The 71,802-nt window shown below is 37.8% G+C and overlaps 5 protein-coding genes across 10 annotated transcripts; 1 reads left to right on the plus strand and 4 right to left on the minus strand.

Moving 5' to 3' along the window:
• Positions 1–1,728: 1,728 nt before the first annotated feature.
• LOC117402644 (BTB/POZ domain-containing protein 19-like) lies at positions 1,729–39,077 on the minus strand. Of its 5 annotated transcripts, XM_059031662.1 has the most exons (9): positions 38,777–39,076; positions 36,757–36,985; positions 34,867–34,920; positions 18,936–18,995; positions 10,992–11,060; positions 7,516–7,647; positions 6,804–6,929; positions 5,968–6,096; positions 5,086–5,208 (listed from the first exon to the last, which is right to left on the minus strand). In XM_059031662.1, the coding sequence occupies exons 1-8, from the start codon at positions 38,875–38,877 to the stop codon at positions 6,004–6,006; spliced, it is 864 nt and encodes a 287-aa protein (XP_058887645.1). In that variant the 5' UTR covers positions 38,878–39,076; the 3' UTR covers positions 5,086–5,208; positions 5,968–6,003. The 5 variants fall into 5 exon arrangements, with proteins under 5 accessions (XP_033859887.1, XP_033859903.1, XP_058887646.1 ...); XM_034003996.3 differs by lacking the exon at positions 5,968–6,096 and having other exon boundaries at positions 1,729–5,208; positions 38,777–39,072; XM_034004004.2 differs by lacking the exons at positions 5,086–5,208; positions 5,968–6,096 and adding an exon at positions 6,121–6,302 and having other exon boundaries at positions 38,777–39,077.
• Positions 39,078–39,479: 402 nt separating this feature from the next.
• On the plus strand, positions 39,480–44,950 carry LOC131738126 (dynein light chain Tctex-type 5-B-like). 2 transcript variants are annotated; one of them, XM_059031665.1, is made up of 3 exons: positions 39,480–40,313; positions 40,662–40,864; positions 41,739–44,950. In XM_059031665.1, the coding sequence occupies exon 3, from the start codon at positions 41,757–41,759 to the stop codon at positions 42,459–42,461; it is 705 nt and encodes a 234-aa protein (XP_058887648.1). In that variant the 5' UTR covers positions 39,480–40,313; positions 40,662–40,864; positions 41,739–41,756; the 3' UTR covers positions 42,462–44,950. The 2 variants fall into 2 exon arrangements, with proteins under 2 accessions (XP_058887648.1, XP_058887647.1); XM_059031664.1 differs by lacking the exon at positions 40,662–40,864 and having other exon boundaries at positions 39,481–40,313.
• Positions 44,951–45,194: 244 nt separating this feature from the next.
• LOC131738125 (serine/threonine-protein kinase PLK3-like) lies at positions 45,195–52,093 on the minus strand. The gene is made up of 15 exons (XM_059031660.1): positions 51,783–52,093; positions 50,392–50,499; positions 49,885–50,001; positions 49,662–49,791; positions 49,344–49,431; positions 49,148–49,243; positions 48,646–48,844; positions 48,355–48,481; positions 47,976–48,085; positions 47,750–47,873; positions 47,335–47,418; positions 47,038–47,200; positions 46,813–46,942; positions 46,479–46,589; positions 45,195–46,247 (listed from the first exon to the last, which is right to left on the minus strand). Exons 1-15 carry the CDS (start codon positions 51,990–51,992, stop codon positions 46,053–46,055), a joined length of 1,992 nt encoding a protein of 663 aa, XP_058887643.1. The 5' UTR covers positions 51,993–52,093; the 3' UTR covers positions 45,195–46,052.
• A 2,965-nt stretch (positions 52,094–55,058) lies between these two features.
• Positions 55,059–59,215, minus strand: LOC117411193 (calcyclin-binding protein-like). Its single transcript, XM_034018472.3, has 6 exons — positions 59,207–59,215; positions 58,706–58,940; positions 58,407–58,503; positions 57,059–57,158; positions 56,699–56,797; positions 55,059–55,496 (listed from the first exon to the last, which is right to left on the minus strand). Exons 1-6 carry the CDS (start codon positions 59,213–59,215, stop codon positions 55,341–55,343), a joined length of 696 nt encoding a protein of 231 aa, XP_033874363.2. The 3' UTR covers positions 55,059–55,340.
• Positions 59,216–60,671: 1,456 nt separating this feature from the next.
• Positions 60,672–62,008, minus strand: mrps14 (mitochondrial ribosomal protein S14). Its single transcript, XM_034000561.3, has 3 exons — positions 61,892–62,008; positions 61,256–61,405; positions 60,672–61,013 (listed from the first exon to the last, which is right to left on the minus strand). The coding sequence occupies exons 1-3, from the start codon at positions 61,967–61,969 to the stop codon at positions 60,831–60,833; spliced, it is 411 nt and encodes a 136-aa protein (XP_033856452.1). The 5' UTR covers positions 61,970–62,008; the 3' UTR covers positions 60,672–60,830.
• Positions 62,009–71,802: the final 9,794 nt, after the last annotated feature.

Consider the following 71,802-nt stretch of genomic DNA (forward strand, 5'->3'; position numbering starts at 1 on the left):
CTTTTGATATAAATAGTAAAGAATAAAATATTATCAAATGTTATTATTTATCAAGACAAAGGGGTGCAGTTGCTTCATTAAAGTACAATGTCTTTACAGAACGTATTGCCAGCTTTCAAAACTTTACACATAAATGCAACTTCATTATGAATTATATTAGAATACTTGTAATTTTCTGTAAATCCATGGGACACAGTACTGTATATATTTCAGAATAGTGTAACAGTTCACCAATGCAATTAATAACATTTAATAAAAATTCCAGACACCTAAAATAACTATTAAACAGTAAATAGTATATTACAGTCAAGTGTATGTATATATATACATAGTGAACACTACTGGTAGCTTATGTAATTGGCTGTTACCTTAGCTTGTCTGTCTGTTGATCATCTTATTATAACCATTGCAGCCATTTTAAACTTTCATTTCCTAATTTAAGAAACTTAGTTCATGCTGCTTTTATTGACCTGGAGCCTTGCCTGCCATGTCAGCTGGAGTCTAAATGTGAGCATCTTTGCTCCGAGAATCTATTGGAACAGTCTGTTGTTTGATTACAATTACAGGACCAGTCCCCACAGAGGTCAGATGAATTCAATTTACTATGCTTTAATATTAACTGGTTAAACATTTAATATGTAACGAGGAACACAAAACTACTAGCACGTGTTTCTGGTGTTGATATTTATAGTCCACAAACAATGCCATTAAAGGCAAGAGGTAGAGCCGTCTTGTATCCCCTGTGAACTGAAAGTTATTATGTAAAGAAAGTAACATTAAAAAAAATTAAAAATCAGTCTGGAGACCAGAATAAAGCATTAGAGTTTAGTTGCCTAGAAAAGTGCTCAGTTCTCACTGACAAATGGAGTGCAATTCCATTTGTCAATAACAAATTTGAGACTCATCAAGGTAGGCAAGTGGTTAAACCCACATGGAAATTCCTTTTATTAGTTTTAAAACAATAGCATCGCAACAACTCATGACTACATATCAGGTGTAAATTAATTAATAATAAGAATATTGAGATAAGGATGCTTCTTTTTGTAAAAAGTGGCTTTTAAATCATGATATTTGAGATGCCAACACTTAAAACTAAGACTCACAGTTTTTTTCACGGTTTTTAAATAGGCTTTCCAGGCCTAGCAAATCCAATATTATTTTTAGCTATCCAATCATGTTAAGTCGGTGTTATATACAGGATCAGTTCTAAAGCTAGAAGATGATGTAGGAATTTGGAATTTGAATGAAGGCGACAGTCTCAATATATTAATGTTTTTCAGATTTTTTTTTCCAGCTCAGACAGTGCACTGAGAGCCACTGCTAAAATTATGAGTCTGGGTTTTTCTGTCTGGAGTCAGTGACATTGAAAATACAGTATAGGAATCCATGTTAGTGCCAACACTGAGAGATACTACTGGAAGCCTAAGGTTACAGGATACTGGCAGCTGATATTGAAGTGTTACAGTAAATAAGTGTGCTAATGGATTGTCATGATACACTAAATACTGTTACAATTTTTAAACAAGTTTGAGTGGGATTAATCCCAGAGTTTGTCCAGCAGGGGTTCAGAGGCCCTGAGAGAATTATTATATAATGTATCTTTGTAGACAGTCATTAAAAAAATGTCACTAAAGTAGTATGATCCATTTTAAATAGTTAGGGATATCAACACATAAACCTTTAAAAAATGTGTTTCAATAAAGGAAGAATGCACAAGTTATGACAAAATAGAAAATAATTTGCATTTATTGAGGATCAGGAATTGTAAACACCTCAATCATGTTCCCAGTTAGTGAGAAATGCATTACAATGTAACCTAACTACAGAAAAACAGCTCTTCTGAATCAGCTGTCTGAAATGAGAGCCCTCAGCCACAGCTTTGGTGAAATATTCCCTTTGGGTGGGTTAGTTTAAAAAAGCACAGGAATGGAGTACGGCAAAAGAAGCAAAACCAAAAAAAAAACACACATTTAAACAAAAGATAAATAAAAGAAAAACAAATACAATGGCGATTGGACACTTAAAATCACTGGGCACACAATTTTAAAGTCAACAAACTGTAAAAAGAGGTATTCAAGTTTGCAGGCTTGTTCTCTACTGAGGTTAACCATTATTGAACACTTACTGAACTTATCATATGTCTACTTAGCATCCCACAGCATGTTTAACAAAGTGTCCAGTTAAAACATACAACAAATTAGCTTCTTCAGTAACCGCACACCAAAAAAACATTTTTGTTCTTAACATGTTTTTCTTATTAAAATAAACCTGTTTTCTCCCCATCAGATCAGTTCTTTCACCCTAAGCAATGGTTCTGGACACCTGAAAACAATCCACAATGACAATGGGCAATCTCCTGTTCAACCTGCAGGTTAGAGTCAACCAAACATAACATAAACACAGTTCAGGCAAACTAAATAGATCACAGAAATTGGAAATTGCTCTTTTTTCTTTCTGGATTAATCTCTGGCTGTAATATACAGTATGTTTCACAAGGCACCATATGCAGAACTGTTCATTCAAGTGTTGGAAGTGTCCACCATTTACAGCAATACAGTTTGATGCACACAAGAGATTTCACAGAAAAGCCCTGCAACATTCAAAGTGTGACGGTTGCAATTTGGTCTATGAACACGCCAACCATTGTTCTTTACACCTGTAAGTGTACAACCATGACTATTAATATATGCAGGTGGTGCATCCTTTTTGAATCAGACTGTATATACAATACTTCACCCTCGTATTAGCACAGGAAAAAGACTGAACCAGACTATTCCAGGAAACAAAGCACCCAGATTTATGTTGCTTGGCTGAACCGCTTGTGTCCTAATTTGTTCACTCTTTCTACAAAAAAGTCTGCAAAGGCAGCTTTCAACATTGTTTTTCTGTCATGTCAGCTATATAAAAACAAAACAAATGCGAAGGGGTAAGGTGTTCTTTTTGCTGAAGCCAGAAAAGCCAAAAGGCTAAAAACACATTTTTCAACACTGCTAGACACTGCTTTGCCTATTGTCTTACAAAATAATGAACACTTGTGTTTGTTTAAAGAAACATACAGTTGGCAAGAGCTTGCCATTACTGGCCTTTGTCACATAAAAAAAACAAAACCATAAATAGAATGTAAATATAGACCCTGTCTAGCTCCATTATGCAGTAGAGAAGGCCATGCCTCACAGATTAAAAAATAAACAACCACAATGCTAGTCGCTGAGTCGGAAACAACATAACATTGTTGCTTGTTTTCCTCTTTGTGCATGCCAAAGGTCCATGGCTTTTGTCAGTGAAACCAGAAAAATGTATAATTTAGGCAACGATAAATCATTAATCCATTGCATGTACCAATAACACAGAAACCTTCTCAGTCTATAACAGCAGATCCTTTGAATCATTTGTCTTGAATATTATAAAAGCTCCTTGAATTCAGGGGTCCACAACAAAACCCCACTGTTTCACTTTAGCTAGAAGTGCAGACCATTTTGGCCTTTGTCAGCAAGTGTAGAATTATTTTTACTTCTATATCCTATATACAATGTTCATAAGCATACCATACATAATCATCATTATTATCATGACATATAATGGAACAAAAATATCCAAATATGTTAGCATAACAAATAATTTACCTTTACATTTTGGAATGTATCACCATAGTCTCTCTTCCCCTGGAGACCAGTGGTTCTTTCTACCTGAGTAATAATAAATATACCTTTCTCTTTGCCATACCAGTGATGGGATGACTAAAGAAAGGAGAAGTTAGCCTCTTTTCAGTAAGACATTTTAAAAGCTAAAAAGGAAAATAAGTTGGAGAATCTATCTCAGAATTGTACAAATGTGAGTTAACTGGTATTAATTCAACTAATTCTATTAACTTAATGGACGAATAACATCCTTGCATTTGGTAAAGAATTCTTAAAGTACACCAAATGTGCTGCATTTTTATTTCAGCCCAATTATTATTTTTGTTTCGAATTATAAACACAATGCATGTTTTGAAGATTGTGGATGCAAGCATGACAGCCTTCCCTTTACGTTATTCTATTTCAATAGGACACTGTCTGGAGCTGTCATGTGTGACTGCACAGCATACATGGCTTTGTCTGACCGACTGTTGGTCACACATGGCATCCCCGTGAAAAAGTTCTAAAAACAAAACATCTATCACCGATTTATTTCTTTTATGGGATGTATTTGAACTTCTTTGAACAAAAGCTTTACACTGAAGTTTTGACTAGACTGGGGGACAGAATTTATCTAATGCAGAAACTTCTTAATTTAACTTAAGGCAAAGCCAAACTCTATCTTTTTTATTCTAGGTCAAATTCAACTTTTTTATTCCATTACAAATAAAGGGATGTATATGCTGTGTAGTCCCTTTAGATGTTAGAGTATTCTTTGTGCCACACAACTATTATACAAACCAAAGATATACACAGGCCATTAGATCACTCACAACCATTTTAAATACTGTACAGTGATATGTTTGTAAACTAGCAATGGATCACATGGTAGTTAACAAATTCAACACGCTTGTATAAATCTGATAGAGTGTACAATAAAGTGGAAGTAGAGCAACACTTTTGCCCAGCAGTGAACCTGACAATAACGGAAGATTAAAGGGACACTCCAATGATAATGCTTTTCTCCAAGAATGCTATTGTGATTATAAACTGTAGTATAAAACCCCCAAAACAATTAATAAAATAGAGGATTTCAGATTACAAAAGCATTCCTTTTTTGGCAAGTTCCACAGGATGATTCCTGCTCAAAATGGGATTGTTTAGCTTTATCCTATTAGCATTCCTCTTCTTAGAAGTTAATGTAAACATGGATTCAGTGCTGTAGCAAATCGATCGACAGGTGCACGCAGCCGCTGTTTGGATAATGGGATTCAGTCTATAGAAAAACAGTGTCAGGGGCCTGAGCGGAAGCCTACTTCTTTGCATATTCCAGTTGGACAGACAAGCAGCAGCTCCCTTTTGTGTCATCAGGACCTGTCACCTCCTTTGTCAGAGCAGAAGGAATGAACGGGGGTGTAGGGGCTGACCTTATGGACCCCTCCAACCCCCTCTTTTACTTGTGCGGCAGGTTTAAGTAGCGGTGGTGGTCTCGTGGTCGGGTGCCCTTGCGTCTCTGCAGCAGATGGGCTTGAGCCCCCAGGCTCCCTTTCTTCAGAGCGTGAAACTTCCAGGCCTCTGCAATCCGCTCCACCTGCCAGACAAACAGGAGAGACACCGCATGTCGGCTAATCTGTTAAACTCTTTCTCTCACTAAACTAAATGAGCTTGGGGTGCTCCCTAACCCAGACATGAGGGGATCTTTTCATCCTCCGTTCACTGTTTGGAAGACAATGACGAATGCTAATCCTAACTGAAGTGTGCCTTCCAACAGCACTGCTTTTGCATATTCCTTTTCCCCTTTGTTTGCCTTAATATGCACTTTATTGTACACACCAGAAAAGAGAGAGCCTTTATTGTATTGCTGTTTTACACACTGACAATCCCCTTGGAGATTTTTGATTAGAATAAAAAAAAATTATACTGTAGTCTCTTATTTGAATTTTATTTGCTCTTATCTGTAATGTGATATTCTGAAATGTGATACTTTACAATGTGATACGGGCGTCTGCTAAGAAATATATTATATATATATATATCTATATCTATATATATATATATATATATATATATATATATATATATATATATATATATATATACTGTATACTCAATGCATTTTTAATCTTTCTTTTAAACATGGAATTTAGCTGAAGGAAACAAACAGGCAGTACATCTCAAAAGAAAATGTCAGACTACATCACTAAAAGTGATTACTGTACTGTCTTTCAATGCAATTTCATATCACTAGCAAACAGCTATTTTTATTTGTTTATTTAGCAGACGCCTTTATCCAAGGCAACTTACAGAGACTAGGGTGTGTGAACTATGCATCAGCTGCAGAGTCACTTACAATTACGTCTCACCCGAAAGACGGAGCACAAGGAGGTTAAGTGACTTGATCAGTGTCACACAATGAGTCAGTGGCTGAGGTGGGATTTGAACCGGGGACCTCCTGGTTACAAGCCCTTTTCTTTAACCACTGCAACATAAGAACGTGTTTCAGCACTACCAAAGATTATTCCATCAAGACTTTAGACCAAGCCTTTTGCAATCCGAAAAGGCAATAATGAACAATTTAGCATGTCATCACCTCTCATCCCAGCAGAGCGGGGGAGCAGCTCCATGATAATGAGCCAGGTCTCTGCTAGTGGCAGCCAGCCGATGGAACCTTCTACGTTTAGCTGTCTGCAGAGGCACGAGACTAAACTGTCACATGACAGTTCCCTTATATCTCTGTCACAGCATCTGCATCCCATTTACACAAGGACACTGCTGTGATTTTGAGCATTGATATATCCACTACATTAATCCTGCTACCTCCTGCTGGGGAGACAGAATAACTGGCCTTTGTAGAGAGCATTTGGCCAACCATTAAGAACTTAGGTCTGCCAGTTGTCAATTATAATCTGTCTCTGGCTTTTTAAATCTCAATTGCACAAAATTAATCAGGGATTTCAATTTGTATTTTATGCCTATAATTCAATAAAAGCTTAGTGAAATATTAGCAAGCATAGAAATTGTTTCTTATTGTTGTAGAGTATATTACTCTGCTGGTGATAATTGCCATGGTAACATTTTGGTCAGACGGTAGCTAAAGTGATATCTAGGCCAACTGTGCAGTAATGGTAACCCTGTCATAAGAAGTCATACGTTTGAGGGTGGGATAAAAAAAAAAAAAATACTTACAGGAATGAGGTTATCTTTGTGATTCACATTCTCTAGCCTGGTGAGTTCCTCTGGGGATAGCAGGAAAAGTCGCAGCTCCCTCACAATGTCTTTGGCTACATCAGGAACCGGACGCTCCAAAACCACCTTTCAAAATTTAAAGTACCGCAATGGTTAGCCAAGAAAGAGTGTTACTGTCTGCCATAACACCCTGCAATTTCAAAGGAGAGTGAGATTTCAGCTATTTTCAATCTTTGGTTGTTTGGCAATGAGCTCAGGACCAGATGACTGAAAGTCCTAGACTGATTCTGAAAAAGCTGATGATAGCTTATCACTTATGTGAATCATTGGCAATAAAATAAAATAGTTTTATACTCATGAATGACACTGTTCAAACCCTGACAATCATTGTAAAGATAACGGGGCAAACAACTTCTGACTTTCATCACAGAGCATGTTTGCCAAAGCTCAGGGTGTGTCTACATTCCAATCACTGAAGGTTTCAAGCATACGTTACCGTAGAAACCACTAGATCTATCAATACAAACAAAGGCAACTCTAACTAGATTCAGACCGAAATCTAATCCTCAACCATAGCTTTTCGAATCGATAATCATGTGTGATGTTACAATGTTTATGAAAGTTTGATTTGCTGTACTGTCTACACAGTTAAATGTTTGGTGTTTGTGCCCTATAGGGTGTCTACTACTCCAGCAATTCATACTGTGCTTACTGAGTTGACGTTGGCCCACTCACGGACAGCAGACAGCAGCTCCAGCTCATCTATCAGTAGCAAGCTGCTCTGCAGGATGGACACCAAGGCCAGGTCAGACAGCTCATGGAACCCCCGGGTCTTCACAATCTCCTGCAAGTTCCACATGTGAAGAAAAATTCAGAAAAGTAAACTTGTAAAATAATAATAAAAAATAGTATTGCAAGTAGATGGTTTAAATGGTAAGCATAAATTGAAGTTTCATTTGTGAAGATATCAAACCCCTCCAAGAACTATTAATGGTACCTACTGCAACCATGAGGCCTCTGCAGTATGCTCCCCTTGCAGACCAGCAAGAGATTTTTTGAAATAGTTTAAGGAGTCGAAGGACCACTGCCTTTCCATTAATAACGGTCATACTTCCACCACAGTGCAAATCAATAAAACCGAAAGTGAGCTCATTCATTTAAATGCAGACCCCAGACTTGTTTGCTACTTTCTTAAAGTGCACATTTTCACACAGAAAGGGTCACAGAGAGGTGATAAAGGTCATACGTTAATTCTCTGAGAGCAGGAGATGTCATGTCTGGTTTAAATTCCTCCCATAAACATAAAAGGACTTATCTGCTGCTACACTTGAAAAGGTGCTAAAAAAATGTGCCCTTACAAATTGCATAGCAAAATATATGCCCAGCAAGTGTTAACAAGTAGTTTCCCATGACATTGGAAGAATGCAAGATGAGAGAATCATAGAACACAGTTTAGCATAAAGTTATCTGCCAATATCTGAAAGCACTCTGTGACCCCAAAAGGTCACATAACCATAAACTTATTTTGTTATTGGTTAACACTGCTGCAGAATGGTACTGTATGATTCTGTATGTTAATTGATAATTCTACAGACTGTGTGGCACAAGAACTAGAAAGAGAATATAAATCAGAAGACTTTGTTTCATCACTGGTATAGTGGATTCTGCACTTAAAATTACTGTATAAAAAGAAAAAAAAATCAACAGCATGTTAACACCACATGACTCATAGGAACTAGTGACACAATTTTCCTTCTTCCTGCTAAAAGTCCCACTTTGTGAGCGCAGGCAGCTTTTAGCTCCAGTTTGCAGTAATCGCTTTGAAGGTGTGTTGATTAAGGAATAAATATGCATGAAATGAAATGACTCTTACAGTACAAGACAGGATGCGAAAACAGTGCCTTAACATGGTTTACACAGCAACTGGGGCCTGTAACTGACGCCAATCCCCTTTAAGGTGTGGGTAGATGTTAATTAAAATCCAAACGGCTGATACTGGTGACTCTTCATATGGATGCACACCATTAGTGGTTATTTCTTTGAGCCTGTAAACTTTTAGGTAAATGTATCCATATTTAAAATTGACTTAAATAGACAATAGATGTTTTGGTAATCATTCCTGTTGTTGAAACAAACAAAAATAGTACAATACTAAAGAAAAAAAAAAGTCGATTGCAGCTTTTCTTGGGGTAAGGGTGAATCAACTCTATTTTATTGGAGGATCAATAAAGCATGAATATTGGACGCAGTAATCATCACCTCCTGTATTACTGACTGAGGCGACAGTTACAGTGCCTTGCGAAAGAATTCGGCCCCCTTGAACTTTGCGACCTTTTGCCACATTTCAGGCTTCAAACATAAAGATATGAAACTGTAATTTTTTGTGAAGAATCAACAACAAGTGGGACACAATCATGAAGTGGAACGAAATTTATTGGATATTTCAAACTTTTTTAACAAATAAAAAACTGAAAAATTTGGCGTGCAAAATTATTCAGCCCCCTTAAGTTAATACTTTGTAGCGCCACCTTTTGCTGCGATTACAGCTGTAAGTCGCTTGGGGTATGTCTCTATCAGTTTTGCACATCGAGAGACTGAAATTTTTGCCCATTCCTCCTTGCAAAACAGCTCGAGCTCAGTGAGGTTGGATGGAGAGCATTTGTGAACAGCAGTTTTCAGTTCTTTCCACAGATTCTCGATTGGATTCAGGTCTGGACTTTGACTTGGCCATTCTAACACCTGGATATGTTTATTTGTGAACCATTCCATTGTAGATTTTGCTTTATGTTTTGGATCATTGTCTTGTTGGAAGACAAATCTCCGTCCCAGTCTCAGGTCTTTTGCAGACTCCATCAGGTTTTCTTCCAGAATGGTCCTGTATTTGGCTCCATCCATCTTCCCATCAATTTTAACCATCTTCCCTGTCCCTGCTGAAGAAAAGCAGGCCCAAACCATGATGCTGCCACCACCATGTTTGACAGTGGGGATGGTGTGTTCAGGGTGATGAGCTGTGTTGCTTTTACGCCAAACATAACGTTTTGCATTGTTGCCAAAAAGTTCGATTTTGGTTTCATCTGACCAGAGCACCTTCTTCCACATGTTTGGTGTGTCTCCCAGGTGGCTTGTGGCAAACTGTAAACGACACTTTTTATGGATATCTTTAAGAAATGGCTTTCTTCTTGCCACTCTTCCATAAAGGCCAGATTTGTGCAGTATACGACTGATTGTTGTCCTATGGACAGAGTCTCCCACCTCAGCTGTAGATCTCTGCAGTTCATCCAGAGTGATCATGGGCCTCTTGGCTGCATCTCTGATCAGTCTTCTCCTTGTATGAGCTGAAAGTTTAGAGGGACGGCCAGGTCTTGGTAGATTTGCAGTGGTCTGATACTCCTTCCATTTCAATATTATCGCTTGCACAGTGCTCCTTGGGATGTTTAAAGCTTGGGAAATCTTTTTGTATCCAAATCCGGCTTTAAACTTCTCCACAACAGTATCTCGGACCTGCCTGGTGTGTTCCTTGTTCTTCATGATGCTCTCTGCGCTTTAAACGGACCTCTGAGACTATCACAGTGCAGGTGCATTTATACGGAGACTTGATTACACACAGGTGGATTCTATTTATCATCATTAGTCATTTAGGTCAACATTGGATCATTCAGAGATCCTCACTGAACTTCTGGAGAGAGTTTGCTGCACTGAAAGTAAAGGGGCTGAATAATTTTGCACGGCCAATTTTTCAGTTTTTTATTTGTTAAAAAAGTTTGAAATATCCAATAAATTTCGTTCCACTTCATGATTGTGTCCCACTTGTTGTTGATTCTTCACAAAAAATTACAGTTTCATATCTTTATGTTTGAAGCCTGAAATGTGGCAAAAGGTTGCAAAGTTCAAGGGGGCCGAATACTTTCGCAAGGCACTGTACATGTAACCAGTTGATGGCAAGGGCATTTAACGAAAGACAGGGTCAGTTTGAGGCTTACTATCCTTAACAAGTTGTTTTACATCATATTTGTGTCTGCTTCCAGTTACAGAACATTATCAAGAAACACAGGATGGAACTTCCCTTGACCCAGTCATAATGGATATCCCTACACATGATAAACCACATAAACCAGCTTGCTATAACTGTGATGTAATCGATAACTATCTCCTGCTCCACCCCAATCGCTCAGCAAGTTCAGTACCTACCCGTGTGTAGTTTTCGATAAACCCCAGGCATTTCTCCTTCATATCAATCTGACCATATGTTACTGCAGCCTGAAAAACAACATTAGAAACAATAGTCAATACTAAAGTACCTACTACTGTGTCTTGGCTTATCTGACTGTCCAGCAACACTAGGGAGGATATCCATGTTCTAGCAACTGCCAAAGAAAACCAGAATACGTCACGACTGAGTGGCTCAAGTTGAGGCAATATTTGGAATTCAAACTCCAAGCATTCTAATGCAAAAGGAGGCAATACACAAGTCTAATGCATGCTTAATGTAATTATTGTGAAAGTGCTTTTCTGGGGTCCAGGATACAGAAAATGACAGTGGCCTTTACTTTTCTTAACACAACTGCCTTACACACCTACAATTATGTGCACATTCACAACTAATTTAAGCAGAGGCTGACAGCTACAACCTTCTGAACTGCTAAAAGTTGGTGCTGGTGGAAGAGAAGAGGGCCATTGCATTCACACACTTTAAACCCAGATACTGATCTATGCATATCACAATGAATGGGTTGATGCAGTTTCTGGGCGTGTAGATTAATATTTGCACAATGTAGTTATTTATATATTTCAGTTTTGTTTTGTTCTGTGGTTTTGTGGCTTTGCGTTAAGACTGCGAGCAGACCACTGGTTCTTAATTTAACTGTGCATCTTCTCTTAACTGTATGATTCTTACAAAAACAGGAAACGCTACTTGGGGTTAAGAGACACAAACAATGTACCGTACCCTCAATAAGGCACATCATTAGCTAGACATGGTTCTGACGTAAGAAAATCTGAATTCTAAAAATAGCGAGACCCCCTACAACACACAGTGACGTCTAAGTGCCCAAAGAAGAGAACATTTAGATGCTGTAGACAAATAAATGATCAGCAGTAATGGAAAAATATATATATTTCTAATCTATAAATCAGTTATACAGACTCTATGGCATTTATCTTAAAAATCTGGTATGCTACTACATTCCTTCCCAATTGCATTCTTTGTTAAGCTTTCATTATGAGATTTCCCCTTTTTATTCCCATGTCATGCTTTCATATTTATATTTCCCCATATCCCCTCGTGTATTACTCCTCTCCGAGTTGCAACATATTTTACTTATTTATTTATATGTATGTTATATATAAAAAAAGCTAGCCTGTCAGACACAAATAAAATTTGATTTGATCACAGATTGAGCAGCACAATTGTATTATTCTTTTAAGCAAGGCAGAGACTAAAATATACTTAACACTTTTTCCCTCCAATGGTAATGGCTGTTGTGTGTATTGAAAGAGCACAAGTCTGTGGTTGTAGGCATTGTTAACATCAAACTTAAACAAACAAACAAAAAAAAAACCCAAAGAAAAAAGGTTATATCTTTGAACTTTTAATATGTATGTTACAAAAGGATGAGTGGGAGTTGGGCAATTTAAGCAGTACCGCAAAACCCCAGAGCATTTCGTCTTGCACATAAAATAAAACACATTGTTTTCCTGCCCGCCCCAACACTGACGGTGAGCAGTCCTCATTACCCAATGGTACAGTCCCTTTCCAGTTCCATTACTGTAATATTCTAATCTGCACTTAAAAGGTCACGCTGATAAATGTACCTATTATAGTCAAAGAAGGAGGCACCTCCCACTAAAGTAAACATCGACACAGTGTTCATAAAAACTCTATGGTGCAGTGAGGAGCGAGTACAGGGGAAATAACAGATGCTGTAGTTTCCTCAGTTGTGCTCTGGATGGCAGAAGTCTGGCAGAATCATTCAATGCAGAGTACACATAAAACGAAGTTACTAAATGTGCAAATATAGAAGTTATTTGTGGTATCAAATTGTAATGAACAGAAACAGTACATGAAATTACTATATGTGCAAATATGAAAGTTATTTGTCATATTAAATTGGTTAAAGAAAACAGCTTGTAACCAGGAGGTCCCCGGTTCAAATCCCAGCTCAGCCACTGACTCATTGTGTGATCCTGAGCAAGTCAATTAACCTCCTTGTGCTCCATCTTTCGGGTGAGACGTAGTTGTAAGTGACTCTGTAGCTGATGCATAGTTCACACACCCTAGTCTCTGTAAGTCGCCTTGGATAAAGGCGTCTGCTAAATAAACTAATAATAAAGTAGGCTTTCCATCCTCCCTACTGTCTGGCTGCTGCATCAATACACCCTTCTGTACAGGGCTTACAGAAAGGTCAAACCTATATATATATATATATATATATCCCCTGTCCCACTAATATTTGCTGCTGGGTGTACTCTCTCCAGCCAGCTAAGGAAACTCAGCCACCCCGGCAAAGCTGCACAGCACAAAACAAACATTGTGCCTTTGTTATGAAACTGACTTTCTGCCAGACGACAGCATTAATTTTACAAGACAGCACTGCAGTCCTAAAAGCGCTTTCAGTACCAGGGGAGGTTGTTTGAACTGTTTGAACTGTTAGCGATACTGAAAGTAAACTATAGTGAAGCCACGTCTATTTGTTTTGGGTATTTTTGATGACTCATGGCAAAGACAGATCAAAAGGTAAGAGTTATTTGACTTTGCAATTACAAAAAAAACGGTACAATACAAGATGCTGTACTGTATACCTAAATCAATACATCTGAGAATTCAGTGTGGCATCCCCACTTGTGGTGTTTATCATGTGTCAGGGTTCCCGTTTACTGCAGAGGTGTTGAGTGGGTGGGGGGGGGGATGGGGGCGGGGACAGAAAAGCAGGGTGCAGACAGTGTATGAATACAGCCGTTTACATACAACTTTTAGAATAAACAAATACAAGCACAAACTATGTTTTAACAATTATTCTTTATGTACCATAAAGACTTCAGCTACAGAAACTAAACACAAACTCAAGATTCTTAAAAAAAAAGTTAAGAAAATGTCTAACAGAGTAGAGAATACTGTGGTTTTTATGCTGAATAAAAGGAAACTGTTTGTTTTCCTCCTACAGACTCACCTTCTCACAATGAGTCTTACCTTTCATGATTTTTATTTTGCCTAGAACCTTGCTAACTGTAAAACTCCCTGTCAAATTCCCCCTAGACAGGTCTCGGAGACTGCTAATATGCTAACACAAAGATAAATGGTTAAAAACATAGATTTGCACTTTGTTTTTCAGCTTTAGTTATATAAATGTGTAGACACTGCTACTGTATACTGATTTCATGGAAGGGTGAAAGGAAGACCATCAAATGTAAATGTTGTAAAACAATCAAACATAAATAATTTATAAAGCAGAAACCTAAAGAGTCACATGACCTCAATATATTAGCTATATTAAATAGTCAAATGAGATACTGTATATAAAGCTTTATATAATACCCGCAATCACAGAATGCAGGTGTGTATCGAGTTTTAAGCCTATATCTCAAAGTGTTAGTTCCACAACATGGCAGTAATATCAGATCATATTTGAAGGTTAAGTGTTCCATTAGAGTCCTGTAACATTGTAAAAGGCTTATGAGATATTAACAGTTTCCTAATTCCTTGGATGGCTGATCTAGCTGTTCTATATAAGGCACTGCAGCAACGCTCACACACTCCGTCTCCCTCTGGTCCTGGTACGCTTGTTTTAGCATCCATCTTCCAACCTTGCTCTATATCAGAAGACTCGTACCTTCATCTGCATAGCAGCAACTGGTTACAATTTATATTGCTTCTAAACACTATTTCTCTATAGATTAAAATAAACAAATGCATCAAGATGCACGAGGCAGCCCTGAGATAGGATGAAACCGACAGTAAATATAATTAGGGCTTCTGATTTTCGGTTTTAACCGATTAAAAAAACAATACAAAAAAAATAAAATAATGAAAATCGGGGTATATCCAATAAACCGGAAAAACACTGGAAATGGTTACTCAATTCATGTTGACTTGATCCCTTTCCCAGTGAAAAAAATAAATAAAATAGCAATGTCCCTCCTTTCTGACTTGTATATTGCATTGATTCGTTCTGAACACTGAGTGGCATCAAATTCCTATACAGTAATCCGTTTTGTATCTGCCCGTCACATATCCGCATTGATCAAGCTCTTCAGCAACATTAGTTTATTATTGAACAGAGATAAGTTCAGAGATTGTAGATCCTACCAAAATTTTCATACACTGTGTTGTATGTGCTCGGTGCGCTATCGTTGCAGGTAGTGTCATGTGAGCTGTTCAGTGTGTTGACTTGATATGTAAATAAATCCTATTCACCTGTGGGGCGTATCAACTTCAGCCTCCACCTCAATCTCAATTGAAGCATGCAAGTGCTGTCGAGTTACTATACATAGTGTGACAGAAAAAAAAACGCACAAGAATTTTGGAGAGTAACTGAAAAATAATTATGTCATAAAGTATATTAAAAGCAAAAGTCACAAAAAAAAAAAAAAAGATTTTCATGAAACTCATAAATAGCGAAAAGTAAGCACTGAAAAATGAAATTAATAAAAACCAAACAGAAGCCCTAAATATAATGTATTAATCATTCAAGAACCACTTAGCACACTACAGTACAAGTAAGCTGCACAGTGTTTCTGATATTAATATTCATCATTTGAATACTTTGAACGGAACAAAATAATGATGTGTTAGGCAAGTCTAGTCTAGTCACAGGGTTCCATATTTTGCTTGATTAAACACTAAACTGCTCTGGCTGTCACAGGAAGAAGGACACTGCATGCTGACAGCTTGATGATTGGCTCCATTTTTTAAATGCATTAGTTAAATTATATTTAAAACACAGAACAACTCTATGCAATGAATCAGCTAAACACACCAGTTTAAAAGCAAAAAGGAAGAAGTAGCTGTCATGGACTAAACATAAAGAGTGACGCAACCTTAAAAATATTTACAACTAATATTGTGTTTTTTGTTTCCACTTTTACAAAAATAAATCTGCTTATCTCTAAATAATATGGTGATGTTCGAGGAAATTCACAGTTTCTATTATAAAAAGAGGAAAAACTTTCTTCCTCCTACTCTGCTCTCCCTGAATTAGTTATCATTTTCTGCCGTCTACTGTAACATTAGTGTTTTGGGTGTTATCAGTTTGCTTCAGGAGAGAACATGTTATAAAACTTCCCCTGGTTTTAAAAGGGACCCACGCCTTCACACTGCACCCAGAATGTGTAGTCTTTTAAGTGGCACAGAATTAGTGCTGTTTCGCTACTGCATGGTTTCTCAGAATTGCTACTTTATCAACCCATGAATTTACACTGTATGCCAGTTACTATGGAGAAAAAGTACAACTTAAATCAAGCAAACCCATCTTCAGTAGCTGTGTTTACAGTAACCTTTTTGATGTTCAAATTAATTTCTATGACAATGAGCCAATTTCCCAAGATAATTTTATAAGTATTCCACTACACACACAAACCTACCCACTGGAAACTTCTCATACAGTTTTCGCTGACTGATACTAACTTTCCAAGTGTAGGAATAAGTGCAACTGAAAAACAAGCTTCAAGTTCAAACAAGAGAATCAAGGGCCTTGTTTCTCTGTAAATGTTAATGATCAACCCAATGAGGAAAACCCCCCACACTCTAAACACTGAGAAACTCTTTTATGGTTAGCAGTAGTGTCTTCCTCTTTCTGATGTATGATTTTAAATGATCCATGGTTCTTTTTCTACTGGAAAGAACACAAAGTATTTTATAAATAATTCGGTGACTAAAAGAATCCCCTTATATTATATTAATGAGAAAGAAACTACCTGTTATTCTAGTGCGTTTTTCTTTTTTTTTTTGGTCATGAGTCTTTCACGCTAATATTAAGCTTTTCCATTTCTAGATTTCTGATCAGAAGATTAGGGGCTGGCAGAATTTACAGGATTAAAATTCACAAAACCAAATAGCATTCAACATAAAGGGCACTCGCTATAGCCGATCACAAAAAGTGGTTTTGTATTCATTGGAGAGCAGTTCATTTTTGACATGGACATACAGCAGATGGCATTGTTTAAACAGTGGAGAGCAGCAAAGACTTAATAATCAGCATATGAATTAGAAATGTTGAATTTTACTTATATATTGTAGACAAAGAGAAGGAGATGCAATACCTTTTTTGGACTAACTGGAGAACACAGACGGAATTGCGGAATTCAGAGAAAAAAATGGAATTAGGCACCCGAGGACATTACCACAAAATCAGTTTAAACAAACAAAATATATATGTATATTTTTTAAAAATTACATTGAAATAGCACAGTGTTTGTATGACAAGAGGCTTCAAGAAACACACGTCATGGGAAAGCATGAAAAACATTTTTGCACCTCTCAGCCACCGTACACGACTGTGATTTTAACTGTAAACAAGCGCTGCCTCTCGTACCACTTCACTTGCTAGCTACCGTTATCGCTTGGGGGAAAACGACTACCTATAAGTTATTCTGAGCAGATACTACTTTAATGACTACTGCAGAAGGTCTAGTTGCTGCATTTGTTCTCCAAAGTTCTCAGGGAGATATTACTAAGTGTCTTTTTATTAAATTAGAACACATCAAAATATATAGGCTTTTATTTACATTGTTTGTCATAATTATTAATGAAAACATTAAATCTATTTTGAAATGTTCAGCTTGTGTTGAAAAGAAAAAATACTAAATTTACAATGCTCCTAGTTTGTTTGTTTGTTTCGATTACATTGTGCCAATTTGTACCATTTCTTCTGAAAGCCCTTTGATTAAAACCCTTTAGAAAGGTATGTTTTTGTAATTTTTTCATGCATTTCTAGTTTCATCATTGCTGTCAATGTATCAAACACTTGGGTTATAAAAAACAAACTAACAAATTACAGATTTTTAAAAACGAAAAAAACGAAAATCAGGAAAAAATAAATCTGAAAATTCTAAATAATAAAATGGATTTCATAGGGCCCTACACAAGCTACCATTTCACCTATCAACAACTTATAGATTTAAATGCTGTTTAAAAGGTGTGTGCATGTCCACATCACAAAAGCACTAGCAAAATGAGAGGTATTTACATTTGATATGATATCTGAAATGCCCACGTTTATCTAGAGCCCCACATCAAATCCACTTTAAACCTGTGTGGTCCTGAGACCGATGGTGTGAAACAGGGGTCCAAAACTACTATTTCTGTTTCAACAATTTCAACCAAAGAAGATAACCAATGGCCTGTCCAGTGGTGGCAACATCTGATCTGTCGCACAATCATGTCATCTAAAATCTTAAGAATTTTCTGACCACAGCTTTGCTAAGCTTTTTTGCAAAAAAACAAAAAAAACTGCTCCTCGAACTGTGTCCTATGTCTTACAACATGTAGGTTCACTGTTCTTTTCTCAAGAGAACCAAAACTGGCTAAATTGCATCCATTTTTGTAATGGGGCAAGCCCAATCACAGTCTTCCAAGATAAAGTTTTGAGACTAGGGCTGATAACCTTGATGTAATAGTTATTAGCTAGTGTAGCAGTAAACAGGCTTCAGATTTATCACTATAGGGGGTCTGTTATAAATACATTAGACACTAGTGTGTTCTCAACAGTAGATAAACTGACATTTTACAGGAGGTAGAACTGATTGCAAATTATGTGGATCATTAATATTTTCAACCACTGCATCTGACAAGGTCGCTGGCTGGTCTGGTTAAAGTTAAAAGTCATATTTAGAAATCCCAGGCCGATAACATTATTGTGTGCTTGCCTTTTTGTGTTTCAATAAGCCACTGAATTGGTTTTGGTTTTAGGTTTGAATATTAGACTGTTTTGGAGTAACTGTTTTTTAAATTGTATTTCTTGACACGAAACAGGGAGCAGTTTTTAAATAGGAGACTAAAATGCTTTTGAATCAAAGTCTGCCTGGAGGGGGTGGGATTTATATAGGAAGGAGACAATAATAATTTTAAACTGTGAATAAGAAACTAAAAATCATACTTTCTAGTGTTAACCTTTTCACAACAGGAAGCAGTTCACTTACCTGCATAGCTTCACAGACCGTCTCCACTGTCAGACTGTCAGTGATAAATTCCACACAAAGCTAGAAAGACATCAGAGAGAAAGGAACCATTATTAAGAATGGAATTTAATATATTACATAAAATAAGCTCCCTTGATAAGCAGATGAACCTCCACTGGTTAATGGTTTTACACAATGACATTTAATGACTTAATATCGTAATGTCAAAGTAAACAAACCCATATGACATTATTTGAATATTTAAAATAACATTTTTATTACTTGACCTGACATGTCAAAGTCATTATTTATTAAACTAATATTCTCACAAGTCAATTTTTGCTTTGTTCTTGTATTTTTGTTTTCTAGACTTTTAATGAGGATTATTATTAAGTGTAGGGCATTGGGAAACAAATAGGAAATACCATTATGTTTATAAAGGGCTGAGTCAAAATGTATGTATGTGTGTGTATATATGTATGCAATAAGGCCCGACAGGCTGTCCGTATATGTCGAATATATGGATGCCTCGGGGTGTTATGAGGCACGAAACGAAGTCGAGTGCCTCCAACCCCCGAGAAGGGCCTTATTGAATGCCTTATTGCATTTATAATACAGTGGATTTGAAGGAAAAAAAGCATAAATCATGTTGAGGGCAAAAAATTATTTGTTTTTTTTATTAAATATCCTTCCGCCAATAAAGTGGTCCCATGTATAACTCTGAACTACACACTAAGTTAAGCTGAGTAAATTAATTTTATTGGAACACGCAAAAGAAAGTACAGGTAGTGGACAAAAAAAATGGAAACACCTGGGTAAATGAGGGACACCAAGTACATTGAAAGCAAGGGCTTCCACACAGGTGTGGCTCATGCGTTAATTAAGCAAATAACATCCCAGCATGCTTAGGGTCATGTATAAAAATGCTGGACAGGCCTGGTTGCCTATAATTATGGCTAGCATGGCTACAAGAGGAGACCTCAGTGACTTTGAAAGAGGGGTGATTGTTGGGGCGTGTTTGGCAAGAGCTTCAGTGACCAAGACAGCTCAACTTGCTGATGTTTCACAAGCAACGGTGTCTAAGGTGATGTCGGCATGGAACTCCGAGGGAAAGACATCATCAGCAAAGGGCAACAGTGGGCAGAAGCGCATACTCAAAGATACACCAGGGGGTGGAGTTGAGACGGCTCTGAGTTATTTTCTTTCCGTCACTGACAGTGCAGACACACTGAGCAGAACAGACGGGAGGAATAAAAATAAATACAACATCTCAGACTTCAGTAATTATTTCAAGGTATGTGTCTGAGATGGATGGATAATGTGCAGAAGTGTCTGTGTTTTTCAGTAGCATTTACAAACTGCTCAAAATACATTATTTTAATTGACAAAGTCGGGGTGACTGAGTATAAAGACGGCTATCTTCCAGTTCATTTAATTGTTCTTCATGCAAATCGGCATGTCTACATACTACTTTAGGATTTTTTGCAGGTAATTAATTGGCCACTCAGTCTAATAGTTACAGCTCTGCATCTGTAACTGTAAAAGCAAGATGGTTACCGTCCGATACTTTTAAATTCTGTGAGGCAGCGCAGTGATTTATAATATGTGTCAAGGCTCCAACTGTCCGTATCCATCCACTATACGGACAGCTGGAACCTTGCTCGACCAGTCACATTGCTTGTTTCACGTTCCATTGCCAGCCCTGGATTATAAACAGGCTTGGTACTTTTCAACATTAATCGGTAAAGCTCATTAAACGTCGAATTCCCCAAAAAAATGAATTCAACTAAAATAAATTTATATACGATAAACTTCGGTAAAAACACTCGCTATTTTTTATTTTCTTACCAAAAATAATCATTTAGAAATCCTCTCTAGTTTGTGTAGTTTATACTTGCTATCTGTCCTGTTTCCGTTCCACTCTGAATGGCTGGGGGTCGCTGTCAGTCATCTCAGTGGTCCGTTAGTATTGTAGTTTCACCCTGTTCTGACAGATCTCGTTGACTAAAGCAGTGTCAGAATGCTCTCATTTGTTTAAATGACTGTCAATCATCAAGACCTGCACCGACTGTACACTTTCATTTGCCAGCTACAACGCCTGTCATTCAAAGCGCCTACTTTGAAATTAGCGGTTTAAGGTGTACGTAACCTTTAACTGGCATAAAAAGTTTTAAAATTTTTTTTTTTTTTTTTTTTTTTTTAAAGCATAAAGGTCGATTTCACCCATTCTCTGCTTGAAATGAAAAGATAAAAAAAGAAAATGGTAAATATTAATCCTCGATTTGGCCACAAAAAAGAAAAAAAATGAATAGTAGCAATCCTATACACATATATATATATATATATAAACGATAGGGCAGCAAAAACAAAACAATAAGGGACTATTGACCAAAAAACTGGCTCCTCTGTACATGAAAACATTATTTTTCACACTTAAGTTAGCAGTCTAGTGAGATTTTTGCCATGTGATTGAAAAAACAAACTGTCATCTAAGTGTTAGGTGTTATTCAAATGCCATTAAATCATTGTAACATTCTGAGAAAGAAAAAGCCTGTGTGAAAAACCTGAACTGTGGGAGGCTGTCATCTTGGTGTGAGCCAACCTGTGGATGTTTTCAGAGTTTCATTGCACCTCAGGCCTCAGCACTCCCACATGAGCTCACAGCAAGAATAAACAGAAACCCACTGCAGGCACTGTGCAGTATGTGTTGCTTAAGTGTGAGCCTATCAGTAGGAGGGTTTATTTCTGTCTTGGTTTAAGACCTGTTCTGGAGATCGACTCCTTTACGTGTTTTACCAGCTCACACACAACTCAAACTTTCAGCAAACAGGGGTTAAAAACCTCACAAAGTATTAACAAGGGTTTGAAGTGTATTGAGTGGTATACCTATTTATTCACTCAGAGATGTATTTGCTTATTTTACCAGTATACAAAATATTGTCAGTATTACACCACGTCTAACTACATTACTGGTCACAAACCAAGTTTGTCACGCTGGTTAGAAAGAGTTAAACACAAAAAAGAAAGTCTACTGCAGATGTTGGAAATCAAATATGGACATTCCTTATTAGTACATATTTATTAAATACGAGGCCTAGATCCAACTACAGCACTAAAAATGACCTTAGACTTGGATGCAGAGAGAGCATTAAAACGATGTGAGAAAGCACATGCTATTAAATCAAGTCATAACTTTCATAAGGATAGTGGGTTTTTTCATGGACTACTTATAAGGATGTCAATATAATGCAAATTATATATAAAGTAAAGTGTTTTATAATCAGAAATGCAATTAATAAAAGCTCAGCCAATCAGATAAAGGTCACAGTGACCTACAGTACTGTGCATTCACAAAATGTAGTATCACAGCACTGCAGTTTGGATCGGTAGAAATGCTATGGTTACAGAAAGATTATGACAATATCTGTTTATGGTTTCCCGGACACAGCAAATTCTGAATCCCTTGTTGTTCTCTCTTCTCCTTTTAAAAGTTGCTGTTCTATTCATTAAGCCTTGCTGTTTAGCATTTCATAGAAAGTGTGGGCAGCCATCAGTAACTGAATTATAGAACATGATTTCTGTACAAACGCTAATGATCTGAAAGACAGCTACCAGGCTTCTGTACATTTACAGTGAAAATGATGCATTTAACCTTACATTCCTTGCATAGCATAATTCCCAAAGGAAGAAGAAAAGAGCATTAGAATATCAGTACGCGTTATGATGACAATAAGGCTATGGGTTTGTGCAGGGCAGGTGGGTATAGGAGACACACTGAAGGAAAAATAGCCAATATCACAAATTAATTCTGTCTCTCTGCCAAGCACATAGTAAACAATCTCATATTCAAACACATATAACACACACACACATATATATATATATATATATATATATATATATATATATATATATACATATATACACATATATATATACATATATACACACACACACACACACATACACACAATCCCATATACTGAATCAAAATATTTTGCTATATCATTTTGTTTAGTTCTTTTTGTCTCTCAGCTAAAATCTGAAGACTTTTGTTTCTTATAACTTATCAGAAATGTTAATCAACAGTATTCTCAGCATCTTTGGGTTTTTGTAAGTTCAGTTATATGGTATTATGTGTAAACTTACTTAAAAAACAAACATAACTGTTGTGCTGTAAGTAAACTGTACATTACATTTGGAAAATTAAAATAAAAAAATTAAATTAAATTAAATCAATTTGCAGACTTTTGCAATTCAATCCTTGAGTTTTATTCGATCACAGAACGCTAAATCCTCTACAGGGTGGTGAACCAGCTCCTGAGGATTAAGCTCATTTTATTTAATAGGTATTAAAATCTGATGTGATTGGTGGCTTCAGGAGAATCTGTCAGATTGTCACTTTGCTACTTGGTGGCCTGGGGACCCAATAGCAATTTCTATTCTCATTTTCTATAAAGCTTATACTGCTGTCTTTTCACTTCATTATGAGAGGTAGTGTGCCAGTTACGATTTGGTTTATGTTCCTTTGCATTCCAGTATTAAAACTACAACCAAGTATAAGGCTTAGTAATACTGCTAAAGAGTGTTTGCCTGCTGTTGAGGAATTAAAGGGCATTGAGGCTAAAATATAGTCTTGGTTCCACAAGACCATTGGGATATAATGGACCACCCAGTAGCTGGAGACACAAAAAGATGTGGGAAAACATGTCCACAGACATCTGTAACTTGCATTCATTCCAATTAGTATTGGCTGGTTCTTTTGATGTTGAGATGTTTCTCACGAAAGGGTCCTTAGACATGTATTCACACAGCAGCTGCTTAAAAGACAATACTGTCTTTGAAAATAGATACTGTACTTCTTTTTGAAGTCCTTGCTCATAATGACAGGTGAATGGTTAAAATGATTTATATTTTACAGCACTGTCTATATCGCTATTTACCAGGCCAGGACATTGCACGTTAAACCACGATCTAAATAGAAAAAAACTAAAGAGAATGCTGACAAACTCATAAAATAGGATATATAACAAATAAGAAATAAACACTAAAAGTACATATAGCTAAATAAATAATCCCAGTAAATCATATCTAATATGTATTACCATCTGTGACAGGGTAGCATCACGGCCTAAGCAGTTACCGGCAGGAAGAGAGACTTGGAGACAAGAAAGCTGCAGTGAAGCGCTACTGCGCACATTTAATTAACACAGTACAGTAAACGAAAACTCACGCACAGGGGCCAAAACAAAAGGTCTATACAAAAACTCACAGACATAAACAGGATAGCAAAAAAGCACCTTCACCAACACCGACATTAACCTCTCCAACACCCGTGATTCCCCTTCTTATACACCTGTGGCTGGAGCCTCATTACCCATTAATCATTCAATTATGGCCCCAGCCACATTTCCGCCCCCCTCCCCCACCTTATATCAGCAGGGCTATCGCCCTGTCACACCATCCCTACATAGATCACAAATTTTCCTATATGAAAGAACAAACAACAAAAAAATTAAGCATGATGTACATTAGGAAAAGTTTATCAAATTTATAGCACAATTTTCTCCATTGCATGCCAATGCTGGTAAATCATTATATGAACGCTTTAGACAAAATCCATAAATTGACCTTAACTGTGAAATGATCCCCTTATTCTGCTGCTTTAATGTGGGGGAGGTAGAGACTTAATTGTTATAGTTTATTTTGACTGTTTAAAAAAAAAAAAAAAAAAAAATGCTGAAATTCCTGCAAGACCATGCATGAGTCACAGTGTTCTCACAAGCTCAGGGAGACAACTCTATTTTATCAAATCCAACACTGCCCCAGTCGACTGCCTCTAACACAATCCTGAGCACTGTCATGGGAAATACTTCTGCATGCTGTCCAATCCCTGACCAAGGGAAAGTTCCCAAGCTGAGGAAATATGAGTCTTTAAATAGAAATAATACTGTAATACAACAGGGCTGGAAATTCCTAAGCAGATGTTAGATTATTAACCCACTCAAGACACAACTGTTTTGAGTTTTATAAACCTTTGATCTTTCCCAAGTATTTCCTCTTAATTTTAACCATATGTTTCCTTGAATCTACCATACTGGGTATTTAATAAAATAATTCCAGATACATCTATTATTTTTAATTCAGGTGAATGAAAAAAAATTACAATTTATTGATCCACTTTTTCTTTTGCTGAAGATTCTTCTGTTTTTTGGACCTGTGCCAGGGTAACCCCTGCCCCTGGGTGTATTTGGTTTATTTTGTATTTTTTGGGTTATGTAGCATGGGTGAGTTAAAAGTGTATATTGGTATGTGGGCATGGGGTGTCACAATTTGTTCACATGCAGACTGTGCCAGGGCCACATTGAATGATTAGCAATTAAGTCCTGGCACAGCTGTATTTAAGGAGCACAAATTTCTCACTCGAGGTTGGGTACAGTGAGGCGGTACGGGAGAGAGAGGAGGAGAGAAATAAATAACAATTGCTACTTGTGCTGAAAAAGCTCAGCACGATACTTGCTTGTTTAGTGTTCGCTGTGGTTTATAACTGTCTGTCTGTTTTGGTCATTGTGCCGTTTTGTTTTGTTAAGTGTTTTATTTGGTCTAAATCTTTGTATTTGTTTATTAAATCTGCGCACCAGTGCCGTTTGCTTACAGTACTTGTGTCCGGTCTTCTTCCTGGTCAGACGTCACCACCAGCCATCCTGGTCACAGGACCACAGAAGAGCCTTTTGAAATACAACTCGATAAGACCAACCAAAAGTAGAAATATTATTAGTTGTTTTGAAATCTCCATAATCACTTTCACAAAAATATGAACCGTTAAATGTATCAAGTGTGATTTAACTACAGTATACAGTTTAGTTTAAAAGTAATTTATGTAAGCAGATTGCAGCACACTATGTAAGCGATTGCACCAAACTGCGGGTACATTGCCTGGTTTACAGCACAGTATCCCTACCACAGTTGGCATGGAAACAGAAAAATCTAACATGCCCAAATAAAGATGACAAACAGCCACGTGTTGAATAAAAGGCAGTTTGCAAAGAAGGTTAGGTATATATTTTGAAACATTCAACTTTTCAACCCTGGAATTCACCTGTGCATCACTGTGTACCACAAAAAATTCTCATCCACTAATAAAGCTAACAATTTATCGCATCGCATATACCGGTAGTCACATGTGGATTTTTAAAACAAAAAATGTTAATTTCACATCACAAGCTGGGAAGCCGACTTTACCATGGGAGACACATTTCCTATCAACCTCTGCCTGACATTTCTTACATTAATGATTCACTCGTTAGAGATCATTGGCATAATTACCGGCCAAGAAATTACATCAGTGATTCACTTTCAGAACTGTAATAACCTCCAGCATGTTACAGGGTTCAGTATTTTTTTTTTCTTTTTCTTAAATGAGGCATAACTGTTATATATCGTCAGTATGCAGATGATTTATAAAAAAATATCTTATTTAAAGAAACTTACAGGAAGTGAAACCAACAGTGGCATCAGTAGTTCTGCACAACTGACACCTCAAACAGATCTTTAACATGCATGAAGTATAGCAAAGACAACTGGCAAAACTCAAATATACTTTCCCCATGATTAATAAATAGAAAAAAAACAGTACCTAATTTCTTCAAAGTGAGTAATATATATTTTTTCTTATTCTGAAAATCTCTCAATTTATTCTAAAGGAAACTAAATGGTTTCAACTAAACAGTTTCTCGAGCATGTATCTTGACATCTTATTTTACCATACTTCAACTGGCATAGTTGAGCAATGAGCTCATGCAGTGGCTACACAGTTTAATAATATCCAATTTTTCTATATAATTAAAATCCCAAAAGCAAAAGGTATAGTGCAGTGAAAAAGTAGGTCACCCTGAACATGTATTGTATGTAAAATAAATCAGTTTAACTACAGTATACTACACTATTTTCCACCTAATTGAATGCACTCTCATTAAATTAAAACTGAAGCTTTTTCATATAGGGTGAAACAACTGTCCGCTCACCAGCACTGTGATGTCACTGCATTCACAGCTGGTGTCTGCAATTCTCATAATAACCATTTATAACAGTCAATGACTTTCTCTGCATCAGTTGAGGTGGATGTGTTGTATGAATCATATGTCTGCTGTAAGAAAACACCTGGTTCATGCTCCATTGAATATCATTTTGTCATCGGCAGCAACAACAGTAACAATTTCCTTTAAGAGAATACTTTATGCAAAAGGGTTTTACATCACTAGACAGGAAACCTCCTTTCCCCTTGGCTTTCTTCCACCAGGATCTTTCCAGTAAGCTCTATTCAACAAGCTGGGGCTTCAAAGTCAGTAAATATAATATCAAACACGCCCAGTTATTCAGTTTTTAACAAAGGAATGTCATCAAATAAATCCATTAATATTACTGAATTACTCTGGTTCAGGCTGAAGTTCAAGATCCACATTAGTCACTGCTGCAAACATATTGAAAGACAACAATTCACTGGCAAATCAGCTGAACAAATAGATTGTTTGACATGCTAAGATATTTGATATTGTATTTTTTTTTTCTACAATGTCTTAATTCAATACACATGGTCTTACAACAAACTCCATTCACATATCTATTTGAGGTTTTTTTTTAATGAAAATCTTAGAAGTTGTGACAAGCATTTGTAATAAGCATCAAAGTAAAAAAATGTACTGTAATTATTCCTCCTAATGTATATGTGTTCACAGTTCCACCAGTCATAGATCTGTATATACGAACATGCCTTACAGTAAATACAAGTAAAGGCATGGGCTTTTGTTTGAAATCTACCCAACTTTTAAAACCTACCACATTTATAGGAGACTGAAGTGCCCTAACAAAGACCACATTAAAGTTAAGGGGCGGAGAGCTGATCACAGGCTTTTACAAAGAATGTTGGTGATGTCTTAAAATTGACACTGACATGATTATGACGGCCCTGGATTCCAAAGAATATTAGAACCTTTGTGCTACGTCTGGTCACCTAGTTTTAACGTGAATGGCTTCTTCTTACATTGTAATGATGTGTTAAATGTCTGCCACAATCTGGGCAAGTGGCAGACTGAAACCAGTTTTATGGTTTGTTCCTCATAACCCATTACCTCTAAATTGCCACTAGTCTCTTAAACAAACACCAATAAAACTCAACTCTCTCCTTCCTAAATTATGCAAAATCTGAGAAAAAAATTATCCGATGATTGTTTCTATTTAGATTTGCCATTAGTATAGAAATGCGTATTTTTACGTAAAACAATTACATTTAAATAGTTTTAGAATCCCAATATATAAAAAGCTGATTTAAAATTATGCATAAGTAGTTATACAACGTGAACAACAATTCAGTTTTCAAAATATGGATGTTCAGGAAAAATGCAAGGTTAAGGGTTAATTATAGGTCCCTGTTACACAAAGAAATCACTTGAAATGTCTTTGTCGTTGGATAAGCAAATAACAAAAATTATTTTTTTCTTTCATTTTTAAAAGAACATAATTTCCAGGCTCGCCACTATTAATTATTGCCAAAAAAAAACAAAACACATTTTCTATGTTTCCTCAAACATGCATAAAACAACTGATTATAGTTGCAAAATACATTGGAAATGCCTGCTTTGTACATTATACTATTCATAACATACCCCCTTTAAAAGTTTACTCTGGTAAAAAAAAAAACTGATCACGGTAATGGTGCAGTTCTCCATGCAATCCCACACATACTTCTGCTTACCATGTTTATAATATGCTTTACTAAAGTTTGCTATGCAGTTACCATGGTCTACTGAACTTATTGATTGTCATGAATTGAGATTGTGTGAGATTGAAAATTAATTAGAGACACGACACGACTATCCTCAGTGTTTTCTGTTTCTATTAAAAAAAAAAATAATAATAATAATTATGAACTTGGTCTTACCTTGATCTCATGCAGCCCTGACCATGGCCCACTAGCCATGAATCTCAGCAGGGGAACAGGAAACTCTCCATGACCCCTGGGAGAGAAGTGCTCATCTCCAAATAGCTTAGTGTGAAACTTTGCAGGGGTCACTTACAGCCTCCTACCCTCCTTACCTAGTGCATCAGCAAGTGTATGGGTAAAAGGCAAATAAATTCCTTGTAAAGTCTCAGATATTGAATGCTGTGTTAAATGGGTAATTAATAACCATGTCCTTAAAGTCTGTTTTGATGTAGATGACATCATTTTTACTGTGACTGATGTGAATCCCATTTATCCTTCCACTGCACAATAAATTCACTTCCTGTGGATTACGTATAAGAGCCCCACCTGAACACATATATATGTGCGAGGCTCACGTGGGGTCAGGAAGTAAATTTGTACAGTTTTGGCAGGGTAAATGGGTTTCACTAAAGTCTGGTTAACTTTTAGAAAAATTGTAATGATCTTGTGAAAATGTTGTTATGGAAATTCCTTATTTAAAAAATATTTTTTGACTCCTTTGTGTGTAGTATTGGCAACACAGAGTGACAATGTAAATAGATTATTCTAGAAATATAGGGATTAATGGTTTCTGGCATGAAGTTGAATAAGACTGTACTGTACACAAAGCAATAAATTCCCACTATTGGTGTCAGTGTCACTAAAATCAGATTCAAGTTGCAAAGGAACAGGATATGATCACATTGCATGCAAATGTTCATTGCTCACCACCAAAAGCTGAAAAGCAAGATGGTCTAGTTACATCTCCTGCAGCCTTCATACTTAAATCAACTCAGCCTGTCTTTGTCAGCATATACAAGATGCTGCTGAGATGATATTTCATGACTTAATTTAAGTTCAGGTGCTGGGAAAAGGAGTATTTTTAAATGGCCCCTTCCTGCTGAAGAAAATTCAGTGAGGCAAAGGCATTTTTTGCTTTTATAAGATTTGAAAACATACTGCTCAAATATATGTTTACAGGGTAAATACAGCTTATTTATAAAGGTTTACAATACATTAGATATATCAATTATTCATAGTAAACAGGCTACTTGACATTACCTATTACAATAACTACATAAAAGCAAACACCTTCTTGAGCATGTATCATTGATCATTAACTGAAACATTCAGAACAAAAATATACTACTATAAATTAACAAACAAACAAACAAACCCTCTCCTCTTCAGACAATAGCACTCACCCATTTAAAAGCCCAGGTGTCAAGACTAAGCTTTGGAGGGTGAAAGAATGGTTAAGGCCTGGTCACAAGGGAGGCGACAAATGTTTCTCTTTTGACCACCCTGGGCAACACACCGGCAACATGTCTCCCACTTAGGATGATATACTATGCAGTATGCCTGTCATTCCTACATTAACCCCCAATAATAACATCTTTTGTTTTAACAGTAAACTAAGTGATGTTTTTTTTTTTTAAATCTCAGGTCTGCCTTCTTGTTCTCGAAAGCCTAGAATTAAAAGTACTGTATTGTTTAAGATAATGAATACCAACATATTTATTATGTTTAGCATATTAAATATGTAGACCTACTAACTAAATAATTCTGCTAATGTACACCTTTTTATTTAATCAAGAAGGAACTACAGGTTTGTTTATGTAATTAGTACATTTTTATATCGTAATCTTCGCTGCATGTTTATGTCTCATGACAAAAACGTGCATTATGATTGGGTTGCATTACATTGTTGCCTGTGTGTTGCCAGCTTGTTGATTAAATTATCATCTCTGGGGTGACCACCGCAAACTTGAAAGCAACATGCAGGAAACAAATGTGTTCCTCTTGTTGCAGTCGACAAAAGTCGCCCCATGTGACCAGGCCTTAAAGGTCATCCATCCAAACAATGTGACAGTATAAGTGATACTATGTCAAGCCAAGGACAAAAGCATAACTGTACCTTAACAGTGTGCTGATTAGATCTGTAACAAGAGCCTGCACGTGAAGTGCACATAACAAAGCAAGCTCAGCACAGAGCAACACATGAAAGGAAGCAGCAGCAATTCAAGTAATCACTGCGGATGTCCGGCGACAGGTTGGGATCTATTTCTATATGGAGCACCAGTCCTAAAGGACAGATGACACTATTAAAGAAAGAAAGGTAAGAAAGAATGGAAAAAAAACTGCTCTCTGATGGACTGAGGACCCACATCTTGGCAGAACTTTACTGTATTCTTTATTTTTTTTATTTCCAATATATTTTCAATTACCTTCTTTTGATGCAAGATCCAACTACGTCAGATGACAACTGAAAAATCAGCCCTATGCAAAACTGTAAATGTGGCATACAGACAACCTCCATTAACCTCCATTTATCTAATATCACCTGGTCCAGTTCAAAACAATGCTTAGCACATACACATAGTACAGTCTCTCACTAAACCCTGCAATAGACTAAAAGCAGATATGAACTGCGGTATTTGTCATAAAATAATGGGATTCTGGTTTAAGGGAATCACTAAACTCCACACTGCAAACTAATAAAATGTCAAATATCAAAATGACTCTCACCAGAATGTTTTTCTTTATATCAGCACGAAACAGCTTGCATTTCATTGGCTTAATCAATATCATATTATAAAACTAACCACTGAGGCCATACAGGGTCTTTATAAAGGGTTGCCAAATTAATTTGATCAGCCTAAACTGGGTTAAATATACATGTCTGTTGCTTTGGACACTTTGCTTACCTATCTGACGTAAAGTGCTGAATTTTGGTACGGACACAGTACGAGCCAAGATGAACACAATGATGCAATAAAAAAAAGTCCATATCTCATTATTAATGAATTATGTGTGAACGTCGCAGAGTGATGGGATGCTGAATAGGAGTCCTCACACACAGATTTTTTTTATTGCAGTATTGTGTTACCCCAAGCCAAAGCGACTTTATACCAGCCCTGTATTATACCCCTTTATTCTTTAGATATCCACGATTACATTAAAATCTACCTTTGCAGTAGTACTTTACATTTTATACATTATCAAAATAGTTGATTCACATATTGGAGAACACAGGGCAATATTTTTTATTCTTGTACAAGCCCATTACTATTCAAGTTCAGAAGCAATAAGGTTTTCCATGCTGATAATGCCATTTGTACTTCTGGATACCATGTAAACATATTAATTAACAATGCTAGCTAACACCAGCTGTCTGAAAAACAAATCAGGCTATATAGCCTGATTAATAAACTGCAGACTAAATGTCATATGGTATGCTGTCACCCCATTCCCAGCTCATGCATTATCCCACTGCCTCAGCAAACTGGATGACTTCCTGATATTCAGCAATGTCCATGCATCTTACAGCACGCTTAAATCTTACAATTTTACAAAGGGAAGCAGGGTTTGCATGAATCCTAGCATATCCTTACTTTCCATTGAGAATATTGGGGGTACAAGGCTTTAAAAATCAATTCCTTGCATGTTACTAGTGTTGGAATTCAAATACCACCCTAGGTCTTAAAAGGTTAAACTGCTGCCTCATGATACCTTATCACTTCCTGTGCTGTGGGCCCAATGGTTTTCTTTTACCTTGATTTCAGTAGTGATTTTTAAAAAAATGAAAACCAAAAACTTTCATATGCAGGTATTTTTCAGAAAAATAAAAAACGTTAATCATTTTTTGTTTCTGCGCATTTCAACATAATATATTGACCAACTATTTTCTGAATAGGTTCTAATCTTGTTAATGGACTATTGTGTAAATAGGTTCCTTGTTGTGGCTTGGCTTCTTACAAATTTCTTTTTTCAAGGTCGGCTAATCATACAAATAAAAAAGGAAGTACACAAAGTTGTAGTGCTAATATCCATGTTCAAAATATTATCACAGCAAGGTCCTTAACAACCTACAGAAACAAACATGTCAATGTTTGAAAATGCTGTATTTGTGCTTTTACTGTGGTGCAACACGGAGAAATGTTTGTAGCTATTCAACAGCTACTGTGTGAACAGTACATTTTAAGGTGTCAACCACCTGTCTGGTGTAGAAATTATAAATTTGAACGGAAAAGTGTTGGGTTTTACTTGCACATTATTAGTTAAAACAAAGTGTTACAATAGCTTACTTTTTATTTTGTGTAAACCCTTTGAATCTCTTTTTATACTTAACTTTTGTTTTTGCACAACTTCCACTGAGCTCTACTTTATGACACTTTAGAAACATTCTCCAGGCAAGAAAAATAAATCTATATGCTTAAACTAATCTCCAACCAAACTCTTTGTATGGAAAAGCACCCTCATCTCTAGGCAGTATAAAAATCATTTATATTTATAACAAATTCTCCTTCAAAAGCAGCACACTATGTTCTGTCTGCTGTTTGTTTTCCAGCTCAAGAAAATCCCTGCCTTCCTCCAGACCTCACTGCTTCAAGGGCTGTAACTCCTAATAACATAGCATTGATTTATATCAGCCCCTACAGACATGCCCAGGCCTGCACAAGCTAAAGGTTATACTGCAAAAAAATCCTCCCTGCTCATTTTTCAATGCACAAGGTCAAGCAAGTGTTTCAAATTTCAAAACATTTTTGACTGTCATGTGGCCAACCGGTGTGGTACAAACTGAACACATTCAAGGACTATAAATGAGAAACATGATTATTAAAAAGGGCATGAGATGAGTTATAAAACACCTTGGATAAATTACTACAGGTTACATCTATTTATACACATTGTTTTGTTTGATGCAACTACTGCCAGGGTAAACAGAGCATACCCAGCCATGGTGATGGACTGGACAGATGTCACTTCATGTGGATAGGTCTCATGTTGAACATTCAATCTAAAGCCCCTTTCACACTATCATTTCTGGCTACCTGGGTCACAATCCTGCGTAGTGTGAAACCACGTACCTGGGTCGTATCCGGGTTAACCCGGGTCCCAGCGACCCACCTCAGGATGTGGGTCAACACGCTTTGACATGGTTGAGCGAGACAAAATACATTACAGCGGACGAAATAGCAAACAGTCACACCTGCGTGAAGGTTTCACTTCCGAAAGGAACATTTTTGTTCATTCCGTTTAGCCATATTTGTGTTGCTTGAGACACACCATGAGCCAGATTGCAGCAGGGATGAAGAAACGTTTGCTCTAATCAACATTTGGGCCACCGGTTCAATCCAGAGAAGCTCGGATGGAAGCGTCTGTAACAAGCTGCTTCCAGGGCATCGATATTCGCATTGTTCACTTGTGCCTGTCTCCGAAGTAAACCCTGCTTATCAAAAGCATTGTGAAATCATGTATCTGACCCCCAAGCCACAGGGTCCTAAGGGGCTTTATTAAGCTCTATTCCTTTTGTTCATTTTTTTTTCTTTAAATAGTTTTTTGTTTAATTCTAATGCATTCTGTATTTTTGCTGATAAAAAGTAGTCATCAATGCCAAATGCTCACAGTGATTTTGTGACTTGACCACTAAGAACAACACTAAGAGCTGAGACCCATTGGATATACTTAATGCAGTAGTAACCCCAAACAGGTGGCACACAGAAGTATGTCGCAGTCAGTCAATACCAACATGTAACATAGCCATTTAGAGGTCAAGTTTGATAAAAACTGGTTTTAGAATTTTTGTTTTGACGGTTTCAATGCCTTTTTCTGTGTTTCTACAAAAACTGAACTTTAATGTGCAACTGTCTTATCCTGCTCTTAACACTGCCTGGCATAGCCATCACTGAAATATCCAGTGTGTTGCAAAACAATTAACGCTACAGGTTTAACCACAAACTCCTTCACACCTGTGCAAAACATAATGATAAAAGGTAAACAATTACAAATACTATGCCCCCAGCAGCTTATCGCCACTGTATTTTCCAAATTAAATCATTTACCACCGAATGCTGCAAGACACTATAAATACACAGACAAGGAATTGCTTGCTTCTGAACTCAAGCTTCATCATTACCAAAATCGGCAACCGATTACATTAACAAAGGTGAGCTAATGGTAAGAATCATGCACCCAGAATTAGAGACACACCTTTCGAAGATCATCCAGTCCGTATTCCACAGCTGAAGTTAAAACCTCCAGAGCCTAGGGGTAGAACAGAAGGTAGTATACAGGTTAAAAAAAAAGGTACATTATTGTTAGTGTCACACGATACAATATTTAAATGAAAACCGTGACAGTCAATTTCTTGAAACTGATGTACTGTTTCATGAAGAAATTCCTAATAAATACAGTAGCCTCATCAGATCAACCACTAGAAAGTTTCTCATTGCAAGAAACCATTTTCACTGCCTGAACTGCAATCAATTGAATCAGCTCAATTACTCTATGTGCTTTACATACAGTACATGGAACACCAGCCCTTGAATATATAGAGAATAATAGATGGATGGGCTTCAATGATCTGAGTTTCCTTTGAGTTAAAGGAAAAAATTCCATCTAGGGTTTATGTGACGTCATAAACTACAAGACTGTTAGGTTGAGAAGTTTATAAACTGTCACAGAAACCCCAAAAAGACAATAAAGGGGTGTTAAGGTTCAAATTGCAACTGAATTTAATGAATAATAATAATGTAAATTAAGTCAATATTAAAGATTCTTAAATATAATTTTCTTTTTGATAATTCAGGAACAGTGAATTAAGCTGGGTAGATAATGAACTGCAAAAAATAACTTATTTTTAAGGAAAAGGTGTTTCAATGGGGTATGTTTTTTTTTTTTTTTAGTAGCTGTCAGAGTAGAATGATTACAAATCTTCACAGAGACAGATTTGTTAGAAGTGCCTAAAAACCACAAATGGTGGGTGTTGTCGAGTGATTGAAAATGAGACATTTTGTGTTTGAAAGTGGTCTCGGGATGCAAATATGGGTCAAAGGTCAAGTATAATCTTCTAGACGTATATGCCATTTTGACGTCACTACTGTGGTATGCCTTTTTTTCAAATGGCTAAGGATGCAAATATAGCCTTCATCCGTGTGTGTGTATGTATATATTAATATTTTAATAAATCATGAGATAAAGCTTTGTGAACAGGGTCCATCGACCCTGAAATGACCACAGGTTTTACTGTGCACCTTTTATCAGCACTAAATTGGAGTTGAAGCTCACCAGAATAACACTGGTACTAAATGTTTGGGGACAGCCCTCTGTTTCTGTTTAGTATGAAACATTTGCTGTTGTATTTTAAATCAGTGGTTATTAAGATGGAATCTGAAATGGGGATCTTCTGGCTGCTCCTTCACACCTCTAACATGTAATAAATTTAAATGCTGTTAAGTGAAGACTCCAATGCATTGCACAGCACTGCTGATTCCTCCTCCTACATTATTCAAATTCCCCGGCACTTCTGCTGACAGAATTGAAGAATGCAACGGACAAAACTCCAACAGATGGGCTGTGATGATCACATGCCACTGGCCCAGATGGAGTGTTGTTTATTCATCAAAAAGTTCTATCAGCAAAACTGAATTTAATCCAACCTCTTACAAACCAATTTATATGTAACAGCAACCTGAGTACAGCCAGAAATAATTTTTACGCTCTTCTACTGATTTCCTGAATGTAAAAATGACTCTATTGGGCGGTCTTAGCTGGCAAAGAGTATTTTGGTTATGAACAACATAATAAAAATACATTTTCACCATCACTTCTAACAGTCTTAGAAGGAAAGCATTTTTTATATAGTATAATGCTTGGACATTTGTGCAACATGATCCAATTTATTAAACGTCAAGCTGTAGATCAAAAGTTTTAGACCTGTATGAGTCTTTTTTTGTGCAGGAAAAGTCAGCAGTCTTCACATTACCTGTGGTTAGCAGGACAGTGGGGCGAGATGAGTTCATGAACAAATTTGCCGAACACCTTTGTGCAAACACACCACCCCTTTCAAGAAATTCATGGAGAGGATCAATCATTACTTACAATACAATTGTTTAAGGTTACACAGTTGGTGTATAGAAACTCAATCACAGCCAAGAAAACCTCGGGCTGCACGTCGGAGAGCACAACAGGAATGTCCATCAGTTCCCTGGGTCTGTCGGACTGGAGTTGCTGGCTGAACATCCCATGGAAAACCTCACAGCGGCAGGCAAGAATACAGCGGTGTGCAAACACCTCCTGACGCTCCTTTCCCACCACAAACTTAACATCACTGTGAAATACATAAATAACGATTCATTATGAGTGTTATGATCATTATTAAGACTAACCCTTGTTTTCCTATTTTTACTTAATAAAACTTCCGCTTAAATGTTCAAACTGAAGTGAATGCATCATTATTCAAGAATGCCTTTGTTATTTTAAAGCTCTAAGTCTAATTACTGTCACACCTGAGCATAATAAGATTTTACGAAACCAGGTGTAACCAATTAAGCTCATTAAAGCCTAAACTTGCTTCAAATGCTATGCAACAGGAGTCTGATTCACTTAACATTTCTGGATTTGAGATGAGGAAACCATTTACCTTTATGCTGTCTATGACATCTGAAACATCTTTCTTAGTTATTACTCTCTCATAATGGACTCCAAACCATCTCTTACCCAAATGCTGTTCTTTTTGTAATCATCAACAACATAAAAATAACAATATAACAATAGGTGGTCCAGTGGTTAGAGAATGGGGCTTGTTACCAGGAGGTTCCGGGTTCAATCCCAGCTCAGTCACTGACTCACTGTGTGACACTAAGCAAGTCACTTAACCTCCTTGTGCTCCGTCCTTTGGATGAGACGTAAAACCGAGGTCCTATTGTAAATGACTCTAGAGCAGTAGTTGTTGATGAAGCATAGTTCACCCCTTAGTCTCTGGCTTTGTGTACACCTGAATTGTATTACACTGTCTTGGTAGGTTTGCAGCCATCATGCATTTGGTCAAAATAATGTATTTATTTATTATTATAGGACATCTATGATCATCTATTTTACACTTAGCCTATATTTTATAAAAGCACAGAGTAGTTATTTGTATGTCACTTTGTTACTGTTGCTGTGAAACTTGTCAGGTGGAGGCACCAAAAGATCAACATTCAAGGGCAACCACAACCACAGGTCATAACAGGTCCTGTAGCTGATGCCCAAAAGTGTAGTTCACGGTAACTGTACATGGGAAGGGACATGTCCCTCACTATTTGTACAGTACTTCAAACTCTTTGAACTATACATGTGGTTTAAATATGAAGAAAGAGTTTAAGACAGGCTGCATAAGTCGGAGCTAGACCTATTTGCACAAGCTGTAATTATTCTTAAATTGTGTATTTACTTTACAACAGTACAAACACTATATCAATTCTACGACGCATGAATATTTACATCCTGAATGGCACTGAAAGCTCATCTTGGGAGTGCAAATATTAAAGACACATGTACACATTTGGAGAACAGCTTAATGTTTTCACAGTATTTGTTTTAACACTGCATGTTTTGATCCCTATTCAACTGCATTTCTCAGGTTTCCATACTCGGGTCTAGTTTTGTTTTATTTTGTCATTTATTAAAAATGCATTAGCCTATGCGCGATACATCTATATCTAGGTTAGTATATACAATATAAGTATGTTTGGTATGGAAATAAAATAATAAATCAGACATCTTATTTCCTTATTTCCTCTTTTTTTCGTAGTATAACCTACTTGCACAACTGCGTGTGTTAAACTTCAAGAAACTCTAACCAACATCCTGTGTCTGAATTCATTTTTAAACAATAAACAATGCACAATGATCTGTTGCAACCGGTGCAAAGATAAAGGTTTGCAAAAATGCTTTTTTTTAAAGACATCAACTTCTTGTAAATTCATATTGATTAGTTCTTGTAACATAAAAACGCTGCTGCATTATTGAAATGTGTGTATTCATGCATTTTGTATTGTTTACTTTTTAAACAGGCCTGCACTGACATTTTCGTGGAACCGCGAATTTTCCTGTAGGCTGCTTTCCACGACCGTCTCACCTGAAGTCGGGGTTGTTGACAAGGCTCCGAAGGGCGGCAGTGAATGTTGCAGTGTTTCCTTGCTGGCTAGTAGAGGGAATCTGGGAACAAGTAGAGGCCATGCCGGGGAAAAGAGAGCAAAAGTGGGGAGAGAGAGAGGGCTACAGGAGTGAAATTAGGAAAGGGTTATTAAGAAAGGAAAGACGGGACAAGCCGCATTGCAGATGCTAAGACGCGTAGAGAAGGCGAAATGCACATACTGTGCTACACGGTGTGGGTAGAAACGAGGAATTACGCAGTATAGAGTATAATTGGAATGGTCGTTTGGAAAACATATATGTTTTCCAAACGACCATTCCAATTATATTCTATATATAGAGCTGAAGCATTTACTTCCATATTTTTCAATTTGTAATAAAATAACATTTAAGTTAGACGTGTGTCTACATAAAATAATACATTTTACTATACTACAAACACGTTACCACTCAGCCCCTCCAAAAAAAAAAAAAAAGTTTACAAAATTGTGGCCATGATTTAGTTTGGCTGTTGCTCAAAATTAAAAAAAATAAATAAATAAAAAAAAAGTAAAACATGTTGGTGCATCCATAAGGGGTACACAATATGTTTCCATATTGTTAGAGTAAATAAATTAGATAACATATTTTGGAGACTTTTTAAAACTAGATTTATTTATTTTTCAACAGAATATTATTATAGTCAGGGTAAAAACAATGGGATGCAGAACTAGAAATGCTGACATAACATTTTTTTTTAAAAATGCATGTAGGTTAATTAAACATTTTGTATTGCATTTCATTATGCTGCCCTTCAGCCAATGCAAGTGTAAAATACATTTTAAATGGCATTTCAGAAGTGGTATACACATATCCACTGGGCACTGCATTTTCTAATATCCATTAGAAACTGCAGTGCCCAGGCAGACCTCATTTAACCAAGGCATAAGAGAATTCCCTTGCAAAATTTCAACAGAAATAATGTTTGCAGGCTGGCAAAATGTGTCAGGTTAAGCTATAGATTGCTTAGTACCTCCAGGAGTCCTGCCGTTTACAGTCAATCTAATTTTGGAGAACGTTTCCCTTAAAAAAGAATAGTCTGGTTTTGAAAAACAAGCTACTTGAACACACACAAAATAAATTCTGCAACATTGAGATAAGCTTGTGGTGGCTTACTTAGGAAAATAAAAAGTATCCCTTACTTAAAAGGAGAAAGATTGTAGCTGGAAGCAAAGGCATTGCCATGGCGACCTAGTGCAGGGGGTGGCAGTGTGCCAAGCCTAGCGCTTCCCTCTTTATAGTGAGGGATTGCACTTCAAGCTGTTATTGCTGACCTGTCCTCCCCCGGTAGATAATAATTTACCAAGACATGCAGTATAACTAAACCCATAAAGTTAAAGCTTGCAGGTCAGTGTTGACTGATCACACGCCCAAGCAAGTGTGCCAAAGTTCTCTCATGCACTGAGGCAGTTTCTGAAGATACTCATAAGTAAGAAGTGCCTACGACGGGACACTGTGTTGTAGCTGAATGTCTTACAAAGGTAAGGGGAAATTTATATTTTTTTAAAGATCTTTTTTCTTGTTACACCTTTTTGGCATTAGCCCCCTTTACGTCTGGACTTGTAGATTCTTGAAATTGAAAGTCCCCCTATATAAAAGATCACCAGCTTCCAATTCTATATTCTGTGTGAAGCAGTGTGGGGGCTCTGGACTCTTGACCAGAGGGTTGTGGGTTCAATCCTAGGTGGGGACACTGTTGCTGTACCCTTGAGCAAGGTACTTTACCTAGATTGCTCAAGTAAAAACCCAACTGTATAAATGGGTAATTGTATGTGTGTGGGGGGAAAACAGTGATATCTAAATAATGTGATATTTTGTAACAATTGTAGGTCACCCTGCATAAGGGCATCTACTAAGAAATACCCACAACCCTGCGGTCAAGAGTCCAGAGCCCTAACCACTACTCCACACTGCTGTCCCCAGTTCGAGTAGTTCCATTTAAGGGCAGCTCATGACAATATAGATCAAGATATTTTTGCCGCTCTGTATGTGAAGAGGCCCTAGTGCCTGTCATTTATCATCTTATCATCAGGTAGGTAGACATGTACCATAAATAAAATAATAAAAGCAGTCACAGTAACAGCAGAAGGAAATGTTTAGCTCTGCCGGCTGAAGTTTCCAGTCATCTTAATCATGTGTAGACATGTCTAGAGTAGACAGCAAGATGATTGTTTGATAAAAGATAAGCATCCCGCTTTCATGAAGTTAGAGGGACTCTCCCCCCACACTAAAACACTAACTCATTGTCAGACTGCTGCATACCGTAAAAACATATTTTACAAGAAAGGATGCTTATCAATAATGTCTTGATGGTAGCCCGGTATCTGTCCAAACTGATGGCTCTTCTACCTTTAACCTCCAGACATTTTTCCATTTTTTTCATTTAGGCCTAGGTGTTTTCCCAAAAGCAAGTATGTTATACAGTAGTTTGTAATGAATCTTTAAAAACTTCTGCATTTACTACGCCAGGTTTGTACCTGAGGAGTTTAGAGTTAAAGTTGTTAAAAAGATTAAATCTGCATGACTTACTTTGATTGTGCTTTGCATCCCATTTCAAGCACTGAATATAAAGCAATGATTATAATGGTAGTGTGAAATCTAATTGTAATGTAGTTAAATAGAATGAGGACATTCTGCCCTCATACCATGCAGTTCTACAGATTAAAGCCCTCAAGCTAGAATATGTTCATTTATATTTTGCCAAAATGTGTTACCAATAAAAAATCTAAAGCTTGCATACTAGATATAACTACACTGATACCCAAGTGAGAAATGTTTTTTGTTACCAGGCATTAGAAGCTTATAATGGCAAAGGACAGTACAAGTTAACTTATATTTGTGAAGTAGGGCTTGAATTGTGTTTTATTTTTTAGTCATAGCTATTTGCTACTTTTTTTTCATCATAGGTTAGTTTTGGGAACACGATGACAACCAAGCAGCTCCCCTTATCGCAGGAAACTCTGGCGCAGTTTAACCAGGCTTTGGCTGCAGAGAGTGGTGGTGTCCTGCGGACTCAGGCAGGCTCCATTTCTACTCGGCGTAGCTCTCAATCTGTGGATCTTCACCACCCCAAGCACCTAATGCACCTCAAGAGTGTGGAGGGATCCCTTTCTGTCATTCCCTCCCGCCGCAGCTCAGTCTTCAGCAACCTCAACCTCACCCGCAAGGAGTCCTTATCTCTGGGCAAGCGGCTCTCGCTGGGACCCTGGATGCACAGTGGCCGGGTCAGCTTCTCTGGCCTGCCACTGTACCAGCCTGTCCAGGAGACTCTGTTCGAGAACACCTACAAAACCCATCCAGATGAGGGTTTCCGTTTTGATGCCTGTAAGGTCCAGTGCCTCCTGGAGGCCACACTAGCTGGCTTTCTGAGCGACACGCGGTACAACCCAGTTACCTGCGGACAAGTGACCCAGAACCTTTCTGATCTCATCCGTAGCAAAGCCAAAGACCTTAACCCGGCCCGCTATAAACTGGTCTGCCATGTCATCCTAGGACAGCTCAACAACCAAGGCTTAAGGGTTGCCAGTCGCTGTCTGTGGGACTCAGACAAAGATAACTTTGCTATTGCTACCTTTCAAAATGCCTCACTCTTTGCCGTGGCTATGGTCCATGGATTGTATTGTGAGTGAGAGCTAAAAAGTGTTGGCTTTTCCCCTAAGAAACAGATTATAGGGAATCATTTTGTTGGCCTCCATATTCTAAACCCGAGCAATCTGGATTCTGATATTTTGCCAGTGTGTAAAACAATGTAAAAATCAGTATGTTTGTTTGTCTTTCTGTATCAATAGGAATATATTCCAAGTTGGACTTCATATAAGGAATTTAGCCTTTAGTCTTCTGACTCTCCCTTCCCTTCCAAAAGCTCCATAATTCATTCTGAAAGGTTTCCTACCCTGTCAGCTGTTGTAATCTTTAAACCATCAGAATGGTCTAAGGCTGCAGTGAATATGACAAACAGGATGCTTGGTGCATAGAATACAAATCAATAGAGCTAATATTATCAATTAATGCACTGGATGTAGGATGTAGTTGCCTTTTCTGTGGCAAAGCAATTAAGACAAAACCAGGTCTTGAGGATCTAATGAAAGTTTAAAGTGTTTTTGTTTCGTTCCACATATAAGTTAATCATAAAGAAGGGTCCTTTTCATGTCCTAAAAATTCTCATCTTCATACAGGTTTCAGTTTGAATGTCTCTGGGCTGAGAAATTAAATTAACTGATTAAATCAGCCGGAGCCTGTCAAAAGCAGGAAATTGGGCGATTACTGTAAATCAGGTGTATTTCGGTGCTACTATAATGAAACTGATGTGTTAAATCATGTTTTCTGATTGTATCTTCATAAAACATAGCTTTGTGAGTTATAGGTCTATTCTTTTTACAGTTTTGTATTATATGCTTTTTTATATATATAGTAGATTTTACAACAAGTAGGAATTTTTTTATTGTTTGCAACACTTGTAGTCACGTATGTTGACAGCACAATCACTTCACGTGCAGATAAAATGCATATTAGTATTGGGCACAGAGAGTGCACACAGTAGTTCATGTGCAGACTGTGCTGAGATTCAATTGAATGATTGATTAGCAATTGAGTCTCGGTACAGCTGCATAAAAGAGTCAGTGTTTCACGCACACAGGGTTGGGTGTTTGGTGAGGAAAGAACGAGAGTCGGGAGGTACAGAAAGAATCACAATTGCTATTCATGCCAACTTTAAATCAGTAAGTTACTTGTTTTTGGTTTGTCTCACTGTGTTTGTTTAGGCCAACATGCCTTTTATTTTTGGTGTCCCAGTGTTTTGTTTTGTTCAAATCTTTTATTTATAATAAACCGGCACAACAGGATATGTCATTGCCGACCGTGACCCGGGGTTCCTAGGGGGCGGTGCACAATTGACCGAGCACCGCCCAGGTAGGGAGTGCTTAGGTCGACAGGGCAATCCATGGTTCACCACGCACCAGCGACCCCTGTGGTTGATGGAGCGCCCTCGGGTCTGCAGTGTAGTCATTCAGATGTGTGTTGTCCTCCGGCACTATAGGTCTGGTGGCTTCGCTGTGGATCCGCAGTGCGGAAAATGACGGATTAGCAGGAACACGTTTCGGAGGACGCGTGTTTCAGCCTCTGTTTCCCAAGTCGCTGGGTGGTTGCGGCGGTGAACCGGGATAAAAATAATAATTGGGCATTCCAAATTGGGGAGAAAACCAGGGTAAAAATGACTGGCGATAACTCTATCTATATTTAAAAAAAAAAAAAGGGGGGGGGGGGGGTTATTTAAGTAATCAACAGTTGGACACACACTTCAGCTTGGTTTTCCCACTTCAATCCTTTGAAGCATTCCTATATTGGCATTGTACCCATTAAATAAAAGAGGTGTGACATTTTAAAGATCACTGTTCTTGAGACCCTCTTAGTCACTCCATATCATTCTGCAGCCAACTTCCAATTATTCCCTTTCTGAGATGTAATATGCTTTGCATTAACCTAGCTAGTTATATAAAAATTTAATTAAAAAAAAATTAAATTCACAGCAATACTAGGCACATGTTCTACTAGGAATATAAATACCACACTAGAACCAAAGTCATTGTATTTTTGTCTTGCTCTTAATTGTATTATTACTTTTACTGTGATTCTTGAAATGTATTTTTGTTCACGACTAAGTCGCCCTGGATAAGTGTGTCTGCTAAGAAATAAATAGAGGTGATTGTATCATGACAGTAGTTAATTACCTACAGAGCAGTATATTTGAATAGGACCATGCACATGCTTCAAGATCTTGTCTTCAATAGCCTTTCTAATGTTGTGTTCATACTACTTTTATTTATTAATATAGTGCTCATGTAACATTTCAGGATACACACACTTGTATAGTTATATCACACAAAATAAACAGTTCATGTTCAACACTTAATAAAAATCAAAGCAAGTGCAGAGATTTCAAACTTTATTTAACAAAAAAAAAAAAAAAAAGTGGTCATAATTAAAGAAACAGTTTGACCTGGTGTTGACAGTTACACAAAAGACATACATAATAAATAAGTAATTTCATAAATAAAAATATAAATTATAAATTTACTACATAAAAAAAAAAACAAAAAAAAAAAACCTACACACACACACAACATCAAATGGCATGAAAGAAAAGATTGTCCCTTTGTCCAACCTTCCTAACATTATAGGAAATACACTCTTGGAAATGTATCAACACTTCGGTTGAAAGGTCACAGTCTGCACAGGGACAAGAACAGAACATGACTGATTTGAGATGGATATAGATTACCAAATCAATCAACAGTTGCAGAAGTGTCATTTAAATAAAAGGAAAAGACCCCTTGTCCAAATTCAGAGGCCTAAAATCCTTTGAAAAAAACAAAACAAAAAAAGGGCCAGAATTTGCCACTGGCCAATTTATGCTGTGAAATACTTCTCCTTCTCTCCCCCGCCCCATCCCCAGACAGACATTCTGTTGAGTTTCCATTGCAAAATATGCAAAAAAAATCAAGTAATTGCACATGCCAGACTAAAGGCACTTTTACATTCACTTGTATAGTTTGATCAAGCCAGAGCACAGACCACAGGCTCATCCTTCAACCCTTGTCAGCTTTTAAATATTATATTTTTAAAAAGGAATTACCTACTTTTGGTTTCTACAGTTATCAAAAAAACTGTGGCAGCTATATAATTGCCAAATAAGAACTGCATTTAGTGACACAAGAATCTTCAAAAATAAACAGCACTACACAGTGCAAATCTAAAACCACAATTTTATTCCCTTCCCATATATAGTTGTGTGCCAGTAGTGACTCTAAAGGTTTATTCTCCTTTTCAAATAGCTTAAAAAGGGAAGTGATTTCCACACATAAAATTAAATTTTGAACCTACACGTCCATCCTGACCGAGCCTGCTCAGCCAGGTAATAGCTCTTGGTGTACGCCTTCGGTAAAAAGGCTCAGGGGTGAGAAACAAGTTGTGCGCATGTGTAAAAGAGGGAGTGGTGATATTGCAGTCAATTAAAAGGTTTACTCTGCCCTCCCCCGCTCCCGAAAAAAAAAATTCAGTTTCTGTCCACCATAGTCCAAAAGAGGCCAGACACTAGCCGTAGAAATTGAGACATCTCAGTAAAGGAGTCACATTATTTGCTCCCCAGAAGCAGCAATGCAGATGACCATGGCCCCCCCTGAGGTTTGAGGGAATCCATGTGCAGTCCTTTCCTCACCTCCTCATTATGCATCAGCTTTGTGCTGCAGCAGCTGCAGGACATATTTAAGCCGGTGCCGCAGCTCCAAGGAGCAGCCGTGCTCCGCCAGTGTGCTCAGCTTGTAAGTGAAGGACACCCGGTCTTTGCTGATGTAGGTGAGGAGGTAGGAGTCTTCAGACTTGCACAGAATGATCTTGGTGTGGTCAGTGTAGAAGTTGACCTTAAAAAAAAAAAAAAAAAAAAAAAAAAAAAAGGCTAATGAGAATTTGACCTTGGTTTACACTTTGGCATGGTGTCTATACTATAGGTACGTCATAAACAGAATCAATTATGTATTTATGTACTCCACATAGACTAAAGAATGCAAGATACTACAATTTGCAAAACAAACAAAACACTGTTCATGTTGCACAAATCCCTTCCCTCTAAATTTTGTATCCAAAATCCCCACCTGTAGCGTTCCGTTGCTGAAGAGCATCACCAAAGCATGGTCAGTTTTGACCCACTGAAGCAGCAGCAGGGAAGACGACAACTTGTCTTCCCGACACTGGATGTCACCGCCCTGCAAGAAAAAAAAAACAAAAAAAACCCACACAAACGCTGAACACTTTGTGCAGTCAGAACCATGTCTCTTCTGGGTTACTGTACTCATTTAGGAATAACTTTTTAGAACTCCCAATAGTTTTGTATTTATCAACCCCAACACACTGTGCGGTAAGAAGTTACTTTAGCCTACCCAAGACAGTGCTCAAGATGATATCAGAATAATTCAAAGTTTAACTTACCTCCATCAGGTTCTGCTCCATGTAGTTAGCAACATACTCTACAATATGCATCTGGCTGCGCAGCTGCTCTGGGACAGCAGTGGCAGGGAAGGTAAAGTGTTTACTGTTTGTCAAGTAGTAGTGGACCATTCTGCAAAGAAAGAAAAAGCAACAGGAATTATTTAAAGCAAGGCTGTGGCAATCATTGCCCAGAAGGTTAGTAAATTCAAAGCGTCTTCCACTCACCTGCGCTGATCACAGAGACTCAAGTGTGTCCCTTCATTAAACAGGACCCCAATATTTTGATTGGACAGCTGGTAGCCAAACCCATACTTGTTTGAATAATCCACCCATTTGGTGACCCACACAAATGGATTGGGCTTGGGCAGGCATGGCGGGTTCCAGGATGCTGGGGGAAAAAAATTAAGCAATTAGTTTGTTTTTATTACACCACACAAGCCTTACTGAGGCTCAATAGCAACTGTCATATAGCTCCACTAGAGAATATGTAAATAAAGGCAATGTAAAATTAAGGCAAATTACCTGAAGGCATTGAAGACAAGCAGTTCTTTAGGACTTTGATTGCCGATTCAGCCACAGCAGTTGCAGTGACGCCATCATCACAAGCTGAGAAGAAGAAACACATTTATTTAAAGGCTTTTGTCAGGAAGCTTCAGTTGTGTATTTGGCAGAAAGCGGCCTGCACTCCATGCCAGTTCATTGATCCCATTGCTATCTAAAACATCTTCTAAAAAGGGTATTGCTACTACAATACCATTTCTAGCCCAGGATACCACTAGGAATGAGACACATTCCTTCTCTAGTTAATGAAGAATCCTTGTATAAAATGGACATCTAGTGAACCTATGTTGGGGCTGAAACCACCAATCCAGCACTTTTTAGCTACATATCGACTGTACTGCAGATTACATTGATCACCAAGAATGAGACTACTCACCATCACTGCTGCTGGCCATAGTGCCTTTGAAGGAGTGAGATACAGATTTCCTAGACTCTTCCTCAGCCTGGGTGTCCAGAGGACTTGGGCTGGAGCTAGCAAGCTGACCATTGGGAGATGTTGCCTGTTGGAACAGAAAGACTGAATAAAGAAAGCTGAAGCAAATGCATCAAGATCTATTTTAATATCAAAAGTTCAGATTCTGGTCTGGGAACAAAGCTTGTACCTCATTTCCTTCTACAGTCTTGTAGCTCATCTGTCGGCTGATGGAGGTCTTGACAATGCCAGTCACCAGCTTTGAGATGTCATCCCGCTCCTCACTAGGGCTTTTCTCAGCTGGAATAGAATGGGCCAGTTATTTAAACATGTCGAAAGAGGGAAACGAGCAACAAGTGTCTGTAAAGAGGAGAGAGAGAGAGAGAGAGAGAGAGAGAGATGAAAACCCTTAAAGTAACAGAGTATTGGGATGCAGCATTAGGCCAACTAAAACTACCTTCTAATCTTAAGTGATGTCAGCAACTGGAAAAGGCTCAGGTACTATTAGCACTTTTGGTACTATAGTAATAAATATTTAAAACTAGTAGTTCATATTAAAATGTAGTTACTTTTGGATTTTTTTTTGCCAAAGAGGCTCTTAGCCACCTTGGAGAAAAACTTCTTGGCAGGACTTGGAGGGTTAAGCTCAGGTATCATCACACAGCTACTTGGAGGCAGTTTGTCTGGGGTAAAGCCCTGTGGGAGAATCAGAGAAGACAGACAGTTTGGTTAGCTTTTGTTCTTTGTTTAGCGTTTGAAAGATTTCACAATGAGGACTGATCAGGAAGTTTGCAAAAGTCTAATTTGGCATCACATTTCTAAGCCGCTCCTTGATGACAGGCCTGGAATGTAATTTTCACCTTTGTAAAGAACTCATGGCTGAGGATTTCATCTAGTGTCAGTCTATCGGAAGGGTTTCGCTTCAGGATCCCTGTGATCAGCTTTTGAGCAGGAAGGGAGAGGAAGTGTGGCAACACGTATTCCACCTCCTTTATGCACCGGTACGTCTCCTTCAGGTCCGACGTCTCGAAAGGTGGGTTCCCACACATCAGCGTGTACCTGCAAATCAAACGTAAGGGAATATTACATTTCTAGTTAGTTTTAACAAGCAGTTTGTTAGTTTAGTTCTCAATTGAGAACTTAGAAGCGCATGTTATATAGTTGACTTAACCAACATTTGCTGGTATGACCTCATCGGAAAGATTTACAGGAAGCTTGTGGTTAACACATTTACTAATTTATTTAGTTCACCTTGCACAAAGAGGAGCTGCAGTTTACCACTCAATTTTCCAATCCCTTTTCTATACGGTTACATAGCACCGTCTTATTTGCAAGGAAAGGCAAGGTTTTACTCGTACTTACATGACACAGCCCAGTGACCACACATCTGACTCGGGTCCATGCCCTTGCCTGTTCAGTACTTCTGGTGCAAGATAATTGGGAGTGCCACATATCGTTCTGTTAAAAAACATGCTCAGGTTAACAAAAAAAATATGGGTTTGTGGTGATAAAAAAAAACACAACACATATTTAAAAAAAGAATCCACAACAAACATACTTTTTTCTTTGTTCTGCAGGCTCCAGCTTGGCAGCTAATCCGAAGTCTCCCACCTTCAACTCCATGTTCTCATTTATAAAAAAGTTACCTGAAGAGAAGAAAGCATTATAAGACAAGTGCATAGGAGTCATGTGCATCCATAACTAAACATTCAATCATAAATAAAAACTAAAATAAGACAATATTTGTATTTTAGGTAAGGGGTCACTTTCTGCAAGTCAGCTTCGAAAGATGTGCATATATATTTTACACAGCATACGGACACAAACATGTATACATCCATTAACTCCATCTTAAGTAAAACAATGAGATCTGCACCTAGTTTGAGGTCCCTGTGAAGAATCCCTCTGTTATGAAGGTATTTCAATCCCGATATGATCTGTCTGAGGTAGTATCTCACTTCTGGATCCGTTAACGTGTGTCGTGCCTTCCATATATGTGCAAGTGACTGAAAGAAAGGAAATTTAGTTGAGTGCTAAAGAAAAAAAATACACCACACAAACAGTTCTTGTATACCAACTGAATTAAACACTGCGCTCACCTTTCTACTGCAAAGCTCCAGGAAAATGTAGATGTTGTCACGATCTTCGAAGTGATGAGAAAACTTGACTACATGCCTGTGGTGAAGTGTTTTGTGGAGTTCAATCTCATTTGTGATCTGAAAACAAAACACAGAACACATGACTGTCATTTCAAATACAGGACACACTATAAAACTAAAAACCACAGTACAAGACAGAGTACCTCTCATACAGTTACTTAAACCAGGATCACCCCACCCACACCTCAAACAAAAAGGAGATATAAAAATGTACCAGTTGGTATGTTCAGCAGGTTATGGTTTTAAAAAAAAAAAAAAAAAAAAAAACCACCACATACACACAACACACCACTACACAGTTTACATACTTTAAGCCACAGTGGAAAGTACAAGAAATGCACCGAGGTTCATTAGGGTTAGTAGATATGTTGGAGAAAAAAAACACACATTAGGAGGAGGAAATGTTTTGTCCCCACAGGACAGAAGAGAATCTGGGGACTTTCTTACCTTCTCTCTCTGGTGTGGTTTTGCCACTCTGCTCTGTGGTATTACTTTCACAGCATACATCTTGTTGCTGGCCATATCTGTCATTTCATAGCAGCGTGCAAAGCCACCCTAAATGAAGAAAGCAAAGCAAATTAGCTCAAAATGAAAAGGCATTCCAATTCCCTGCACATGATCCACAAAGTAGGATGTTACTGAATAGTCTGCAAAGGATCAGGAAAAAAGTACTCCAAGAAGCACCAATATTTTGTTGGCAGCTGATTAAAACATCTTGTATGGTATTAGTTAAGTTATATAATGACTAATTTGCCAACACTACTGTATACACAGAACAGTAACGAATGGTGGAACCGACACCCACTTTCAAAACTTCAAGATTGAAATACAACCACCATTTATAGGTCTGGAGCAACACAAATCCAGCTGCTGTAGTACTGTGTCCAACTAGTATCACTGGATACAGCTTAAATCACACCCCCTCCCCCAATCAACCAAACATAACGCTACGTTCTACATTTACTAGGGGAAACTGTAGCATAAAACTCTCCCGTGCAGGTATTACTCTAACCATTAGTTAATAAACTTAAAATAGCCATAACTAAGACTAATCTTCACGACCTGACCAGACGATATTAAGTATTTTAGTGAACAACGCGTGTCATGGTTTTATACAACGTGGCAATTGGCAGGCAGTACGATATTAATCTTCACACAAGCAAGGTAGCTATAGAACAAGTTATTTATTGTATTATACTACTACAAATACAATGTTGACAATCTGAAGGCATTATTTTTTAGACTTTAATGAAAAAAAGCAGAACACACACTTAATACAAAAGTATCAACGAGTTATTCTGTCCAACTATAAATCCATTCGATAAAATGAATCTTCAGTCTGCCTAGTTTTACACAATTCAATAGCGTAGGGTTTTGGTAACAGCAATTAATAAGCTGAGTTTGAACTGCCGATAAATGTAAAAAAAATACAGGGACTTATCCTGCCGTATGCCGTACCATTTAACGTCTTTCACAATAAATAGACAACCAGCTACGACAACTCAACCCCCCCCCCCCCCCAAAACAGTCTAATAAATGGTTTAATGTAAACACATTATTATAGACGTAATACTAACAAGTAGGACACCCAGAATGTCCTTGCTGTAATATTGGAACTTCCGGAAAGAGAAATGCAAAATGTGTGTTGAATGGCAAAAATGTTGACCGACCACACCAACATGGTCTACCACCACTCCCAAGCCCAATCCCAATCCATTCGCAAGTCTCCACATTTCCAGCAGAAACAAAAACAAAACAAAACAAAACAAAACAAAACATACCAATGTACATTTTTGTCAAGACAAATGCTACAACATGTATGGTGGAAGACAAGCTACCTTTCCCATCAGTTTCCCTTTGCAGTAACATCTCCCCGTCTTTGAATCAGTCACGATCTGAGCCAGTTCAGGGCGGACCAGTTCTGATTTACTTCGGCTCGGTTTTGCCGTCTGGACAACTTCTGTCCTCTCTGTGCTGGCTTTAAATAAGTCCGGGCTCATGATATGGCAGGCAATGCGCTGAGAGTGGGAGAAACACGCTGAATCCATTCATTAACTCCAAACAGAACGTCCTTGTGCAATAAAGTTCCTTAGTTTATAATAACACGTGCTGCTCAACCGAGAGGAGCAGTTTTCCATTCAGTACATGCCGGGGCAGGGAATCCCTCAAGCATTTATTCAAAGTATTGTGTGACGTCAATGTGGAGGAGGACTTTCAGCCTGGGGGAGGAGATTAGTTTTTAAAGCCGCCGAAACACTTTGTCTCCTTATTTTTACTATTATATTTTAAATAACCTACTGTAACCTACATCATGATACTATATATTTATTTTAAATACACAACAGTAAACATCAAAAAGCGTTTTAAACAAAAACACGAATCATCACACATCTCCACTCTCTAGCCCACTGAATACACGCATCACAAAGACATCCTGTGACTAGCGGTAAAACATGCTACAACAAAAAAAACAATGCATATCTCTAATTTCGTGCTTTCACGCCTCTTCTGTTTCACAGACATTTCGTACCTTGTCTTTAAAGTGTTTTAAGTGTTTAAGAATATTCTTTTTTTTGTAAGTATTGTGTTAGGTGGTTATGTTTTATAAACAATATAAATAGTAATGTGCATGTGTGAGTTCATTGCTTGATTTGAATTGTAATAATTGTATCTAACTTTATCATTCAATACAATGTGTACAATTTAATGTAAACGTTTATTCTATTTTAAATTACTGACTCACGTTCTTATGGGTTTAACAAAGCTGATACAACAACTTATCTGTATTTATAGCAAAAAATAAAATAAAATAAAAAATCAGCCCTGGGGCAGTAAAAAAAATATTATTATTTGTATTATTATAGTCTGATATCAATAGATGTAAAATATATGCATTGTTTTTATTATAAGTCTCCGTGGTGGTTATGTATATGTTTTACCGACTTTTATGATAATTTAATGCCCCCTATCTTAACTTAAGAGTATAACACTGATAAGAGGGTAAAGGTTTTTCTTCTTGAATGCGTGTTAATATTTCATTTAAATCTTTGTAAGTGTAAAGATGCAGAGCTAGCAAACAAACCTCCATCATTACAGTTCACTAAGGAATGATGGCATTAAGGGTTTAAATGCACATGCTTTTTATTGTATTTTTAAATAGCAGGTATTATAGTCAGTATCAATCATTTATAATGGCTCATTGAAGATATACGATCTTTGTTCGCCTTCTTTGTTTATTAGGTTGGTGTGTGGCGCTGCTGAGCAGGACAGCCATAAAGGAGAGGACTTTGCTCAGATCTCAATCCAAGTGTGATTATTAACAAGCAAGTTGTGTTTCCTGCTAACACCTCATTCAAATGTTCGTTCTAGTAAGGACTGACCATGGGCTTGAATCTTGCACCGGTTGTTCACGTTCACTTTCAATATTGGAGATTAATGACGCTCCAGACCGGTGCTGGTAATTGATTTTGCATCACAATACCAGGCTGCACGACTCTAAATTGTTTCTACATACAGGAAGAAATGTAAATCACTAAGCACAGACGATGGCGTGATATTTTATAATGTGATAACTTATAGTGTGATATTTTATAATGTAATACGTTGTACTTTCTAACAACGTAAGTCGGCCTGGATAAGGGCGCCTGCTAAGAAATAAATAATAAATATCTTACTAAGGCAACGGCTCCGTAGAAATCGGTGTCAACTCCTTGCCAGTACAGAGGCCTCTGTCTGGTCTGGAAGAACTTGCATGGGGCCGCACGCCTATTAATATTATACTCTAAAAACGTTACTGTACTCAACTCAATGCATTCAGCTGCTTACTGTGATAAGCACTTAAACATTTAACCCGGTTATTTGCAGGGCAATAAATAAATACATAAAAACGTGGTATTAATAAAAAATAAAAAATACAGAAATATAAACGTTCTCGGCAACAAAAAACGAGACACGCACCGATCATGTTTAAAAACTAACAAAATAACCACAACATAAACCAATCTCCTGATAACACGTAATGGGGAAGTTTTGTCTGTCTACATACAGTATTAAATATCTCAAAAAAAGGGATTGAAATATATGCTGACCCTAATCATTGGAAGTCATATGTCTGTTATGATGGTTAAAAGCTGCTGGATTTTATCAATTTTTATTACATTTTTTTTTTGCAGTAGTCTTACCTTGTGTGCTATTCTGAATTTTAAGTAACACATAGATCTGTTTAATTACATTATGCATACAAAGAAAATTAGGCAATACTGTACCTATCATTGCAGCATTGAGACGAGACAGATACACACTCCTAATAAACAGGGCAGCGACTTAATGACACCACTAAGTTAAAAAACGATTTAAACAGATACAATCGTTGCTCAAAATAAACAAATGAAGTTTTAAACAGAATGATGAATGGCCCATCTCCCATTGTTGAATTAACACCTAACGGCAGAAGCTATTGTATAACAGGTGAGTTTCAATGGAGGTTGTATATTGACAACTTGGTCATATGTGTACGTCATCTTTGATTAGTAAAGTTAAAAAAAAAGAATGTCTGGCGTCTCTTATCTATTATCAAGCTAATACACAAAGTAATATTATGCTATTTTTAATTGCAGCCTACTACAGCCTAGTAACTATAATAACCCTAGATCGATTCGCTTTATCGTGTTAACAGAATACTTCCACGTTTTTATTTTGTATTTTTTTTTTGCAACAATTTGTTTCTCGTTATTTTCGGGGATTAACGATTTTTGGTTGGTTTCACAGACCCTGATCAGCACTAACATTGGAATATATATTGTTACTGTTAACCTTCTAATCTGTGTCTAACAAAACGATATGCACTATATTTTACTATTCAAAATGTGAATTAAAACATATCGATCAATTGCAGCGTAGTCCACTTCAAGCGGACTAAGAAAATCCACAGGAATTGAACAAAATATCCCCAATTGTTTGGTGCGGCTATGCCGCCACCTGCTGGCAAAAACCGGAAGTGAAGGAGGATAACCAGGTTGAATGCTGTATGTAATCATTGCAGAATTCCATTCTTGGATATCCAGGAAGGCTATATAGCTGAAAAATAACCACTATCCCTTAATTCCTATCCCGTCTATTGCAAGTAAGACCTGCAAATAAGAATTTCTTTTTATTTTTTATTCATATTTGCATTCTTTAGAATGTTGATGAGTATCAAAAGGCACTGCATTTCTGTTATTTGCATGACAAATATTTAACATGTACCTCCTGTATATGCCCTCACAAAAGTAGGCATTTCCGTGTTACAAGGAGAAGGTAAACCTTTTAAGAATCTAAGTCAAGTAGACAAACGGCTAGTGAATCCACCGTGTTGCTATAGTGTGGAACACTACATTTATATATGTATTGTTTCTGGTTCAGAAATCCATATTTTCTACTTTGTTCTGTTTCTCTCGAGATTCAGTCCAGGCTTTGTTGATGGTTCTCTTCATCTCATCGTTGCCTTCGTCGTACATCTTCTTCAGAATGTTCATGAGCCCGTCATTGGGGTCAGTGTCTGCGTCAGAAGAGGGCTTTCTAGAGGGGAAGAATACCAGCAGCATCAACATCAGTTTATATTCAACACTGAAATATAGATGTGGTTTTCAGTGTTCAGTTTCAAAGAAATACTGGATCACCGACCTTTTACAGTAGAATACTTGTACTGAGCTGACTGGCGTTCTTCTGTGTAAAGCTTGAACAGTGACCTATCCCTGACCACATTCCGGCGCCTCCTTAAGACTCACCTCTTCAAACAGCACCTGTAGAACTCCTCTGTTTGTATCCTGGGACACTATCACCCTTCATGTAAATGTGCTTTATTTTGCTCTTATCTGCCCCCTATTTTACTGCATTTAATCCTGTACTTCAGAATACTGTAATCTGCCAAGTGTTTAACCTGTAGTACTTTGTATTTAATCATATCCTGATGTAACTATCACTATTTAATCATATCCTGATGTAACTATCACTATTATCTGCTGTATTATTGAATTGTGGTTTGTCACACTTGTACTTTGCTTGAACAAAAGTTATTGTATTTCTTGCTCTTATTGTATTACTTGTATTGTAACACTTGAAATGTATTTGCTTACGATTGTAAGTCGCCCTGGATAAGGGCGTCTGCTAAGAAATAAATAATAATAATAATAATAATTTAGTTCCCTTCTTATTGCGTGTACATTTTCAATTAAACATGTAACATCTTTCATACAGAATATGAAAACCATGTTTTTACAAACACAGTACTGTTTCCATTTTACTTCCGGGTTACAACCTGCCTTTTAACCACAATTTCCCCAAAAGTCAATCGTGCTAATCTAAGAAATCGGAAAAACAGGTCTTTCTGATTTACTGTAAATAAGTCAGGCAAGACCAGTGTTTAGTTTGGATAACCACAACTACAGAGTCAAATACAGAATAGAAGGTTTACATAAAGCAGCAAGGCGTGTTACAAAAGTAACATGTTTCACGATGTTAAAATGTAGAATCTAAAGCCCCTTTCACACTGGTATGATCTACCCGGGCAGGACCTGGTGTCATGCGGGTTAGGGTTGCCCTTCATGACAGACGCAAGTACACAATGCGCGTACGCGGGATTGTGACCCAGTTAGCCAAGAGTGCCAGTGTGAAAGGGGCTTAAGGTAAAAACAGGATGGTACGGCTTCTGGCAATAGCTGGATGGACTAAAGAATGAACAGGGCAGACAGAACACAGCTCATCGGTACACCAGTACTCGCTTCTTGTCGTTCATCTTTTTCTCCACCTGAGTCAAGAAGTCCCATTTTTGCTGGGTCTTCTTTTTACACATCACCAAGACCATGTCTGTTTTCACCTGCACAAAAAGTTGGAGCTGCATTTATTTATTTTTTTTGCCTCAAAGCAAATATAATTTGCCAGCTCGATATTGGCAGAAATGCTAGTTTACAAGGCAACAAGCAGTAACCCAGTAACACATTAAATAAATAAATACACAAGTGTAAGAGGATTTTAGCTCACCCACACAAAAAACAAACAAAAATAAAATGAAAATACCATTAAAAGAAGATGGCAATGAAACCTGATAAGGGAATCCCAAATGCACTACGCCACTGACCTTCCTAAAGCTTTCCTGGGCATCAATGGTACTCAGGAGGTTGTTGATATTCATTTGGTAGTGCTTTCCTTCTAGATCTTTGACAAGAACCTCGAATGACCTGCAGTGATCAATATATACTTATATATATATAGAACATAAAACAAAGAAAAAAAGCAACAGTCCTTTAGCACAAATCAGTTTTGCATAATTTGTTTATATTTTGTAATTTTTTTTTTTTTACGTGAATTCTTGTACAATAGTTTTTGACAGTGCTTCATACTTAGTACTTAATAACTTGACAGCCAATTCCATAGCAGGAACATTTTATTGTGAGAACAGTATTACCATATTATTGTAATTCAGCAGGGCAGAATTAACTTACAGACTGGTGACTACAATGTATGTACTTCAGTTAGAAATTACAGACTCAGCTAGAGATGTCGGCCCTCAAAGCAAGGCAGGTCCCTGGTAATGTCTTGTATTTTATTTTGGAACTTGAAAAATAAAGGGTTTGCATCAATTGAGTTAGGTATCAGTAGAACCTTAGTGTATTTTGGGGGGCTGGAGCTGGGTCTCCTCCCTTGTGTCATCCCGCTAAAATATCTGTCAGTCAAACCTTTTAATTACCCATCAGTCACCCTATTTAGACTGTAGTCAACTTTCTAATTCTCGTCTTGCTCTTCAGTTTCCTCCATCCTCCCTTCCTCCTCCACTTTGCTGTGTCACCTCTGTAACGGTCCCCTCTGGGGACAAGTGAAGATTACTTCCCGACCTTAGAGGCTGACAATGTTGTCTCATCCTCCGAGAGGAAGGTTCCCACTGGTCAGAGCGGACTCCTTGCCAAAAACTTTAACTACATTTCGTTTTCCATTCTCCTACTGAAATCAATTCATTTGCACCCGTGCCAGTCACCCCCTTCAGACAACAGAGCTTGCTCCCAACTTTCCAGCTAGCCACTGACTCAACTTATCGAAGGTGGCTCTTACAGCTGGGGGGGGTGGCGGGAGTGGGGGACCCCTGGCACTCTGTGTGTTTATTTCTTCTTCCCTTTACCAGCACTTTTGTTCTCCCTGCATAGTTTGCGAGGCTCTCCATGCAGCCTCGGAGTGTCAGCCGAGTCTGACCTCTCTCAATTAGACGTCACAGTAAGCCAGGGAGACCTTGGTTCGTCCTCTATCCTTAGTTTCCCCTTGGGGGATGTTCTTCGCTTCCCGGCCTCGGCCTCACCTCAGCGAGGGCAGTTCTCTGAGTAGTCAAGGGGAAAACCCTATTCTGTTGCTAAAGTCACACTTTGTCTTCATTTTAGTAGCCCCTTTATGCAAGCTTGGCTCCTGCCTCATGAAATGTTATATTGATCTGTTCTTACCTCTCAGTGAAGTTTGTCTGAATATTATCTGCTGGGATCTTGTGTACACCATTAAGGGTAATGTAAATCTTTACAAATTTATCAGACTGGTCCCACCCTAAACAAAATTACAAATAAATAAATAAAAATGAATAAATACAAGTTCATCTATACATACAAGCGCACAATAAAACTATGTCAGAAACCAAACTGGCTTTACTCCGAAAAAACATCTTCAAAGAGAACAGTAATCCAAAGGGGTCTGTGTTTTCCTACTCAAGCCAATGACCGCATGAATATTAGTTCGCAAAAAGGCATACCATAGTTATTTATTTTCACAGCATATCCCCTGGATGTTGAAGGCAGCAATGTTTTCTCAGAATCCCCGCTATCCTTCTGTTTCAGTAACTGATGTTGTTGCTGCTGCTGCTGCTTTCTGACGATCTCCCTCTCAATCATCTTCTTCTCCGCTGTCAGAACATCCTGGACGCGTTTTCTTACTGCCTTCTCCAGCAACACATTCACCTCATCCAGATCACTCTGCAACTGAGCAATCTGGAGAAAAAAAAGAAAGCAGATTAATACTGAAAATACAATATCTTAATGTGGCGATTGTATTGCTTTTTTCTGTTCGTTATTTCACCACTTATATCTAGAAGACTGCCATCAGATGTACAAACTGAACCTATATAATCTACATATGTAGTTGCATCTAAATAAAGTATTTTTGGCAGATTATCTTCATGAAATGCTTGAAATGTATTACACAGCTAAACATAAATCTGGAAAAGATATGCTAAAAGTGAAGTATTTTGAACTACATTCCCCATAATCCATTGTAAAGCTGCCTGATGTAGTTTATATCAGTACTGAAATTGGCTCATTGATATATTCAGGATTAGATAGGACATGACTTCATTTTGATGTGTGTTTAGAGAGGCCATCTTATCTAGGGTATCAGTATACTGTTTCAAAGACATTTCACAGCTACAGGTATGTACAGTGGTCTTGTTTTTCTATTTATTTTTTGCATATTATTTGTTTTCTAACGGTTAGCAGTATGTTATGCCTCACAAAATATAAACCATATTTACGTTGTTTTACAGAAAAGTAGGAAATAATTTTACGGAAAGTAAGAAATAATGCCTTTTGAGGCAACAATTAATTTTACGCACCAAGTCTATGAAAACTAGGTAGACTAGTTTCTTTGAGGGTTTTTCTAAGAAATCAGTCTGTTACATTAATTATACATGTCTGCTCTCTTTCCATTTTATAGCATTTATATTTTCTGACATACCTGTCTATTGTGCTGCTATAAATTGTTCAGAACTCCACAATGAAGATATGTTGAGGAGGGGATCACCTTTCACATGTAACAAAGAAAGAGACGTATTTACTTTATTGAATTATTTATAAATAATAGTACTTTCTCACTGGTATCTGTATAAATGTTTTAGGGAATAGAGATCAGTTGAAGCAGTAATTCAGTATGTATAGTACGCAAACCTTTTTTTAGTTTGCTTACAATATAAACAATTGAAACATGTGCAAAGCTGTGCCGTATTAGAGTTATGTTTATAGCAAGTGAATATGGAGTGGTAAGTGTGAAAAAAAGCACAAATATTTTACCAGGTGGGTAAAAAACATTATTAAAATTTTGAAATTTGTACTTTCAGATATAATGTATACATATTGAAAACGCTTAAATGTTACTAAAATCCTAGTATAACAATTTATTTTTTTAAATTTTTTTTTTAAAAGATACATCTCTTAGAATATATAGCCCCATCATTTACAATGTAAAGTTACACAAATGTCCAGGCTGTTATATCCCAGGTGGGACACTGCTGTTGTACCCTTGAGCAAAGTATTTTACCCAGATTGCTCCAGTAAAAACCCAACTGTAAAAACGGGTACCAGAATTTGTAGGCATTAGATTGTCAGGTTCTTTTTTATCATACACGTCTACATTTCAGATAATTAATAAGCAGCAGTTTCAAAATTCATGACTGCCTTGGCCATGACAGAGAACAGATTTCACAGCAGATTTCTGTCCTTAAACTCTTAGCATCAAATTTGTGCTGTCCTGGCTTCCAGTTGTGGCCTTAGACCCAATTAACACTGTTCTAGCAAGTGTGGATTACAGGTCTACTATGTGCAATGATTCACTTATAAGACCATGAAATGTTTAACTGTAAATATGTTATTTTCTAAGAGATCCTAAGGAATGTGATACATTACCCGATATCCATACACCTTTTTAAAATGAATGCACCAAAGCCCAAGTTTTTTTTTTTTTTTACACATATTTTAATGAATCGTTTTCCATCAAGAAACAAAACAAAAATAAAAAACAAAAACTGTAAAGTCACTTTAGTCCCAGGTTTGTATGTCACCTTTGAGTGTCTCCAGCACAGAACTGGGTGAATTTAATTCACTTGACAGTTACCACATTGCTCTTTGGATCCCAGACATCTGATTGTGGTCAGCAAGATGGCGAAAAACTATACGACTAAGACGCCACCTTCGCTTCACACCACGGGGCCGTGAAGTCATCACACATCTGTTGCGGATTCGTACCGGGCAGCTGTCTCGTGGGAAGGCTGCAATTTCTTTGTCGGCTATCTCCTGCAAAGTAGTTCATGCCCAACAAATAATAAATAATTATTAAAGTGCAAATCATCATTACCAAATTAAGTAGAAATAGATACAGAAATAACTGTGATTGTGGAGTGTATGTCATTTTGCTCCGATAACAAACTACATTATTTGTTATTTACATATTATTCTAAAAGAGCAGAAAAAAATACTGTGTATGTGGTATTTAAGTAGTGTTGCAATATGAACCACAATTTGGTCCTGGTCAGCACCTGTAGTTCTTTAGGAAGGATTGTGTTTTTTCTGATAGCGTTCATCCGCAGTCTGTCGTTGGCATACTCAAACGCCATTTGCCTTCTCTTGACATCTCGAAGCATCCTCCAATTCACGTAATAACCTCGCACCTGCTCTACATTCCCTGCCTAAAATTAAAATAAAGAAACAAGAAGTCTAGACATGAGGGCTTGTCATTGCAATTGATTAAAAGGAATTGGAATTGACCTCAACCCTTACACACTATATATATATAGAGAGAGAGAGAGAGAGAGAGAGAGAGAGAGGTTTTATGTGCTATCAATTTTAATATTATTTCTTATCAAAACAATTGGATTAAAACGACCACTACCGAAAATAAAACGTCGACCCCTCTAAATTGCAGTATGACCCATTGTGGTAGTCCTGCTGTACAGTATACTCGCATGTGTTTGAGGCCTCCATCTTCGTTTAATCTGTTTCTTTCTGTATGGTAATGAACGAGAATAGATGCTACATACAACTGTACTGTCCTTGGGCTGGACTCTTCCACTCGTGTTTCACATACACTAAAACAGTCACCGTTCAAATACATAATATAATAAACAGACGTATAACATTTTGGATTAATATCAAAACCCAAACTAAAGTATTACCTGAGACGTTATTCTAAAAGAGGTTTGCAGAAATTCAAATCCCGATTTCACAACCCTAGACAACACGGAGGCAGCCATGTTGGACAGTCACATTCAATCCATACGAACTTTATTTAAAATGTGTCTTCACACTTATTGCGCATTGTCCGATAGATTTGAAACAGACTGCCCTCTCTCTTTCTTATGTAGTTTTTTTTCTTTTATTTGGGAACCAATTGAAATAAAAAAAAAATCTGGTGTTGGGTTAAACTAATGTATGACTTTCTGCAGTATATGACCAATTCATTATGACAGGAAAGAGAACAAGATTAAAATACTTTTACTGCTGGTAAGCAGTCGGGTATGGTAATTAGATACATTTTAAATAAGTAAATAAATGCATACATTAAATACATGCGATGCAATCACATTAACACACCACGTCCCATTACATTATACTAGGTTGTTTTAAATGTTACACATTTTTATACAAGAATACAGAAGAAGTAACGTGTGTGTGTGTGCAGTTCTTTCCCTCAAACCACATCACCCGTCCATTCAGTCCTGGCCTTCTCAACAGAGACGGACAGACGAAGTATGCCTATTGAATGTCTATATGGGTTGTGTCCAGGTTAAGACCACCCAACTTCAGCCAGCATTACAGAAAGCTTGTACAACTAGCTCCCTCCCACCAACTTAAACTGCAAAATGAGACATTGTTTATTTGTGCACACCAGGTGGCAGTATTTAGTTGTAATAAAAGTACCATACAATAAACATAGAAACCACACTCCATTTTAATAACCCATACATCTCTGGGCTGTAACAGTAAACCTCTTTTTATTACAATAATATGATTTATGTTATATGTATATGCATTAGGGATATTATGTTGTAAAGGTAAAACATCTGTAGTTTGCCAAGCATCTGGATTTCTTTTTCCTATAAGAAACTGGCTAGTGCATGCATGTTGTTTAATATTATTTACTGCAAAAGCCTTAATCAGTCATAAAATAAAACAGCAAGTTTCAATGCATTTACCAGTGGTGACAAACTAGTAGCAGGCAAACAGAAACTAATGTAAAAGAAAACACTACTATGTCAGTTGGCAGTGTTTACGAGGAAACTAAAAGAATTGTGGGTCCTGAAAAGTTTATTTATCTACTTCTCAACTTAAAATAAATAGTCTCTCTATTTCTGTAATTGGTAACATATAGCGGAACATTTCTGTGTAGGACTACTGTTTCAATTGTATTTCAAAGTACCTCCCAGCGATATATACATATACCAAGTAAGAAAGGTAACTGAACGAGGTAAAAGGGGCAGTGAAAGTCCCATCCTCAGTCATTTTGTTTCAGGGCTGCTGTCCCAATATCCTGATGGTGATGACTACTTTTAAAATGATAATGAACCCATTTTCAGCATCTTCCATGGCCACCGCAATCCAAGGATCTCAATCCAATCGAGCATGGCTGGGATGAACTTGAATGATGCATGTGTCATCATGAGCCTCTGCCTACCTCTCTACAACAAAAAAAGTTTTTTGTTTTTTTTTCCCAGGCTTCGACAGGCTGAATTTCTCTCTGTAATTAGAAATTACGAATTGCTGAAAATTACTGGAATTCCTGGCTGTCTCAGTTGTGGTGAGTAAACAAGCGTGAGAACTAGCTTGAGACACAGCTTGGGCCTGGCAATCCTATCACGAGATGGGGATAGCCTGCTCTCGCAACAGTCTGTAGGAGAGGTCCTCCAGGAGATGCAAGCCAAAAGGGGGGTAGGTTTGGGCTTGACAAACTCCATTTGAACCACTCTGGTAATGCTTTTCACAGTAAAAAAAATAAATAAAAGCTGTACTCTGAAAAACCTTGTACACTGAACACTCTGTTGGTCGCCTCTCTTCTTCTTACAGTGCTGTACACTTATTGCAATCAGTTCAGTTACTTGGATTTAATAATTGTGCTTTAGTTAAATGAATGCATCCATAAACTAAACACTCCTAAAATCTTCAGAATCAGTCCACTGTTCAAACATTTCAACAAGTGTCTTTCACATTGTAAAAGAAATTTGTTGAAAAAACAAAGACCGGATTAGAACAGATTCTAAACCATAATATCCCCATCTTATCCCCAGCCACAGTAGCTATGTTTCTGTCTGCCTGTCTGTCAATCACGTGAATTTTCTGTAATTACCTCTTGCTCAGATTCTTATCAGCAGACAGTACAGGTATTTCTTTTAATTAAATGTTCTTGAAAATGCCTCCAGCACATTCTTCCTCTGGTATTATAATCGGTAATCAACTTTTGGGTGTGAATTTGATTGTCAGCTGTAATAGGGGAAGCGTCCTGCTGTTCCCTTCCAAAATCTTGTAAACATCATTCTTATCCCTTTTCTGCTATATAGATGCTTCTGAATAATGGTCCAATGCTTCACTGCTTAAATCTAGCTCTATTTAATTAAGAACATAAGAACATAAATTGTGCTGTTGCTCATTCCCATCTTTCCTCCTTTCACTCAGCTTTCTGTCTCAAACTTCTTGATTGTGCCTTGGGGGACAAAGAGACTTGCCTTTCTACTCAGATATAGGCTATGCTCTGCATACCACGGCTGAGGAAACCCAACCCCAAACCTTCACCTCCACTCATTCCTGGGGTCTTGATTTAGGTCTGTGTCTGTCTGTGAAGAAACAATCTAGTAAGAACGAAATATATACATTAAGTACTTTCATATGCTATTTGTTCTGTCCATTCCCTGTTTCTTGTCGCACTCTTCATACTGTAATCTCTATTTAAAAGCAGTCTACACAGCAACTTTGTGGCCACATCTAGTACAATAGGTCTTTCACCATGTGGCCTTCCATAGGACGTTCGGTTCCAATAGCGTGTCAAGACTATATGTATTTTCTGCATCCCCTGAGATCCTGTGGTGCTTTTCATGTTTACTTATTGTTTTGCCCTCAATCAAAAACTGATGCATCAAATCTATGTACTACTTGTCTGAGCAAAACATGTTGTTTAAATACTGTAACTTGAGTCTTGTCTCTCCTGCATGCCATGCTGCTGGTGTTTCTTTGTACCAGAGCCAATGGTTTGGGGGGGGGGGGGGGGGCGGGGTCGATGAGAGAAAGTAACAGAGTTGTAACAGATCTTCCAGAAATGGAGATCATGTTGCTATTGAAAGAGAATGGAGATTGAGCATTTCTATGACACGCCTTCTTTTTACCAGGGACCCTCACAAGCTTGTGGCCACCCAACCAACTAACACATGGTTTTACTGGAACAGTCATTTCCCAGAGCATCTGCATTTCAAGCATCACATTTTTTTGTCTTATTACTCTAACTGTTGTTTTTTTCTTCTGTATTTATTTTAATAGTACAGAGAAGAAACAATGAAGCCCTTCCTAATCACACATGCCATAACAATAGAACATGGAGCCTACTTAAGCTGAGTGAATCTACTAGTGGTCAGTCTACAGGTAACCAGAGTCAGAGGAAGATAGGTAAGTAATCCTGCTTCAAGTAATTAACATTAGATGTATTTAAGTAACATTATAAAGGTAGTGTTGTTTTAATGATTTACTGTTTGTGATTAGTACCAAGTGAGTGTGGTTAAATTGAATAGAGGTTGATTTGCAATTTGATTGGTTTCCACACAGCTTTTTATAGTTGTGTGGTCCCATTGAAGTGCATTGAAACTATTGTATTGCTTAAGTATTGTCTTTAGCGCAGATTAGCAGCTGTTAACCAGTTCCCTTGCAAAGTCAGGGTGGAGCCTACTTAAGCTGAGTGAATCTACTAGTGGTCAGTCTACAGGTAACCAGAGTCAGAGACAGCTAGCCTATTTGTGTGCCAGCACAAAGTGCCAGCCAACCGAACAGCCTCTCTACTGAAGAGCTGGGAGTCTAGCTGTGGGAATCCAGCGAGGGAATCCCCCCTCCCACTCTCTCCCCTCTCGCACTCTCTCTGGTGCCCTCTGGAACTGTCACTCCTCTGCTAACAAAACTGATTTCATCTCTGCCTTTACCTCCCACCTCTCTCTCAATTTCCTTGCTCTCACTGAAACTTGGCTCTCTCCTTGGCTCTCTTCTGATAACACTGTAACTCCAGCTGCCCTGTCCTCTCTCTACGTCCTATCCCCGTTCCCTGCTCCCCCTCATCGCATGCTATGGTTTCTCATACCATTTCTATGCTGATGATGCTCAGATCTTCCTCTACTTCCCCCCTCTGACCACATCATTTTGTTTATTTAGCAGACACCTTTACCCAAGGCGACTTACAGAGACTAGGGTGTGTGAACTATGCATCAGCTGCAGAGTCACTTACAATTACGTCTCACCCGAAAGACAAGCACAAGGAGGTTAAGTGACTTGCTCAGGGTCACACAATGAGTCAGTGGCTGAGGTGGGATTTGAACCGGGGACCTCCTGGTTACAAGCCCTTTTCTTTAACCACTGGACCACACAGCCTCCTCTCCCGTACCTCTACCTGTCTGTCTGCTATCTCCACCTGGATGCATTCGCATCACCTCAAACTCAACCTCTCTAAATCTGACCTCCTTTTCTTCCCCTCCTCATCTTCCCCCTCCTCTGATCTTTCTATCTCCATTCCTCTGGAGTCTACCACACTCTCTCCCTCCTCCTCAGCCAAGAAACTTGGAGTAACCCTGGACCCCTGCCTCTCCTACTCCCGCCACCAACTACTCCACGCAACTACCTTGTCCAGGCCCTGGTACTATACTACTGCAACTCCCTCCTGGCTGGCCTCCCTGCGTCCGCCAACCGTCCACTCCACTGCTCATCTGGTGTTCTCTCTGCCTCGCTTCTCCCACGCTACTCCACTGCTCCACTCACTCCACTGGCTCCCGATCACCGCTCGCATCCAGTTCAAGACTCTTGTACTCGCCTACAGATGCCTTGACCAGACTGCACCCAGCTACCTCCAGACCCTCATCTCTCCCTACACCCCCATCCAACCTCTCCACTCCGCCTGCAGTAGAAGACTGGCTGTACCTCTGCTACGCTCCCCTGCCTCCAGAGCCCGCTCCTTCTCCACCCTCGCCCCGCAGTGGTGAAATGACCTTCCTATGGATGTCAGGACTGCCCAGTCCCTGACCACCTTCTGGCGCCTCCTCATGACACACCTCTTCAGACCACACCTGTACAACTCAACTCTTCCCTTCTGGACAATATAACACTGCCTTTAATGCACTTTAACTTGTACTTATCTGCTCCGTATTTTACTGTATTTAATCCTGCATTTAACCCAATCTGTAGTATCTTGTATTTCACTTGCACTCTTATCTAACCCTGATGTAACTATCAACACTGTTATCTGCTCTTGAACTGCCCCGATATCAAATCGTACTGTGTTTTGTATTTGCTCTTATTAGGACAGAAGTCATTGTATTTTGTATCTCGCTCTTAATTGTACTGTAATTCTTGATATGTATTTTTTGTATACAACTGTAAGTCGTCCTCGGTAAGGGCGTCTGCTAAGAAATAAATAATAATAAAGTATAATATAAGGTTATTACATACCCTTTCAGATGAAAGAATTTCTGAACCATCAACATGTAAAATGGCTTACTGGAACAGAATGGGGGAAAAAAGGGGCATCTGAACCAGTCAGTATTTAACAGAATGGTGGCCTCAGACTTGAAGGTTCTGTTTGTAATACAAAATATCCCTGTAAACTTACCAGGCCTCTCAATAATCAGTTCAGCTGCTTACAATCAGAAAACCACACCATTCTTTATGGTATGGAAATTTATTTTGACAATCATACAATGCAATCAAAAACAGACCACAAATATTAATAATAATACAATAATAAAACATTTGTCCCAAATGACAATAATGGGGTCAGAGCAACATTATTTAAAGGGCTGTGACCTTCTTAATATTTTATTCACAATAAAGTCTAAAAACACAAGCCAGGACTGACAGTGTCTCCAGAGCAGTGGAGCTGAGCAACACTGCATTCAGTCTCCTTGTAATGGCCACAATTGTCTGCATTGTGGATCACACATAATGCGGTTGAATTGGCATGATGTCATCAACTATGTGCCTAATTCAGGATTTCCTGTCCCTTGCAGGCTTCAACCAGAACACAACACTGACCTCACAAAAATAAATTAAGGGAGGTTTGTCCAAACCAGAAGTCAGGGAAGATGAATGGACAAAGAGTGGTTTCTCTTGTTCTAGTCAATTCTTGTTGGGACAGCCACAGAGACATAGTATGATTGTATACACTGTACTGCAAATTCACACATATTTTAATAACATAGGTCCTAAGTTTCATCAACTGGAATGCTGATCCAAACTATTTGGGCGGGGGTGGGGGGTGGGGTGTCGCATTCGGGTTATTCCCCTTCCTCGAGAAAATTTTGGACAATGATTAATCTGACCTAAATTATCAATATGACATTTTGGATAAATAAATGAAAAAGAAAACAATATCATTGGTTAATTAAAAATGGTATAATTTTGCAACTTGAATTAAGAACCCATCAATAAATGGAGTGTACATACAATCATATGTTGATAATGACAAACTTCAGTTTGTCACCAGGTCATTGATCTTCCATGTAAGTTTTATTTTGTGGGTTGTACAATGACTACCGCAGGTTTGCAGGTTTTAATGTCAATATGTAGGTCGCTTATTTGGTGGTCTGTAATAACGAAGATCAAGCAATGATTTGTACTACCATTAGTACAGTTTTTAAGTTCAGTCAGCAACAAAATAACTAAAACAATTGCTGCATTGCATCAAGTAAAATATGTACTAAAGCTAATTAAGGGTAAGGAATTTGATTTAAATAACCTCAATAACCTCAAGGGCAAGCTTCATCTAAGTGGAGAAAATGGCTGTATGCATATGTCCTGCATCTTGAACGTTTTAAACAGAAACAACTGATCTGTATCTCTTTTAATGACTTGTCCAGTTGGGCAGAGCTCTGCATCCATGTCTGTGGGCGGTGAGAACATCCATTCAGCCTCACCAGGCTCAATCAACTGATAAAACGAATCTGGAGTACTTCAGTAGCTGTTGGCTGTTAAATGGAAAATGTTTTTAAAAAATCTCTGTTGAAATGAAGCCATATGTCCATCATTATTAGTGGATAATACTACAGGATTCTGTTTTTCAGCCTGCTTCCCCTCATTATTAAATACACAAACCCACCCAATCACTTAATGATATATAATTGAGTTCCACTAACTGTTCATGCCACTTATCCTTTTCATTTACAGTCTTTCCAATAGTTTAGACTTGAGGACCAACTGTCCTCGAAATCCTTGGATCAGAATAAACACATTGGAGTTCAGCCATAAGGACTTGTGCCTGAATTAGTCAGAACCGACTAAACACACACTGAGAACATATTTTTAAACTATGAAGTCCCCCTCTGCCTGACAAAATATGTATTATGGTATAATGTCACCCTTTATGGGGGAGGTGACAGGATCTTCTTGTTAATAATTGGCCCAAAGTTTGAGCGCAGAAGTCTGAAATACTGTAGAACAGCATTTTTAAATGTATTCTGACGTATTCATCTATTGTGGCTATCAGCATTCACCACTGGATCCTTACAATTCAGATGTTGGTTTATTCTGATGTTATACCTAAATGGAGATACTTTGCAGTTCTTCTACATGGAACCAGAGAGTTTGGGGCTCATAACTGTGTTTTACATGTCAGCTTTATTCTACATCAAGCAAATAACTTTGAGATAGCTATATGCTTTACAGAATTTCCATAGCGATCCTTTATCCACTCTGTTTCAAATGCATCTCTGTTTAAAACAAGAAAATGTACACATAGATGTATGATACACCCCACTCAGCCACTTGAATCAAAACCCCTACGTTTACCCCACCCTTGCCTGCTACTTTGGACAGATGCCATAGAAACCACCATTGATTGGGAGTGTTTTATGGAGACCCACCAAGTCTACTTGATGGTAGCCCTTGATAAAATTCCATTCATGTTGCTCAAAAATCTCAGGGCTGCTAGGGAACTGAGCATGTTATTTAGATGAAAGGTAAACATGAATATATAAAAAATATACAAACATGTCCCTTGACATAAAAAAAATACAGAGGGTGGTTTACTGCATTAACGTGGTTGTAGATAACTAAATAATAAAACAAAATATCACATACAGTGCCATCTATCATTAGCTTACATAGACTGAAGCCATAAATCTTTTTGCCAGTAACACCTTTACCATAGGAATCATTTAATTATTTTATCTTTCTATTAAAAAATGTCTAATATACTTCTTCACAATAACCCAGTTTAATCGACTGTAACTAACATTATTAATCAGTACAGAACTTGGTGTGGTACATGTTGGGTGATCTGAAGGCTGAATACATTCTATTGCTGTTGCTTGGTTCTGGACAGACAATTGTGTCAGACTGATTTAAATAACTTAAAAGCTGATTCAAGGGACAGGGTAATAGACTTAGATTTAGCCTTGGAATCCTCATGTAGCTTTGTTTATTGGCTATTTGTTAATGCTGGTGTGTGGAATCCCCTAATTAGTAACTCATGGGAGACACAGTTTCCAAAGCTGCTGGGAGATTGGGTTTGATTAAGTGATTGCCACCTTGGCTCTTGTCCACTGTATGTTAGATGTGTTGATTCAGTTAATATTTAAAATACCATAACATGCACAGTTGACCCTGTCAGTCTCCTGTGACATATTATATTTTTGCTTGCATTCTGGGTGACAGAATCACTCACATAGCACAGTATATATGTTTTTAGAAAACGATTGATTGCGAACAGCCAATCAGCTTCCAGATCTAGCAGGCTTCTATTTTGCATAGATGCCCGCTGGAACGTTGAAGTGCTTAACTGTGAATTAAATTTTAAATCAATCTGCGCATAACTAATCTGATAAGCGAAATCACGTCTGTGACAGGACACTGTAATGAAGGTTCAATTCGCAGCTACTGGACAGCAAATCAACAGGAAAGACACGATTGGTTCACAATTCCGTCATCAGCTGGATCCAAACAACACCCTCCATCAAAACCAGCCAGTCAAACTGCCAACCCTGTTTCAGTTCTTTCCGCACCAGCCAATCCACTCCCTGCCAGCTTGAATGACGCCCCGCCTCCAACAACAAGTTTCGACTCCGACTCAATACTACAAGGAATATTCAACAATTGTACATGTCCAGATAAATTATAATAAGAAAGAGTAAGACCCCAATAAATAAATATGTTAGCCAAATAATGATAATTTAATAATAATAATAATCGTTTTCTCTACGTGTATGTCGTTTTTCTATTCTAATTATGTTAGGGATTATTTTCCTCAGCGGAAGGTTACCCAGTGAAATAGCAGAAGTTCAAGGTAAATATAAGTTTTTTTTAAAGAGAAAATAAAGAAATAAATAATTTTCTAATAGCGATAGAGCCCCCTTGATGTGGGCTCTACCGTGTGGTAGATGACCTTGACTTTTGTTAGCGCCCTCGCTACGGCTTGGGACGCATAAATCCAGTCACGGTCATGGGCTCTATTAAGTATAAAGCTGATATCCTTACTCAACTAATTTTGAAATGTGATAGTTCTTAAGACAAACTTCCTTTTACTACACCGGCAACATGCACATAGTTGATGTTAATAAAAGAAGGGCTGGCAAAATAAGAACATTTTTTGTTTATCCAGGTTGACATCATATAGAAGAAAGACAATGGTGACAGATTTAATTTACAGCACTGCAGGAGCCACTGGACTGCAATACACACCGTAGGGTTGCCACTCTTTTTCAGGGAATTGCAGGGACTCATAGAAGCAATGTATATTTGAACACTTATTAGAAGATTCAATGTAGGTTTTGATCAAGCAGTCTCCTTTCTAAAACGAGTCTCTCCCCAGGCTGGGTGGTTTGATACCGAAGTTTCGTTAAAAGAATGAAGGCAG

The sequence above is a fragment of the Acipenser ruthenus genome, chromosome 10, assembly GCF_902713425.1.
Source record: "Acipenser ruthenus chromosome 10, fAciRut3.2 maternal haplotype, whole genome shotgun sequence".
NCBI classification, from domain to species: Eukaryota; Metazoa; Chordata; class Actinopteri; order Acipenseriformes; family Acipenseridae; genus Acipenser; species Acipenser ruthenus.

Bases quoted from the DNA above. Each gene is read 5' to 3' on its own strand.
- mrps14 (XM_034000561.3), bottom strand. From the start codon at position 61,969: ATGGCTGCCTCCGTGTTGTCTAGGGTTGTGAAATCGGGATTTGAATTT. The intron at 61,406-61,891 runs GTAATACTTTAG...TTTTAATTTTAG, and splicing joins CTTTTAGAATAACGTCTCAG to GCAGGGAATGTAGAGCAGGT. The intron at 61,014-61,255 runs GTGCTGACCAGG...ACTACTTTGCAG, and splicing joins TCCTTCCTAAAGAACTACAG to GAGATAGCCGACAAAGAAAT.
- LOC131738126 (XM_059031665.1), top strand. From the start codon at position 41,757: ATGACAACCAAGCAGCTCCCCTTATCGCAGGAAACTCTGGCGCAGTTT.
- LOC131738125 (XM_059031660.1), bottom strand. From the start codon at position 51,992: ATGGATTCAGCGTGTTTCTCCCACTCTCAGCGCATTGCCTGCCATATC. The intron at 48,086-48,354 runs GTAACTACATTT...ATTCTATTCCAG, and splicing joins TGGCAAAAAAAAATCCAAAA to CTGAGAAAAGCCCTAGTGAG. The intron at 47,874-47,975 runs GTACAAGCTTTG...CTGTTCCAACAG, and splicing joins AGACTGTAGAAGGAAATGAG to GCAACATCTCCCAATGGTCA.
- LOC117402644 (XM_034003996.3), bottom strand. From the start codon at position 38,877: ATGGCCTCTACTTGTTCCCAGATTCCCTCTACTAGCCAGCAAGGAAAC. The intron at 18,996-34,866 runs GTGTGTCTCTAA...ATGTCTTTCTAG, and splicing joins GACTGGATGATCTTCGAAAG to CTTTGTGTGGAATTTATCAC. The intron at 5,209-6,803 runs GTAAGTATTTTT...TTTGTCTGGCAG, and splicing joins ACAAAGATAACCTCATTCCT to GTGGAGCGGATTGCAGAGGC.
- LOC117411193 (XM_034018472.3), bottom strand. The intron at 57,159-58,406 runs GTAAGAACAGAT...TGATCACTGCAG, and splicing joins CAGACAAACTTCACTGAGAG to GTCATTCGAGGTTCTTGTCA. The intron at 56,798-57,058 runs GTCAGTGGCGTA...CTTTTTGTGCAG, and splicing joins CCCAGGAAAGCTTTAGGAAG to GTGAAAACAGACATGGTCTT.